We start from the raw sequence: 72,089 nt of genomic DNA on the forward strand, positions 1-72,089 counted from the left end.
AATGACTCCATCACCAGTAGTTATGCTTGGACTTGGATTCACCAGCTTCCTGGGAACGCCCTACAGTGAATGAATTAATGGACAGTGAATGCAAACTACAATCGAGGCTTGCAGGGCCACATCTCCATTGGAGCTGACACAGCCAAAAAGTTCTCCTTGCAGCTGAACTCTGTGACCTCCGAAGAAGAAGAAGCGATGTATGACTGTGTCAGATTTCAGGAGTTTCTCAATGGCACAAGTAGCTTCTTCTCACCTTTGCTCCTTCCTAGGTATAAACCAACACTGCACAATATGAACCTGGATTAAACTCAGTGCCTGCCAGTTCCACACATATAAAAGCCCTGTGGTTTTGTTTTAATATTTGCTATTTTTTACTTTTTAAACATAGAAAAATGCATACATTGCATTAAATATCATGTATTTTCTTCCTATTCCACTTTGAAAATAATATCATTTATTCCATCCTAGATTTTTTTAAAATTTTATTTAAAAGGAAAAAGAGAAAAAACAAAACAAATCAAAGCAGTGTAAGGATACAAGTAATACAGAACTACAAAAAAAAAAAAAAAAAAAACAGTAAGAAATCACCAGTTAATAGATTAAATAATATCATCTTAGAAATAGTTGCTCAAATCACAGTATCAAAGCATACAAAGTGGACATTCAAACAGTGAGACTGAAAACAGTTGTGTTCAATGATCCAACCAAAAACATTAATTTGGTCAACTATTTAACACCCCTAAAGATACTTGCTGTTGTATCCTTTAGAGCACTTTTTTTCCCTCTCTTTTTTACAACAAAATTTACACATTTTGGGTTTTATTACTCCTTAGTTCTTATTACTTTTTTGTGGGGGTGGAGAATCAAGTCAAATATGGCAAAACAAAGCTGTCAATCAAAACCAAGGAAAGACATAGCACATGATGTAAAACAGAGTACAAGGTTATCAACAATGGTTATCAACAATGTCTCTTGTTTCCTTAAAAAGCATTGTCTATCTCATTAGATATTATAAAGTTGAAAAAAACTGTAGAGAACAAGACCAATAAAACTTAAGCATTGTAAACAATACAGGGCTTCCAAAGGACACAATAATCAAACCAGAATGGGCATCTTAGTGAATCTTACTGCCTTCAAAGTAGTTGCCTATACCCTCAAACTTGATACTATCATACAGAATGGATCAGAGTCTAATCAGTCCAAACAAGATAGAGGGAGTATTACAGGACTTCAAAACAAGTTAATAGGAAATGCAAAAAAAAGTTACTATTATATATTCTGCTAATGTTTTAATTTTTTCCCTTTAATTAAAAAACCATAAAAAATAACTAAATAATTTTTTAAATGAATAATGGAGAGATTGAGATAAAACAGGGTATAACAATATAACAATACAGGTCAAAACCTGACTGATTCAGCAACCTAGGGTTTCACCACCAAATAACCCGACTTAATAATAGTTATCATAGTGTCTGTCTTTTTCCTTGAACTATTTGAATAAAACTTCATATACTATAGCTTCAAATATTTCCATATCAAGAAGCCCAGAATAAAGCCTTTCCAATTAATAAGTGAAAACTTTATAAGGCTTCAAGGCCACATAATGGGGAATCATGATTACCACATATTTTTATGTATTTGAATCATTACTTACATTAGGGAAACTATTCGGTATTCACACATGCGAGATTAATTTATTTCACTTATGAGTATGGTCTCAAGCTGTGTGCATTTATTGATAAATATCTCAATGTGTTCCTTCTTTATAGCTGAGTAATACTCCATTGTATAGAAATACCACAACATTTTTATCCATTCCTCAGTTGATGGACACTTGGGTTGTTTCCAAGATCTGGCAATTACAAATTGTGCTGCTATAAACATAGGTACACATATATCACTGTGGTATGATGCTTTTAGTTCTTCTGGGAATATGCCTAGAAGTGGAATAGCTCAAACAAATGGAATTTCCAATCCGAGCTTTTTGAGAAATCTCCAGACTGACCTCCACAAAGGTTGTACCAGTCTGCACTCCCACCAACAGTGTAGGAGAGTTCCTTTTTCCCCACAGCCTCTCCAGCATTTGTTGTTGATGGTTTTCTTGATCCTGGTCATTCTTTCAAGAGTGAGATGGTATCTTAGTGTGGTTTTAATTTGCATTTCTCTAATGACCAATGATGATGCACATTTTTTCATGTATTTATTTGCCACTTGTATTTATTCATCTGAGAAGTGTGTATTCATCTCAGATGCCAATTTTTGGATTGGATCTTTGAATTTTGGGAGTCTGAGGTGTTTTTTTTTTAATTCTTTATATGTTTTAGACAAGAGTCCCTTGTCTGAGAGAGAGTTCACTGAAATCTTTTCCCAGTTTGTGGATTTTCTTTTCACTATGCTGCAGATTTCTTTTGACATGCAGAAACTTTTTAATAAGAAGTAGTCCCAGTTATTGATTCTGGGAAGTATTTCCTGTGCAGTTTGAGTCCTGTTCATGAATTCTTTACCTACTCCTATGTCTCCAAGGTTTCTACCCAATTTGTCTTCCAATAGATTTAGTGTTTCTGTTTTAATATTCAGATCTTTGACCCATTTAGATTTTAATTTAGTACATGGTGATAGACATGGGTCTAGCTTTAGTTTTCGGCAAATGGAGAGCCAGTTTTTCCAGCACCATTTATTAAAGAGACTGTCATTCTTCCAGTGAACCTGCTAGGCTCCTTTATCAAACATAAGGTGGTCGAGTGTGTTTGTAGTTGTAGTTGTATCTTCTAATCTATTCCATTGATCTTTGGCTCTGTTTTGAATCCAATACCATTTTGATTTTACTACTATTGCTTTCTAGTATAACTTCAAGTCAGGAATTGTGATGCCTCCTGCCTTGCCTTTGCTGCTTAGAATTGCCTTTACTACTCTAGGTCTCTTCTGGATCCAGGTTAATTTTAGGAGTGATTTCTCTAAATCTATAAGGTATGCTGATGGTATTTTCATCGGGATTGCATTGAATCTGTATAACAGTTTGGGGAGAATGGCCACTTTCACAAAGTTTTTTCTTCCTATCCATGAGCAAGGGATGTCTTTCCATTTTCTGAGATCATCTTCAATTTCTTTTTTCAGTGTATCATAATTATCATTGTATAGGTCTTTCACTTCTTTCATAACAGTAATTCCTAAATATTTCATTTTTTGGCTTGCTGATGTGAAGAATGTAGTTTCTTTTATTTCCCTCTCTGTTATTTTGTTGTATGTGTATAGGAATGCTATTGACTTTTGAGTATTGATTTTGTATCCAGCCACATTACTGAATTTATTTACTGTATCTAAGAGTCTTTCAATGGAGTTTAGGGGGTCTTCTATGTAGAGTATCATGGCATCTGCAAATAATAACTATTTAACTTCTTCTTTTCCTATCTTTATCCCTTTTATTTCTCTCTCTTGTCTAATTGCTCTGGCTAGTACTTCCAGTAGTATATTAAATAGGAGTGGTGATAAAGGATATCCTTGTCTTTTGCCTGATTTTAAAGTAAAGGCTTTCAATTTTTGGCCATTTAGTATGATGCTGGACATTGGTTTGTCATAAATGGCCTTTATTATATTGAGGTAAAGACCATCTATTCCAATTTTCTGTAAAGTTCTTATCATGGATAAATGTTGGACCTTATCAAAGGCTTTTTCTGCATGTATAGAAATGATCATGTGATTCTTACTTTTGGCTTTATTCATATGGTGGATTACATTTATTGATTTACATATGTTGAAACATCCTTGCATTCCTAGGATGAATCTCTCTTGGTCATGGTGTATAATCTTTTTGATGATTTGCTGCATCCTATTTGCCAATATTTTATTGAGGATTTTTGCATCTGTGTTCATTAGGGAGATTGGTCTATAGTTCTCTTTTTTAGTTGGGTCTTTCTTAGGTTTTGGTACCAGAGTAATATTTGTTTCCAGGAATGACTGCTTCCCTTTCAGTTTCATTGAATAGTTTGAGGAGTGTCGACATTAGGTCTTCTTTGTATTTCTTGTAGAATTCTGTAGTAAATCCATCTGGGCTTGGGCTCTTCTTTGTAGGTAAGGACTTAATTACATTTTCAATTTCATTAACAGAGATTGGGTTATTCAACAGTGTTACATGCTCTTGATCTAGCTTTTGTACTTCATATGTTTCTAATAATCTGTCTATTTCTTCTGGTTTATCAAACTTTTGAGAGTAGAGGTTTTCGAAACAGGTGTTGATGATCCTCTGTATTTCTATTGGGTCTGTAGTGATTTCACCTTTTTCATTTCTCATTGCATGAATTTGAGCTTTTTCTTCCTTGTTTAAATAAGGTTAGCTAGGGTCTTATCAATTTTATTTATTCTGTCAACAAACCGACAATTTGATTCGTTGATTCTTTGGATTGTTTTCTTAGTCTCTATTGCATTGATATCTGCTCTGATTTTTATAATTTCCTCTATTCTTTTGGCTTTGTGCTTGACTTGCTTTTCCTTTTCTAGCTGTTTGAGGTGTAGCATCAAGTTATTTATTTGTATTCATTCTGTTTTCCTGATGTGGGAACTCAGTGCAATAAATTTTCCTCTGAGGACAGCTTTCATTGCATCCCACAAATTTCAGTAAGTTGTATCTGCATTTTCATTTTCTTTTAGGTACTGTTTAATTTCTTCTTTAATTTTCTCTGTGACCCACTGATTACTCAAGAGTGTGTTATTCAGTTTCCATGTGTTTGTGGGATTTTTGCAGTATCTTTTATCATTAATTTCTAATTTCAGAGTGCTATGATCCCATAACACACAAGGGATGATTTCAACTCTTTTGCATTTGTTTAAATATGTTCTGTGAGCTAATATATGGTCTATTTTAGAGAATGATCCATGTACTGCTGAGAAGAATGTGTATTCTGATGTTGTTGGGTGGAACATTCTGTATATGTCTATCAAATCCATTTGTTCACAGGTGTGATTCATTTCTGTTATTCTTTACTAATTTTCTGTCTGGTTGATCTGTCCCTTGGCGTCAATGGCGTATTAAGGTCTCCTGTTACAATTGTGTTACTGATAATTTGAGTTTTCATTTCTGTTAATAGTTGTTTTATATATCTGGGTCCTCTGGAGTTTGGTGCATATATATAGTTAAGATAGTTATCTCTCCCTCTTGGAGTTTTCCCCTTACGAGTATGTAGTGACCTTCTTTGTCCTTTATGGTCATTGTTGGTTTAAAGTTCATGTTGTCTGCGAACAGAATGGCTACTCCTGCTTTTTTTTTTTTTTTTTTTTGATTCCTGCTGCATGAAGTACTGTTTTCCATCCTTTGACTTTCAGTCTGTGAGTATCCTTCAGGGTTAGATGGGTTTCCTGTATACAGCATATGCTTAGATTTCATTTCTTGACCCTTTCTGCTAGTCTGTTTCTTTTGATTGGTGCATTGAGACCATTTACATTAATGGTTATTACTGTTAAATGCTGGTTTATTGCTGACATGTTATCTCTTTGCTGTTGCATCTTTATCTTTCTGTTCTGTTTAATTATTTGCTTTGCTTAGTGGTTTTTTCCTTTGTGTATCTAAACTGTCTTTCAATATTTTTTGCAGGGTTGGTTTGGTGTTCATGAAGTTCTTCAGCTGTTCTTTGTCATGGAAGTATCGTATTTCACCATCAATTTTGAATGAAAATTTTTCAGGATATATCAGTCTAGGTTGGAAATCATTTTGATTTAGGATCTGGAATACTTCACTCCATGCTCTTCTTGACTTTATTGTTTGTGCTGAGAAGTCTGCTGTGATTCTGTTAGGTTTTCCTTTATAAGTGATCTGTCTTTTCTCTCTGATAGCTTTTAATAATCTATTCTTGTGTTGGATTTCTGGGATGGTGATTATTATATGTCTGGGTGTAGTTTTATTTTGGTTATGACTGTTTGGAGTTCTATATGCATCACTGATCCTGATGTTGGTTTCTGGTCTCATGCTTGGGAAATTTTCAGCTATTACTTCTCTAAACATCCTGTTGACATCCTTTATGTTGTCTCCTTCTTTTTCATTAATCTGTATCATTCTTATGTTATTCTTCTTTGCATCGTCTTGCAGTTGTTGAATTGTTGTTTCCTGATTCCTTGTTATTTTCAAAAGATCTTTCCTTTCCTGTTCACTAGCTGCAATCCTGTCTTCAAGGTCTGAAATTCTATCTTCACTTTCATTAAGGCGGTTTTTACAACTTTCAGTGGAGTTTTTTGTTTCCTGTATATCTCTGTGCATCTTCATTATGTATTCTTTTTGTTTCTTATATTGCTCATCTAGAGATTCTATCTTTTTGTTTAGTTCCTCCAATTTTTTATCTGTGTTTTCTTTAGATATATTTAGAATCTCTTTCATTTCTTTTATCATTTCTTCTTTTATCTGGGAGATTATTTGGGGTTTGAATTTCTTTAAAGCTTCCTGGAGTTGCTTGTCAATTTCAGTAGCTATTGTTCCTGATATATGCGGTAGATGGGATATATTTTCTTCTCTATACATTACTCATAGGGTTTCTTGAGATGGGCTGGAGCTTTGAGGTTGTAATTTGGTCTTTCATTTTGTCATTTTCCTATATTTCTGTGTTTCAAGTGTTATTTGAAAGCTTCCTCTGGATCTGTTGAAATTTCCCTTCTATGTTTGCAGCTACTGAGACTCTAGTACCACGCTACCCCAAGCCATTAGGCCTGCAGAACCAGTGGCCCTCCTCTGCCTGCTCAGAACTCCGCAGTTCCAGACAAGTTGGGCCTCAGTGACACTGTGCACCCACCTGCCCCTTGGAAGCTCCACAGCTCTTCAATTGCAGCCAGCTTAGGTTACTCACCACAGGCTGCTGTGCCTCAGGAACCTGTGATCCCACCCTGCTTGCAGAGATATCCACAGTCCTCCAGACACACAGAGAAGCTGATGCAGGCACCCAAGATCCGCCCAGCTCCTCCTCTGTACACTGATGGCTAGGCGTGGTAGCAAAACAGGCTGGGCTCTGGGGATAGTGTGGGCCCGCCCACCCGTCGGGAGCTCAGCAGTTCTCCAAGTGCAACCAGGATGGGGAGGTGGATGTAGAGGCCTCAAACCCACCTCTCCTCTTCACTGCACCTGGAAGCCTGGAAGGACTCCAACAGTCTGGGTGGAGATATGGATAGTCCTCCAGACACACAGAGAGGCCGATGAAGTCACCCCAGATCTTCCCAGCTCCTTCTCTGCACACTGATGGCCAGGCGCGGCAGCATCCATACAATTGTTTTCTTTACTATGGCAATTAATCATCATCTAAAATGAATGTACTAAATTTTCTGGATGACAATAACTTTTATCATTCAAGAATAAATGCTTCATTTTAGTAAATAAAATGCACCAAGTTCCTATTTCAAAGTTCTGAGAACTCACAGCCCTCTCTTCTCCCTGGCCCCCTCAGAAGTGCTAATCCCCAGCTTCATCTGCAACAGCAAATGGAGATCTCAGGAGGAAGGAAGAAATGCAACCTGGCTGGATTCATGGGAGAGGCCAGGGGCTTTAGTGTTATCTTCCTATGTCAGTGCATTGAGCAAGACTTTGACCTGTTCTTTTCTTTTAAACTTTAGAAATTAGGGATTCATTAATACAGCACAATATAATGTAGCCATTGTTTCTCTTCTCTCTCTCTCTCTCTTCTCTTTCTCTGTCTCTGTCTCACTGTCTCTGTTTCTCTTTGTCTCTCTCATATATAATATTAAATACTATAGTATCATAATATTCAATATTTTTAAACAAATTCTCATAGTTCTGTCTTCATGCATTTTCTTTACTTTATGTCAGGTTGCCTTAATTCTGTATTTATAAATCATATATATTATCTTTTCCTAAAATATTCAAACATACCTGTATTTTTAGTAATATCATAACCTGAAATTTAGCCAAATCCCCTATGATGAATCTTCTTAATTCTGGCTAACAATAGATCCCTGAAATGTCTAAAACTTTTCATGTATTTCTTCTCTTTTTTTCTCTGTTATTGCATTTTCAGTCATGGATGTGCAAATTTCATTTTCAATGATTGATCTTAGAACCCTAAATCAAATAAGAGATCAAATTTTGCTGCTAAAGTTGTACTTAGCTTTTGCTCCAACCTGTAAAAAAGTAGAAAATTATTACCCACATATTCAAGTCTACAAAAATCTGGATAAAATAAACATCACTCTCTTTTGATTCACCAATGCAACAAATAAAATTGCAAACTGCGTGAACACCAATTAACATAAAGAGACAGAATATCCAGGTCCCCAGGAAGTGTCTCAGCCCCACAGTGGTGGGAGCACTGACAGCAAGATGCTGGATGACTGGAGGACGGGAGAGGACCATGAGGAGTTAACATCATGGTACTAGGTGCCACAGAGACCACATGTTACCTCCAGAAGCTCTCAGAATCTCAAGCATAATAATAATAATCATTCAGGTCCTTGATATGTGGAAGGGGAGACTGATTATTGAGAAATGGACCCAGAACTTGGTGCAGATGGAAGGCACTCCTAAAGAATATTTTCAGAAATGGATGCTATATGGAGATAACATATTCCTGGTACAGGGCAACAAGCCAGACTTCAAATATTATCCTGAGCTATAAAAGTAATTCACAGGTGAAATAAATGAAGGCAAATGGGCAGTCCTACGAAAAGGAAAAGTTGTCACATGAAAATGATCCAAATTCCTAGACTTTTATTATGGGTGTCATTTAATAGGAAATGGTAGGGATCACAGAACCCCAAAGTGTCAGTTATACAGTGTGATGAGAGAGAATGGGAGCTGAGAGTGATGCAGGACCCAGGTTTACCTAAGATAACTCAGTGGAGCTGCAGATTTCAGAGCAGACAGAGGAGAAGTGAGGGCAACCATGAAGAGCATCTGCCTCCACAACCTCCATACCATGCTGAAAGCCCCAAAGACCTCAAGTGCATTTTTCTCTCTCCCCCTTATGATCACTGCAATGATTATCTTATGCGGGCATTGGGAAATCCAGGTATGCATGAGATGCAGCTGAAGGCACAGACCCAGAAGGACACATTGGACAGAAATTTTCCTTCACCCAAATAGTCATACAAGTGACAGACTCGAGGATGTTTGTGTTCATGTCTATCCTGGTTTCTCAGGTCATGAATGGAAAACCTTAGAATCGACCTAGGAAACTCAGCTGTTGGCTGCAGTGAGTCTGAGCACCATCCCAAGCCCCTGGGAGACTGTAAGATAATTTCTTCCAGAGCTCAAGGACCCATCCAGAGCCTAGCCACACTGGGATGTGCTTGGAAGGTTTCAGGCCTGCCCAGGACATACCCAATGTCCTTCTCCCAAACCAGGAAACACAGCTGGTGGCTTCAATGAGTCCGCCCCATATCCTGAGTCCTGGATATGATCATTTCTTTCAGAACTCAAAGACCCGCTCAGAACCCAGCCACACTAGGCGGCTCTTGGCAGATTTCAGGCCTGCCCAGAACACACTTAGTGACCTTCTCCCAAACCAGGAAACTCAGCTGGCTTTGCTAAGTTTGAGTGCCATCCAGAGCCCCAGGGAGACTCTAAGATCATCTCTTCTGGAGCTCAAGGACCTATCCAGAACCCAGCCACAGTAGGCTGTGCTTGGCAGGATTCAGTCCTGCCCAGAACTTGCCCACTGACCTTCTACCAAACCAGGAAACTCATCAGAGGGCTAGGATAAATTTGTGCACCACCCTGAGCCCTGGGAGACTTTAAGGTCATCTCTCCCACAGGTCAAGGACCTGTCAAGGACCCAAGAACACTAGACTATCCTTGGGAGGTTTTGTGGACCAAGTATATTATGCTCAGTGAGGTTCTTTAACTATGGGATTTGACAATAGGTGAAGTGAGTTTCAGGCATTGGTCTTTGCCCAGGAAGAGTTTGAACCCATCATCCACAGTGATGAGGTGTCTTTCCAGCTACCTGGAACACTGAAGGTGGCACAGGAGGGCCTGATGGCCTAACTGGACTAGGCAACTTCCATTCAGTCCCAGGAGCCTAGGGCACAGGAGATGATTTCTGACACATCCAGGGGAAGCCTTGGAACAACACTTGAACCACAGAAATATAGGAAACTGACAAAGTGAAAGACTAAAATGCAATCTCAAACATCCAGCCTTTCACAAGAAATCTTAGGAGCTATGTACATCGAAGAAAATATATGCCATACACTATAAATACCTGAAATAATAGCAGTGGAAATAAAGAAGTAACTCTGGGAATCTTTAAAGAAATTCAAACTAGAAATAATTTCCCAGCTAAAAGAAGAAATGATAAAAGAAGTGAAACATATGCTGAAAATATCTAAAGAAGACACAATTAAAAAATTGGAGGAATGAAAAAAAAGGTAGAATCCCTGGATGAAAAATATAAGAAACAAACAGAGTACAAAAAAGATGCAAAGAGATATACAGGAAATCAAAATTCCATTAAAAGTTGTAAAAATCATCTCAGTGAAATGAAGATAAAATCTCAGACCTCGAAGACAGGATTTCAGCTAGTGAACAGAAAAGGTAATATCTTAAAAACAGGGAATCAGAAAATAACAATTCAATAGCTGCAAATTGATGGTACAAGCAAAAAACATATGATTGATAGGGATAAATGAAAAAGAAGAGAACATCATAAAGGATGTCAAGAGGATATTTAGAGAAGTAATAGCTGAAAATTTCCCAAACATGAGAATGGAAAGTGACATCAGGATCAGTGAAGCATACAGAACTCCAATTAGTCACAACCAAATTAAAACTACACCCACAAGGGGCTGGGGATTAGCTCAACAGCATAAGCACGTGTCTTACAAGCAGGCAGTCACAAGTTCGATCCCCGATACCAATTTAAAAAAAAAAAGAGTAAAAAGCTATACCCAGACATATAATAATCACCATTCCAGAAATCCAACATAAGAACAGAATATTAAAAACTGTCAGAAAAGACAGTCCAACTATAAAGTTAGACCTATCAGAATCACAGGAGAGTTCTCAGCACAAACCATAAAGTCAAGAAGAGCATGGAGTAAAGTATTTCAGATTCTAAAGCAAAATGATTTCTGACCTAGATTGATGTACCCTGCAAAACTGTCCTTCAAAACTGATGGAGAAATAAGATACTTCCATGACAAAGAACAGCTGAAGAACTTCATCATCACCAAGCCAACCCTGCAAAGAATACTGAGAGACAGTTTAGATACGCTTAGGAAAAAACCACTAAGCAAAGCAGACAATTAAACAGAACAGAAAGATAGAGATTCAACAGCAGAAAGATAACATGTCAATAATAAACCAACATATAACAGTTATAATCATTAATGTAAATGAACTCAATGCAAATTGAAAGAAACAGACTTGCATAATGGATCAAGAAACAATATCCAACCATATGCTGTCTACAAGAAACCCATCTAATCCAAAAGGATACTCACAGACTAAAAGTCAAAGAATGGAAAACAATACTTCATGCAACAGAAATCCAAAAAAAGTGGGAGTAGCTATTTTGTTTGCAGACAATGTGAACTTCAAACCAATAATGATCAGAAGAGATAATAAGCTCTCTGCGTGTCTGGAGGACTCTGGATATCTCCGCCCAGACTGCTGGAGTTCCCCCAGGCTTCCAGGAGCAGTAAAGGGGCGAGGTGAGTTTGAGGCTTTCACATCAGCCTCCCCATTCTGGCTTCACTTGGAGACCTGCTGAGCTGCGGACGGATGGGCGGGCCCACACTATCAGCCTAGCCCAGCCTGTTTGGCTGCCGCGCCTGGCCATAGGTCTGCAGAGGAGGAGCTGGGCAGATCTGGGGTGCCCTCACTGGCCTCTCTGCGTGTCTGGAGGACTCTGGATATCTCTGCAACCAGGGAGGGTCCACAGGTTCCTGAAGCACTATGGCCAGTGCTGAGTACCCTAACCCGACTGCGATTGAAGAACTGTGGAGCTTCCAAGGGGCAGGTGGGTGCACAGTGTCATTGAGGCCCAGCTTGTCTGGAACTGCGGAGTTCTGAGCAGGCAGAGGAGGGCCACTGGTTCTGTAGGCCCAATGGCTTGGGGTAGCACGGTGCCAGAGTCTCAGTAGCTCCAAGCATAGAAGGGGATTTTCAACAGATCCTGAGGAAGCTTTCAAATAACACTTGAAACACAGAAATATAGGAAAATGACAAAACGAAAGACCAAATTACAACCTCAAACCTCCAGCCCATCTCAAGAAACCCTAGGAGCGATGTATATAGAAGAAAATATATCCCATCCACCTCATATATCGGACACAATAGCCACTGAAATTGACAAGCAACTCCAGGAAGCTTTAAAGAAATTCAAACTCAAAATAATCTCCCAAATAAAAGAAGAAATGATAAAAGAAATGAAAGAGATTCTAAATATATCTAAAGAAAACACAGATAAAAAATTGGAGGAACTAAACAAAAAGATAGAATCCCTAGACGAGCAATATAAGAAACAAACAGAATACATAATGCAGATGCACAGAGATATACAGGAAATAAAAAACTCCACTGAAAGTTGTAAAAACCGCCTTAATGAAAGTGAAGATAGAATTTCAGACCTTGAAGACAGGATTGCAGCTAGTGAACAGGAAAGGAAAGATCTTTTGAAAATAACAAGGAATCAGGAAACAACAATTCAACAACTGAAAGACGATGCAAAGAAGAATAACATAAGAATTATAGGGATTAATGAAAGAGAGGGAGACAACATGAAGGATGTCAGGAGGATATTTAGAGAAGTAATAGCTGAAAATTTCCCAAGCATGAGATCAGAAACTGACATCAGGATCAGTGAAGCATATAGAACTCCAAACAGTCATAACCAAAATAAAACTACACCCAGACATATAATAATCACCATCCCAGAAATCCAACACAAGAATAGATTATTAAAAGCTGTCAGAGAGAAAAGACAGATCACTTAGAAAGGAAAACCTAACAGAATCACAGCAGACTTCTCAGCACAAACAATAAAGTCAAGAAGAGCATGGAGTGAAGTATTCCAGATCCTAAGGCAAAATGATTTCCAACCGAGACTGATATATCCTGCAAAACTATCATTCAAAATAGATGGTGCAATACGATACTTCCATAACAAAGAACAGCTGAAGAACTTCATGAACACCAAACCAACCCTGCAAAAAATATTGAAAGACAGTTTAGATACACAAAGGAAAAAACCACTAAGCAAAGCAAATAATTAAACAGAACAGAAAGATAAAGATGCAACAGCAGAGAGATAACATTCCTACAATTAACCAGCATTTAACAGTAATAACCATTAATGTAAATGGTCTCAATGCACCAATCAAAAGAAACAGACTAGCAGAATGGATCAAGAAACAAAATCCAACCATATGCTGTTTACAGGAATCCCATCTAACCCAGAAGGATACTCACAGACTGAATGTCAAAGGATGGAAAACAATTCTCCATGCAGCAGGAATCCAAAAAAAGGCAGGACTAGCCATTCTGTTTGCAGACAACGTGAACTTTAAACCAACAATGACCATAAAGGACAAAGAAGGTCACTACATACTCGTAAGGGGAAAACTCCAAGAGGAAGAGATAACTATCTTAAATATATATGCACCAAACTCCAGAGCACCCAGTTATATAAAACAGTTATTAACAGAAATGAAAACTCAAATTATCAGTAACACAATTGTAACAGGAGACCTTAATACACCACTGACACCAAGGGACAGATCTACCAGACAGAAAATGAGCAAAGAAATAACAGAACTGAATCACACCTGTGAACAAATGGGTTTGATAGACATATACAGAATGTTCCACCCAACAACATCAGAATACACATTCTTCTCAGCAGTACATGGATCATTTTCTAAAATAGACCATATATTAGCTCACAGAACATATTTAAGCAAATGCAAAAAAGTTGAAATCATCTCTTGCATATTATCAGATCATAGCGCTCTGAAATTATAAATTAATGACAAAAGATACTGCAAAAATTCCACAAACACATGGAAACTAAATAACACACTCTTGAGTAATCAGTGGGTCACAGAATAAATTAAAGAAGAAATTAAACAATACCTAAAAGAAAATGAAAATGCAGATACAACTTACTGAAATTTGTGGGATGCAATGAAAGCCGTTCTGAGAGGAAAATTTATTGCACTGAGTTCCCACATCAGGAAAACAGAACGAATACAAATAAATAACTTGATGCTACACCTCAAACAGCTAGAAAAAGAAGAGCAAGTCAAGCCCTAAGCCAAAAGAAGAGAGGAAATTATAAAAATCAGAACAGAAATCAATGCAATAGAGACTAAGAAAACAATCCAAAGAATCAACAAATCAAAGAGTTGGTTCTTTGAAAGAATAAATAAAATCGATAAGCCCCTAGCCAACCTTATTAAAAAAGGGAAGAAAAAGCTCAAATTCATGCAATAAGAAATGAAAAAGGAGAAATCACTACAGACCCAATAGAAATACAGAGGATCATCAACACCTATTTCGAAAACCTCTACTCTCAAAAGTTTGATAACACAGAAGAAATAGACAGATTCTTAGAAGCATATGAAGTGCAAAAGCTAGATCAAGAGGATATAAAACTGTTGAATAACCCAATCTCTGCTAATGAACTTGAAAATGTAATTAAGGCCTTACCCACCAAGAAGAGCCCAAGCCCAGATGGATTCACTGCAGAATTCTACAAGAAATACAAAGAAGACCTAATACCGACACTCCTCAAACTATTCAATGAAATTGAAAGGGAAGCAATCCTTCCTAAGTCATTCCTGGAAGCAAACATTACTCTAGTACCAAAACCTGAGAAAGACCCAACTATAAAAGAGAACTATAGACCGATCTCCCTAATGAACACAGATGCAAAAATCCTCAATAAAATATTGGCAAATAGGATCCAGCAAATCATCAAGAAGATTATACACCATGACCAAGTGGGATTCATCCCAGGAATGCAAGGATGGTTCAACATACACAAATCAATAAATGTAATCCACCATATCAATAAAGCCAAAAATAAGAATCACATGATCATTTCTATAGATGCAGAAAAAGCCTTCGATAAGGTCCAACACTTATTCATGATAAGAACTTTACAGAAAATTGGAATAAATGGTCTTTACCTCAATATAATAAAGGCCATTTATGACAAACCAACAGCCACCATCATACTAACTGGCCAAAAATTGAAAGCCTTTACTTTAAAATCGGGCACAAGACAAGGATGTCCTTTATCACCACTCCTATTTAATATAGTACTGGAAGTACTAGCCAGAACAATTAGGCAAGAAAGAGAAATAAAAGGGGTAAAGATAGGAAAAGAAGAAGTTAAATTATCATTGTTTGCAGATGACATGATACTCTACATAGAAGACCCCCTAAACTCCATTGAAAGACTCTTAGATTCAATAAATAAATTCAGTAATGTGGCTGAATACAAAATCAATACTCAGAAATCAATAGCATTCCTATACACGAACAACAAAATTACAGAGAGGGAAATAAGAGAAACTGGACTATTCACATTAGCAAGCAAAAAAATGAAATATTTAGGAATTACTCTTACGAAAGAAGTGAAAGACTTATACAGTGAAAATTATAATACACTGAAAAAGGAAATTGAAGATGACCTCAGAAAATGGAAAGACTTCCCTTGCTCATGGATAGGAAGAACAAACATTGTGAAAATGGCCATTATCCCAAAACTGTTATACAGATTCAATGCAATCCCAATAGAAATACCATCAACATACCGTATAGATCTAGAGAAATCACTCCTAAATTTCATCTGGAACCAGAAGAGACCTACAATAGCAAAGACAATTCTAAGCAAAAAGACAAAGCAGGAGGCATCACAATCCCTGACTTGAAGTTATACTACAAAGCAACAGTAGTAAAATCAACATGGTATTGGAATCAAAACAGAGCCGAAGATCAGTGGAATAGATTAGAAGATACAACCACAACTAGAAACACACTCAACCACCTTATCTTTGATAAAGGAGCCAAGCAGGTTCACTGGAAGAATGACAGTCTCTTTAATAAATGGTGCTGGAAAAACTGGCTCTCCATTTGCCGAAAACTAAAGCTAGACCCATGTCTATCACCATGTACTAAATTAAAATCTAAATGGGTCAAAGATCTGAATATTAAAACAGAAACACTAAATCTATTGGAAGACAAATTAGGTAGAAACCTTGGAGACATAGGAGTAGGTAAAGAATTCATGAACAGGACTCAAACCGCACGGGAAATACTTCCCAGAATCAATAACTGGGACCACTTCTTATTAAAAAGTTTCTGCATGTCAAAAGAAATCTGCAGCATAGTGAAAAGAAAACCCACAAACTGGGAAAAGATTTTAGTGAACTCTCTCTCAGACAAGGGCCTCTTGTCTAAAACATATAAAGAATTAAAGAAACTCAGACCTCCAAAATTCAAAGATCCAATCCAAAAATGGGCATCTGAGATGAATACGCAATTCTCAGATGAAGAAATGCAAATGGCAAATAAATACATGAAAAAATGCTCATCATCATTGGTCATTAGAGAAATGCAAATTAAAACCACACTGAGATACCATCTCACTCCTGAAAGAATGGCCAGGATCAAGAAAACCGACAACAAATGATGGAGAGGCTGTGGGGAAAAAGGAACTCTCCTGCACTGCTGGTGGGAGTGTAGACTGGTACAGCCTTTGTGGAGAGCTGTCTGGAGATTTCTCAAAAAGTTGGGACTGGAAATCCCATTTATTCCAGCTATACCACTTCTAGGCATATTCCCAGAAGAACTGAAATCATCATACCACAGTGATATATGTGCACCTATGTTTATAGCAACACAATTTGTAATCGCCAGTTCTTGGAAACAACCCAAGTGTCCATCAACTGAGGAATGGATAAAAAAGTTGTGGTATTTCTATACAATGGAGTATTATTCAGCTATAAAGAAGGATCACATTGAGATATTTATCAATAAATGGGCGCTGCTTGAGACCATACTCATAAGTGAAATAAATCAATCTCGCATGTGTGAATACCGAATAGTTTCCCTAATGTAAGTAATGATTCAAATATATAAAAATATGTGGTAATCATGATTCCCCATTAGGTGGCCTTGGAGCCTTATAAAGTTTTCACTCATTAATTAGAAAGGCTTTATTCTGGGCTTCTTGATTTGAAAATATTTGAAGCTAGAGTATATGAAGTTTTATCCAAATATTTCAAGGAAAAAGACACTATGGTAACTACTATTAAGTCAGGTTATATGGTGGTGAAGTACTAGGTTGTTGAAACAGTCATGCTGTGACCTCTATTGTTATATTGTTATGTCCTGTTTTATCTCAATCTCCCCCTTATTGTTTTAAAAAAATTATTTAGTCATTTCTTATGTTTGTCTTAATTAAAGAAAAAATTCAAAAAATTAGGATATATAAATAGTAACTCTTTTTGATTTCCTATTAACTTGTTTTGAAGTCCTGTAGTACTCCCACGATCTTGTTTTGACTGATTAGACTCTGTTCCATTCTATATGGTAGTATCAAGTTTGAAGACATAGGCAACTACTTTGAAGACAATAAGATTCACTAAGATACCCATTCTGGTTTGACTATTGTCTTCTTTGGAAGTCCTGTAATGTTTACAATGCCTAAGTTTTATTGGTCTTGTTCTCTACTGTTTTGTCCAACTTTATAATATCTAATGACATAGACAATTCTTTTTAAGGAAACAAGGGACAACGTTGATAACCATAGTTGATAAACTTGTACTCTGTTCTACACCATGTGCTATGTCTATCCTTGGTATTGACTGACAGCTTTGTTTTGCCATATTTGACTGTATTCTTCCCCCCCCCAAAGTAATAAGCACTAAGGAGTAATGAAATCCAAAGTGTGTGAATTTTGTTGTAAAAAAGAGAGGGGAAGGAAAAAAAAAAGAGCTCTAACGGATATAACAGCAAGTGTGTTTAGGGGTGTTAAATAGCTGACTGTATCAATGTTTGTGGATCATTGAACACAGCTGTTTGCAGTCTACCTGTTTGAATGTCCACCTTGTATTCTTTGATACTGTGATTTGAGGAACTATTTTCAAGATGATAATATGTAATATACTAACAGGTGATTTCTTACTGTTATGTTTTTTTTGTTTGTTTGCTTTGTTTTTTTGTTTTGTTTTGTTTTGTTTTTTTTGTAGTTCTGTATTACGTGTACCCTTACACCACTTTGGTTTGTTTTGTGTTTTTCTCTTTTTCCTCTTAAATAAAAAAAAAAGAAGAGATAATAAAAGGTCACTACACACTGGTTAGGGTAAAACTTCAAGAGAAAGAGATTACAATCTTAAATATATATGCACCAAATTCCAGAACAGCGAGTTACATAAATCAATTATTAACAGAAATGAAAAACCAAATCATCAGTAACACAATTATAACAGGAGACCTTAACACCCTGTTTACACCAAGGGACAGATAAAGCAGACAGAAAATCAACAAAGAAATAACAGAACTAAATCACACATATGAACAAATGGGCTTGATAGGTATATATAGAGTGTTCCATCCCACAGTATCAGAATACACATTCTTCTCAGAAGTACATGGAACGTTCTATAAAATAGATCTTATATTATACCAGAGAACATAGTTAAATAAACGCAAAAGAGTTGAAATAATTCCATGCATGTTATCAGATCTTAGCACCATGAAATTAAAAATTAATGATAAAATATACTAAAAAAAATCCCACAAGCACATGGAAATTGAATACCACACTCCTGAGTAATAAAAGGGTCACAGACAAAGTTAAAGAAGAAATTAAGAAATACCTCCAAGCAAACGAAAATGCAACTTACCAGAATGAGTGGGATGCAATGAAAACTGTCCTCAGAGGAAAATTTATTGAAATGAGTTCCCATATCAGGAAAACAATAAAAAAATAAATAACCTGATGCTACACCTCAAACATATAGAAAAAGAAGAGCAAGACAAGCCCAAAGCCAAAAGAAGGGAGGAAATTATAAAAATCAAAGCAGAAAATAATGCAATAGAGACTAAGAAAACAATCCAAAGAATCAATGAATCAAAGAGTTAGCTCTTTGAAAGAATAAATAAAATTGCTAAGCCCCTAGTCAACCTTATTTTAAAAAGGGAAGAAAAAGCTCAAACTCATGCAATAAGCATTGAAAAAGGCAAAAAAAAACCCTACAGACTCTGTAGAAATATAGAAGTTCATCAGCACCTATTTTGAAAACCTCTACCCTCATAGGTTTGATAACACAGAAGAAATAAATAGATTCCTAGAAACACATAAAGCACCAAACGTAGGTCAGGAAGATGTTAAACTGCTGAATAACCCAATTTCTACTAATGAAATTCATAATGGAAAGAGTCCCTACCTACAAAGAAGAACCTTGGCCCAGGTGGATTCACTGCATAATTCTACAAGAAATACAAAGAAGACTTAATGCCAACATTCCTTACACATTTAAATGAAATCAAAAGTGAAGAAATCCTTCATGGAAGCAAAAATTACTCTAGTACCAAAACCTGAGAAAGGATCAACTAAAAAAGAGAACTACAGGACAATCTCCCTAGTGAACACAGATGCAAAAGTCCTCAATAAAATATTGGCAAATTGGATGCAGCAAATCATCAAGAAGATTATACACCATGACCAAGTGGGATTCATCCCAGCCATGCAGGGATGGTTCAACATAAATAAATAAACAATCCATCATATCAATAAAGCCAAAGTTAGAATCGCATGATCATTTCTATAGATTCAGAAAAAGCTTTTGATAAGGTCCAACATTCATTTATGATAACCTCACAGAAAATTGAAAGAGATGGTCTTTACCTCAATATAATAAAGACCATCTATGATAAACCAATAGCCAATATCATACTAAACGGCCCAAAACTGAAGATTTTTACCTGAAAATCAGATACAACACAAAGGTGTCCTTTACCACTGCTCCTATTTAATATAATACTGGAAACACTAGCCAGATAAATTAGACAAGAGAGAAATAAAAGGGGTAAAGGTAGGAGAGAAGTTGTTAAATTATCATTATTTGCGGATGACATGATACTCTATGTAGAAGACCCCCAAAAATCCATTGAAAGACTCCTAGATATAATAAATAAGTTCAGCAATGTAGCTGGATACAAAATCAATACTTAAAAATCAATAGCATTTCTATATACTGACAACAAAATCATAGAAAGAGACCTAAAAGAAGCCACACCATTCATACTAGCAACTTAAAAAATGAAATATTTAGGAATTATTCTCAGGAAAGAAGTGAAAGACCTATATAGAGAAAATTATAATACACTGAAAAAAGAAATTGAAGAGTATCTCAGAAAATGAGAAGACATCCCTTGCTCATGAATAGGAAGAATAAATATTGTGAAAATGGACATTCTCCCAAAACTGCTATACAGATTCAATCTAATCCCTATAAAAATACCATCAACATACCTTATAGATCTAGAGAAATCACTCTTCAAATTCAGCTGGAATCAGAAGAGACCTAGAATAGCAAAGGTAATTCTTAGCAGCAAAGGCAAGGCAGGAGGCATCACAATCCCTGACTTGAAGTTATACTACAAAGCAACCATAATAAAATTAACATGGTACTGGAACCAAAACAGAGACAAAGATTAAGGAAATAGGTTAGAATATAACCACAGCTACAAACACACTGAACCATCTTATTTTTGATAAAGGGGCCAAACATTTTCACTGGAAGAATGACAGTCTCTTTAATAAATGGTGTTGGAAAATCTGGCTCTCCACATGTCACAAACTAAAACTAGACCCATGCCTATCACCATATACTAAATTAAAATCTAATTGGATGAAATATCTGAATATTAAAACAGAAACTCTCAATCTATTGGAAGATTAATTAGGTAAAAACCTTGAAGACATATGAGTAGACAGAGAATTCATGAACAGGAACTAAACCGCATGGGAAATACTTCCCAGAATCAATAGCTAGAATCATGGCTTATTAAAAAGTTTCTGAATGTCAGAAGAAATCTCCAGCATACTGAAAAGAAAACCCACAAACTGGAAAAAAAAAAAAAAAACGTTAGTGAACTGTCCCTCAGACAAAGGACTTCTCTCTAAAAAATATAAAGGAGTAAAAAATCAGACCCTGAATTAAAAAGATCCAATCCAAAAATGGGCATCTGAGATGAATACACACTTCTCAGATGAAGAAATAGAAAAGGCAAATAAATATGTGAAAAAATGTTCCTCATCATTACTAATTAGAGAAATGCAAGTTAAAACCATATTGAGATTCCATCTCACTCCTAAAAGAATTGCCAAGATTAAGAAAACTACCAGCAATAAATACTGGAGAGGCTGTAGGGAAAGAGGAACTCTCCTGAACTGATAGCTAGTGTTGATTTGATATCATCTTGTTTTGAAATCCCATGAAGTTTTGTTCTTCTGTCTCCATCAGTTAATCATGTTTTAACTTTTTGGATTTTACTGTATCTGATACTATAAAAAAATTTTATAGACACAGAGATAATATAGAAACCATCATTCATTTTCTGTTAGTTGGTTCTAAATACCCTGTAATACTTTCATTCTCTTGAATGGTTTTACACTGTCATGTTGTGTTTGATGCTGTAATATATGAAGATATACTAAAATATTTCAAGGAATGATACACTGTGGTAGCTACTTTTATGTCGGGTTATCTTGTGGTCAAACACTATGTTCCTTAAATTGTTCTGTTCTGATGTGTGTTACTATGTTGTTATGTCCTCTTTTATTTTAATCTCCTTCTTTCTTTTAACTTTTTTATTAAAAAAAGAATCTTAGAATCTAGAAACAATCGCAGAAGCATTGTGTCCTTCCTGGCTAGAAAGTGTCCTGTAGAATATAAGTCTCATAGATGGAGAAAAACTCTCTCAACAGGTAACTGTTACCTCCATTTGTTGACCCAGAAACCACACCACCAGGGTCAGTGGAAAAAGGTGGTGATACTCTTTCACCATTTTCCATGTGTAGGAGAAATGCTAATACATTCATAAGAGCAATACAGGTCCCTGCCTGTGATAGGGAGAGCAGAAGGGAATTTAACAGGGGACCTGCCCTGCACTTCAGTAAAGGGAAACTTTTCAAAGAATGGAACTGTTCAAGTACTTAGGCCCGTGCATGATTTAAAATTAAAAGATTGTAAAGACTGAAATCCTTTAGTTATCTTTCTTCTAGAGGGGGCCCTGGCAAGGACAATCTGCAGGAATAAGGCACTCCTTTATCCACAGATGTCCTTATTTTCTTTTGGCAACACCAGCAGTTACCTGGGCCAGAGGAGTTATTTTCTGCATAGATGAATGATATATCTTCAGGACCCAGTGCAGACTGTAGGAAAACTGTGTTGGAATTTAAAGGCCTTTACAACTTTACATCCTTGTTTTGAATTTCCACGTCAAAGGGACTGCAGTATCGTGAAGACAGGCCTTGAGAATACCGGATGTGAAACAGGATGGCTCAGAGCCAAAGAAGCAACAGGGACCTGTAAAAATACCTTTTATTTTGGTTATCCTTGTGTCCCAGATGAAAGACACCTGTCCAGGGAAAATGGACACAGGGAGAATATCAGGAAAGGCAGGTGAAAAGCCCCTGCAGGGGCCATTTCCTTCTCAAGGAGATACTGCCATCAGACTAAGGGCCTTCACTAAATTAAAATGCCAATCCTGGTGATTGCCTGAGGAATACGAGTGGTTAGTGACAGATAAAGGATATATCAGGATCAGGATGGAGCTGGACATAGTGTTTTCTGAGCTGGATGTAGGATGTGTCAAGTGTCCCATCTTTGAGTGCTCAACTTAGTTGGAAGAAAGCAGTACAATGTGTCCCTAGTCAATAATTTTCTTTTAGACTTTCCTATAACAATGTTAGTTATCACTGTATGTTGCCTTCTACTTGTTACTCCTGAGGAATTTCTAGCGTTGGAATGATTTGTTCAAACTGATTCTGGATGTTATGCTTACTACAGGCTTTATTTCAGTATAATGCATTTGACTCCAAAGACAACTCCAAGAGCCTGTTTTGCAGCAGTCTCCCTGTGTGACCATGAGGGCACTGCTGAGCATCACTGTGTGAGAGACACAGGGAGTAAGATCTGTGTGCACTAAGATAGAACAATCATGTGGAGACAGAAAACTGAGCTTTAGGGCACTGAGAGCCTGAGCTGCACAGTGACACAGGTCATGAGCTGTGCAGAGAAAGAACAGGTACTCATTTGGGATTGTTGAATCCCTGTGTGCCCACAGACACACAGACAAAGACAGAGACACAGACAGAGATGCAGACAGAGATAGAGACACAGTCAGAGACACAGACACAGACACAGACACAGACATAAACAGATAGGGACATGATCATTGACTCACAGACACACACAAATATTGCCCATGAACAGTGCCTCCTTTGATGTAGGTACAACATTTCTTACTCTACAGGTTTGCCAACATGAGGTGAGCTCCTGTGCTCTGTCTCATATTTGAAACATGCTCTGATCTTCAGAAAGTATGAGATAAAATGCACCTCGAGTAAATTTCCATTTCTAATATCTGGATTTTTCAGACATTTTATCATAGTGATAGAAAGTTCAGTAACACAAATGCAGAATGATAAGTCTTCAGTTACCATCCCTTCTTGTAAGTACAAAAACACTCAGGAGTCCAAAACACGTGGGTAACAATTTATTGAATATTAAGACCAATAAAGTACCTGTGCACTGTGAAGGTTGTCACAGACATATGCAGGAATTTCATATGGAACCTGCTAGTGTCAGTTTCTCAATTTTTTCTAAGGAGCGAATTAGGGCCTCAAATACATCAGAAGCTTGATGCTTAGAAGCAGAATTTTATCCAGTTTATGTCAGACAAACCCCTTACAGTAATTCTAGTTAGATATATGATTAGTAATTAAAAACTTCATCAGCATACTTACAAAAAGTATATTATTCAAGAGGCACTGTTATTAGGTCGAGAGCCAGGCTATTATGAATAGCCAACCAGTAATCATTAAGGAGAAAATTATTCAACCTGTTAATTTGGTACAAACTGTGCTCAGGGACTCAAAATCACAAGGAATGTAGCTGTGGACAAAAACAGAAACTTAGGAGAGATTTTTTTTTCTTTTACTAAAAAGTAAAAAAGAAAAGACAAGATTTTTTGGCTGTTCGTAAGTGGAATGCATGGAAAAGAAGAGAAATGGTTTTCTATCTTCCCTAGGCACAGGTGGGTGTGCACACACTACTAGTGCACTATAGTAAATAAGGGAGGTAACAGTCATAAAAATAAGGGCTTAAAGACAGCAAGATTGAAATGGAAAACAAAAACACTTAGTTTGGAAGAAGGAAGAGAAATGACAGTCAGACAGCTACCTGTGAGAAGGTAGTGGCCACATAATTGAGGGCCTTTGTTTCTGGCAGCATGGATTAAAGGGACAAATAAACCTTTCCCCGGAACTTGTGCCATGATCTATGGTCCCAACTCAGGTACCATTTCCTGCCTGCAAATGCCTACTTCAGCTTCATTAGGTTTTCTTTTATACTTTCTATATTTTAGATCTAAAATATATAGATTGGCTAAAAGCAATCTTGCATATGAAGTCATAAACAATAAGGCAACAGGTTAATGCAAAAATATAATGATTCTAGAGTAAAATATATACATACTTGCAAAAAATGTTTTCACTTACAGTCTGTTGTAGTTAGGGGTTGTACACTGGAAGAATAAGAATCAGGACATGGAGTTTATAATATTATTTTTGTAGTGGTCACCAGGAATTAACACAGGAAAACGCAGGAAATCTATCTGCAACACCAAAAACATAGAATATTTAGTCAAGGGCCTAAATCTAAAAGCAATGTCCTACATGAGTCCACATAAAAACCCAGAACTCAGGACAGTGCCTCCCAGGAGTCCAACCGGAGGTCCAGAGCCAACAAGAAGGACTCACATTAGTCTCTTTTAGGGATCCATGCCAGAAAGACCCAAGAATCAGCGGCAAAAGCCAGAAAGTCCATGCCAGCAGAATGAACAACTGTGGTAGTGGGATAAGAGTTCTATTCTGGATCCAAGAAGTCACACTCACAACAAAGACCAGGGCAGTCCTGAAAGGCACCACAGCCATCCTCAGCAACACGGAGGCCCTGAACTCCTCCAACAACAAGCACAGTCTGGTACATGCCAGGAGCCAGCATGATGATTTCATCCTGGAGACCACATGGCACATGTCTTCCCCTCTTCAGTAAGGAAGTGCTTCCTTCTTACTGAAGGAAGCAATGCTTGATGTGCTGACCAAATCTTCTCCAGCAGAACCAACAGCTCAAACAGCAACTCATAGAGGAACACAATACACCTCAATGCAATTAGGCCCTAATACCTTAGCACCTCCCTTTTTCTTAACCTATTTATCCTGGTAACTTTCCTCAGGTGGAGCATCTTCACTAAATGCCATGCTGATGTAATCCATCTGGTGTTAAACTGACCACCAGTTCTTAATCCATAACACAGTCTAAAGTGTTTTTTTTTTAATCTCACACTCAATACCAGGAAGTGATGTAGTGAGTCAAGTGCAGTACTCTCTTTCAGCATTAATAGTGAGCATTATGCTTGGCTAGGATTCTCTTCAAAACTTAGGTATGATTTATGACACTGCATACAGTATAAACCTTTTCTGAAGTAGTTGGACTGTTTGATTTTCCTTTATCTTTACTTTTTCTCAGAAATCTGTTACAGTTAACGTGTAGTTTCTTCATTCATGCTGTAATGGACTTCTCTTGGTAGATGGCCTAAAAACTAGTTTAATGCAAATGAGCAGACTGAGAGAGAACCTATGAAAATCTGGGCAATAAAACTTATGAACACATTCCTAAGAGCAGCCCCTACCTATTCCAATTTGTCCCAGTCTGAGATCACGAAATAAATTTTTCTGTCCTCAAGGGATTGTTTCTTCCACAGGACATTCATCTGGTCACATTTGGAACAGAGCTTCAGGAGAAGGCACTGTACCTTTAAGGAAACCCAGGACAGCACTTAAAAGCCAAGATAAAGTAAAGTACTGGCAGGTGAGTGTGACAGCACAGAAAAGAGGTGGGCCCAGGAGCCAATCATTGATAATGGTGGGCCAAGGGAGGGGGGTCAATGAAGTGGGCCAAGGGAGGAGGGCTCTTCCCATCCCTCTTGGAGAAGTGCTCACTGGGAGTTCAGTGCTGAGTGCCTGGAGCTGAGCTCATGTCAAATTTCTGTGGCTTCTTCTTACTGAAGACTGGAAATGATCCTTGGAAATCTTCAAGCATTGCAATGGTAACTTGATAGTATTGAATCTGGGAGTGGGATGGCATTTTGGCAGATCTGGGTGGTATTGGGCAGAACCCCTGTACACCCAGAGTGTCCTTTGCACAGCCTCAGGCACAGCTGTGTTTAAGGAGTGGAGTGCTTTGGAGGCAAACCTGAATTCTGGCCTCAAAATGATAAAACACTATCATTTGAATTCCTTATGTGAGACTTTGACTCACAGTGATGTTATGGCATGAATTGAACTCATAATCTCATGACACTGTGTGTTATGAGTTCTGAAACCAAAATAAAAATAAGAAAGCTCCTTGACTTCAGGAATGTTTCACACATGGATAGATAGCCATGAGGGTACACCTGGCTCTATGGATTTAAAATAGATCTCCAACTTTGTTTCCTTTTCTTTTTCTTTTATGTTTTATTATTTATTGTTTGGATACAGAGTGTATCTCTGTAGTCTGGCCAGCCCATGATCTCCAGGCCATCCTCCTCCATCTGTCTCCAGTGTGAGGAGATTACAGTCCTGAGTCACTGCACCCAGAAAAAGAAATACTTTAAGCTGAGGTTCTCCAATACTTTTCTTTAGCTTGGGGGGTCTATAGGAAACAGGTTTTAGAGATAAACTGGATCTTTGTGTTTACCTTTCTGTTACCTCAAGAGTTTAGTAATTAGCACCTGCAAGTCACTCTGGTAGACTAGAATCTGCAATTTATTGTGAAGTTCAAAGTCCTAGGTCATGGTCTATTCTGATTTTAATTCTTATCCGAGCCACTAATTTTGCAACTTTACCTCAGGCCATTTCTTTAGTGAGTGTCTTATTTATAAGCTAAGTAGATAAATACTTTTTTACAATTGAACTACTGAAGCAAGGGTTTTCTTAAAGTTTAGAATGTTGTGAGGTATTTGGGGGATGGTGATGCATTACTTCCTGAGTGGAAATTTCTTGCTGAGAACAACTTCTTGTAGGTGCTGCCTGCTAATCCCACACTGAGAAAAACAGCAAACTGGTGTCTACAGGGATGTAGAGATCTGATAAATATGAGATTGGAAATGGAAGTAGGTTTCAAAACTGCAAAAATTTGTTACATTTGGGTTGTGTTTTAATTTAACCTGAAATTTGAAGCAGCGAGTGGGGTGTGGTGGCACATGGCTTAATCCTAGCACTCAGAAGGCTGATACAGGAGAATCCTTGCAAGTTTAAGACAAGCCTGGGGCCTGAAGTGAGTTCCAGGACATGGCATCCTGAATTACATCATGAGTCCTTGTCTCAAAAAGAAATTTGAACAACAAGATGGACTATTTTACTGAAGTAGAGGTATCTTCACATGGTCAGGATAAGCATGAATATTAAAGAATTAAGGACAAAAGTTTTAATAACATGTGCCAACATGATGGAAAGGAAATGAGAGAGCAGGGGAATAGGGAGGGAGGCCCAATCAGCAGGCAGCATAGTAAAGGACTTCTGAGGTTAGCTTGACCTACTGTGACAGCACTGGAGGATTGTCTGCTTGGTAGGTCTGACAGTAGGAAAAAGTTCACAGGCCTATAGAAAGGAGGGAAACTTAGTCATTGATAAAATATTTTTCTATGTCTACTGATCAGCTCTCCTAATCATGTATGAGGTAAGATCTGTAGTTAGAACCCTAGTATTGAAGGTTTGGAAATATGTTGGGCATCACAACTAAAATAACATGGGAAGGAGTTTCTTTTGGACACCAAAGATTTCAAGATATATTTGTTGTTTCTTATTGTCCAGTGACTGACCTTAGAAATCTGGCCCTTATTAACATCCTCCAAATTTTGAAAAAATATTTAATTAATAATTTTTTTTTGGTATTTAGAGATGCGGTCTTACTACTTTGCACATGGTTGCAAGAAGAGTTGAGTCTTTGCCAGCACTTTGACTGCTGAGTTTGATATATGGGAATGAAATTGTCTACCCTTATATGTCCAGCAGAAATTCATGTTCTTTTAAATTTAAGAATGAATTTTAGGTACAACCAAGGTTACGAGAAGAGCTATTTATTGAGTGAAAGTATGCTTCTGTGAGAGAGAGAGAAGGGGTCCCATGTGGATTGCCGAACACTCTGCATTTTCTAGGAATTTTTATAATGTAAAACAATGAGATGAGGCAAGCCTAAAAACAGATCAATAACCTACAAGACAGGCAGGCATGAGGTGGGAAAGAGCTATGGTCAAACAATCGGTTTACTTCCTCAGGTAAAATTGACTAAATCAGAGACAAATGGGGAATTGAATCACATAGCAAGCTAGCATTATTTATGGCTCAGTCACTTTTTCTGTAGGTGGTTAGAATGGCAACTCCAATATTCTCAAGGTGACCCACACCTAATCCCTAAGTATTATACTTAAGGGTGTGGTTGTATTTCTTTGTCATCTATCTTGAGATCTGGTGCACAGCATGTGGTGTGTGTCTCTTCCAAAGTCACCAGATATCTGGTCCTCTGTAGGGGGCCCTTCCAGAGCCTAGCGACTTCTGATGGATGTAATATTTCTAACTAGCTCAACTGCCAGTGAGGGGATGACAGAAGTATTCTACTTTGATGATGATGATTGTGCCTCTGCTTTGCTGGAGGGAATTTGGTCTGCTTCTTTAGTTCACACTTAATGCTCAGAGCCTCATACATCATCCATTGTAATGTTAGGGACTCCGGCACGCACTGCCATGCCTGGACCGGTGTTTTATTTTCATGTCACCCAACTTCACCAAGAATTCACTGGTGGGGTAAAATAAACAACACTGAGTCATGGTGATGCACCAATTGAATGCCAGCCTCCTGGGAAAGTTAGCAGTGCTTAAAAATCAAGGCCACCCTGGATAACTGAACTTTTTCAATATGAGATGCATATTGAAAGTTTATGCCCATCTCAAATTATCTTTTCTAAAGTCCATGAGGCCCTTGGATAATGAAGAGAAAATGTTTGAGTATAAACTTATATTGAATTTTTAAGTTGACACACAGTTTGTACTAGTGATACATGGCTCAATGTGAAGTTTATATGCTTATGTTGGAGGATACAGAGATGAGTCCCTTATCTCTGAAAAAGGACACCATGGGTAAACAAACAGTGATTCACAGTGTGCTGCATTCAGTGAAGTACATGTGATGTATAGTGTTGTATTATGAATTTCTCTTTCTGTTATATCTGAAATACAGATCAAAGCATTTGTATTCAGCAGCTTGAAAAAAATCTAATGCTTAATGTTAGTGCTTGCAATAACAGATTTGTTTTTTGTGCATATTCAATTCATTTTGTTGTCCCTTTGTTTTAGTTTGATCAAGTCATTTTCCTTATGAAACTCAAATATCTCTTTTGCGTTATTCCTTCCAGTCTTCAAATTGTCTCCTGTAGAACAGGAGCCTCCCTTACGCAGTTGTTTCCAGTTTAGATAGCTGTATTTACCTGTTTCTCTTGAGCAGCTCTATCAGGAGAGCATTGCAATCCTGTTTGGAAATGTGTACACTACTCTGGGTATTTTATGTCTATGTTTCCCTGGATTTTTTTATTATTGTTGTACTGATGTGGCCCCATATGGTCATACTGCTTGACCTATATATGCCAGACAAGAGGATAAAAAGGAAATTTTAAATTAGCTGAAACTGAGCTGAGAGGTTAGTATTAAGTTTATAATTAGACACTACAATTGTTTCTGTAATATATCTTTTAATGTCATCCCTGTAACACAGCTTAAGTTTTGGAATTTCAACTTAGTGGTGTGATTTATCATCAGAAGGATTTGTATTTTCAGGAGTTTCATCTCTTTAAAGGCAGAGGAGTTTCTAAGGTATCTAGGACTTTATTAGAGTACAGACTACATGCGTATTTGTGTGAGCAAACAGAAATTGTTCAATAAGGTGACTAGAGCATGAAAATCACTAGATTCAGCTCCTGGGGCCTTCACTCAAGTAGAATGGGGGAGATGAAAATGCCCAGGAAAAATAGGCAAAGTACATTGTGTATTTTGTGATTAATTATTCCACTTAAAATAAAATTTGAGCATATTTGATTTTTCATGATGTGAATTACTGCTTTAGATCCACGAGGGTGACATAGTACTCTTGAGTAGGACAGGTCACAGAATATTGGAATGATTGTGTCTAATGTACAGATAATTTTGTGAATCTTTTCTTTCTGAGGAAGTGATTCTAGTGGTTATAGAGCTTTACTGGTAAAATATTTCTTTAGCTCCTGCAAAGATTTAAGAGAATCAGAAAATAATTACTATATGAAGAATATCTGTGAAGGAAATTTTTAGCAAAATAAAGACTAATATTTTGTAACAATTATTGTGGTGTGTCTCATGATAGTATGAATGTCCCAGTCCATTTTTAATGCTCTACACTTCGCTGTGAATTGCTGATTTATAGCACATTGCAAATGACTCACTTTGTATGTGCTTGACAACAACCAATATGACCTGGTTGGAATAATAAGGGGCAAAAAAGTCTCTTACTTTTTTGTGCATGAGCATAGGTATTTTCCATTTCCTTATAATATTGGCTTCAGGCTGCTCCTGCTCTCAGAATCAAATCTTCAGCCTACCAGTGGAGATTCTTCAGGAGAGAGAGAGAGTCTGAGAGGCAGATGTAATCTCTTGAGTCATGTTTCCTTACAACATGAAGCCACACCCATACATGTCTTTCCTAATAACCTCAATGTTTTCAAACACTCAGAATGTGACAGTAGAATTCTAGGCATCAGGCATGCAAAGCTGATTATTAACTTTGGAAAAATTAGTAAGCCACAAGAGATTAGCATTCATCCCTTGAGATGAAAAGGTCTATTACAGAAAATTTACATGCTGAATACTTATCTTCTCACAGGGCCAGAATTGAGGGTGGGACTCTGCATGCAGCCTTCTTTCTGCTCTCCAGCTAGGTTTAATTTTCATAAGTCTTGAATCCATTGTAGTGACACTGTTGTATATTTTAACCGAGTCATAGGAAATGCCAGGGACATCTAACTATGATAAATAAAATGAGAGTTTAATATGAGGCCTCAAGCAGACAAATAGTATCCTCTACATTGAGTATCATTGTAATGATGTTGAATTCCAGAATCAATGAGCACAACCTCAGAATTCTAAGTCCTTCTAGGATGTTTAAAAATCACTTGAGAATTTTTTTTAAATTTTAACCTCAATAAATTTTAAAATACATATTACTATGGCTATGATGAAAATAATTACTAGGAGCCTTCCAGGCATGTATAAACTACTGTCTTACATCTAGGGTCATTCAATACATGAATACACTTTTGAATATATTAGGTTCTATACCATATAATGATAAAAGTTGGATACTGTGATAGGAATTTAAATAACAGAAAGTGAAATAATATGATAAAGGACAACTTGCAAAGGGGCTGCCTGTTAAAAACACAAATTGAACTCTGAAGTAGGGCATTCACATGTACATGCAATTTGTTTTAAACAGGGAATCAAACTCACAATGCCACATTGCCAGGTAACCACTGTGCTGCTCAGGTATATTCCTGAACTTGTACAAGAATTTTTTCTCTGTGTGCAGAGAAAGAAGCACCATTGCTCATGTAATTATTATAATTCATTGATAGTGACTGGAAATTGTTGAAAAAGACATGTTAAATGATGCACTTTATGCTCTTTATATGTTTTATATGTGGTGTTCATATTTTTAAAATTATGTCAGTATGAATTTCATGTGGTATAATGCTCATAATTTCAATCAATTGTTTTTCTTCTTTATTTAAGAAAAAAAGCATAAAAAGTGTACAAGTATACAAAATTTAAAAAATACACAGTAAGAAATCACTAGTTAATAGATTACATATTCTCCTCTTAGAAATAGTTGTTCAAGTTACAAAATTGAAGCATATAATGTGGACTTGCAAACAGTGAGAGTGCAAACAGTTTTGTTCAGTGATCCAAAAAAACTCAGTAATATGGTTATCTTATACACTTAAACATATATGTAGTTATAACCTTTAGAGCACTTTCTTTTCTTTGACACATTTTGGGTATTATTACTCCAACAGTACTTATTACTTATTTTGAAGAGAGTAAAACCAAATGTGATATATCAGAACAGAGTCAGTCAAATCAAAATGGTGGACATAACAGATAACGTAAAAACAAAATACAAGGTGATCAACAATGGTTACATACTGCCTCTTGCTATTTTAAGAAGAATTGCCAGTTACAATAAAATTGAACAAAACAGTAAAGAATAAAACCAAAGCATTGGGGACATTACAGGACTTTAAAAGAAGATAATCAACCGGAATGGGTGTCATAATGAAGCTTATTTTCTTCACAGTATTGCCTATACTTTCGAAATTGGTAATATCAAGCAATGCAGAATACGGGAAAATCAGTCAAAAGAAGATGGTGAGGGCAATACAGAATTTCAAATCAAGTTAATAGGAATTCAGAGTAGGTTACTATAATGCATCCTGCTTTTTTTATTTATTTTTCCCTTAATTAAAAAGATAAAAAGAAAAAAGTAAATAATTTTTTAAAAATGGGATTGAAATAAAAGAGGCCATAACAACAGAACAGCACAGGTCAAAACATAACCATTTAAGCAAGATAGTGTTTCACCACAAGATATCCTAACATAAAAATAGTTACCATAATGTCTATTTCCATAAAATCTTTGAGTATAACTTCATATACTGTAGCATCAAACATATCAAGACACTATAAAATCATTCAAGAGAATGACATTATTACTGGGTTTTTAGAACCAATTAACAGAAAATAAACAATGGTTTCTGTATAATCTCCTTGTCTATAAACATTTTTACTTATATTATCATATATAATAAAATCCATTAAGATACAACCTTTTAAGCCTGATTGCTACAGAAGAATACAAGTTTGATGGGACTTCAAAACAAGATGATACTAAATCAGTACTAGCTATTATGATGTCTGGTTTTCTGCAAAATAACTGTTCCTACCATCCGATCTTCTCTGCCTCATTTCTGTTGAGCTCTTTTTCTGTCATTTGTTGTCAGTTTGTCTTCTTCATTTTGCTTTCTGCTCCATTCATTGTGGCCTCTCTGCCACTATTTCTGGAATCTTGGCATTTTCCTTTTTTAGAATATCCTGCTATATTCTCTGTAAAGTTGAATGGGTGGTTGCAAATTCCCCAAGTTCCTCTTTATCCTGGAAGCACCTTGTTTTTCCATCAATCTCTAGGAACAGTTGTTCAGGATATATCAATCTTGGCTGGAGGTTATTATCTTTCAAAGCTTGTATTATTTCCCTCACGCTCTTCATGATTTGATGGTTTATGCCCAGAAGTCTGCTATAATTCTGATGGGTGTTCCCTTGTGAGTGATCTGTTTCTTGTGTCTGATGGCTTTCAATATTCTGTTCTTATATTGGATTTCTGGAATTTTGATTATTATGTGCCTGGGTGTAGCTCTGTTTGGGTTGTAGGTGGCTGGGGTTCCCGTATGCCTCATACATCTGAGTATCTTTACCATTTGCTAAATTCAGGAAATTCTCTTGGATTATTTCTGTGAATAGCTTTTGTAGTCCATTTGTTTGTGTCCCTACTTCTTCTTTTATGTACTTAATTCTTAAGTTATAGATCCTCTTATCATCTTCTAGCCTTTGTATAGTTGCTGTTTGGTTTTTTGTTGTTGTTGTTGTTGTTGTTGTTGTTGTTGTTATTTTTAGGAAGTTTTTCATTTCATGCTCCCTTATTACAAATCTGCCCTCCAGTTCATATAATCTATCCTTAGTTTCTTTTAAGCCGTTATGCCAGTTTTTGATAGTTTTTTGTTTCCTGGTAATCTCTTTGAACCTACTTCACATATTCTATGTTTTCTCGATTTTCTCTATCAAACAATTCTCCCCTTTTTTTCTGATCTTCCATTCCACCATCTGTTTTTTTCTTGGGTGGTGTTTAGCATTTCTCTAACTATTTTACTTATATCTTGCTTCAGGTTGTTAATAACTTCATTTCTGAACTCATCTATAAGGCTCCAGAGATAGCGCTTTATGTCTATTGGTGCCATGTCTGATATCGCATGTTTCTCAGGGTTGGGGGCCGAGGATCCTTTCTTGTTGCTCCCTCTTCCCATATTTTTTGTTCCTTTTATACAATTGAATATATGAAGCCCAGGTTCTTTCTTTGTCAGTTACAGTTGGGCTGGGGATCTAGCTCAGAAGCATAAGCATCTGCCCTTGTAAGAAGGCAGTCATGAGTTTGATCCCTGGTACTGATAAAAAAAAAAAAGGTTGTTTGAATTGCACCACATAGATGTTTCCACCCACTGCAGTGTACTAGGGAGTTAGATACCTGGACAGCCTATGCTGGGCCCTCCCCTCCAGGTCAATCTACTGAAGACTTCACTGCTAGGGTGCACCTCCCAACAATGGGACCTGGTTTGGACTAGCCTACTGGGTCTTGGTCAGCAGCGTCACGCAGGCCAGGCACTCCCCAACAATCCTGCTTGAGAGGGGAATATGTTGTCGATGTCCGCTCCCGGCCGGCAGGAAGGACACACGACAAAGTCTGGCAGTGGACAACCTTTTTTTTTATTTTCCTTCTCCGTACAGCCTGCCCTGGGACCGCTCCCAGCTGAAGCCTCCTCTGGTCCGCTCCCCGCGGCTCCTTTTGGGCTTCTACTTCCGGGCTTCTACCGGGCTTCTACTTCCCCCCAGGGGTGGCACCGGTATATATACGGATACAGTGTCCAATCATGTTAAAGTAAACAAGGCAAGCTGATTGGCTAACATCATCAGTTGCCAGGCAGACTATATTGTTGAGCGGGTTGTTTACGCGGTAAGCAGGAAACTAACGTGCTCGATGGGAGGGGTAATCTACCTCAGGCTTCACTCTTTACTACAGGCCTCACGTCCGCCAAGTGAGGCGACCGGGCTCGGGGCTGCGGCTCCCAACATCTCCCCCTTTTTTATTTTTTATGAATGTGCGCATCGTAGCCCTTCCTGGACTGGGTGCAGAGGCTTATGCCCTATGTGTAGGCCCACCGTAGGTCCTTGGCTTGGACCCTGGTCGGCCGTCCCATGGTCCGCCAAGGCCCTGAGGTCCTCGTCCTTTTTTTAGGGCCAGGCACAAACTGGACGGAACCTGGATGCACACAAGCTTGCACTCATTTTCTCTCCGTAAAGAAATCCCCTCGGAGAGAAATTTAGACCTGGGCAGCATCTAACAGTCCAGCGGCTTACGTGCAGAATGGGGTAGGGCCTGGCTTAGGTTGAGTCGCACCGGGGAGGCACGCTCTTACCCGTCATTGACTCACCTACCCTGCTGTGTATTGTCACCTTATGGAGGAGAATGAGGGATGCCCGCCATATCTAGACTCGGTCGTGGGCCAATTGAGCAAGCCATGCATATGCCTGAGGATCTTCTTGTCCATTTCGGGCTACCGCTATTTCTATTCATCTTGTTGGTTGGTCTGTGATGGATCTCCGGTAGGGCAGGTCTGATCTTCAGTCGAGGGCTTTGTCGCCCGTGTCAGTCTCTCCGGTACCCACAGTGGTTCTCGTCCCGGTTCCTGTGGGAAAACACAAACCGCGCCTCGGTTCCAGCTGACCACTGGATCCGGGCCCATCCATTGTCCTGTCAGGATATCTTTCCACTTCACCCACCCTTTATGGTTGGGGGAAGGGTTGCAGTGCTCCACGGCTGGGGAGCAATTATCATTATTTAAATTTAAAAAATTGTGTGTGAATAGTGCCATGGATAATCGTGCCTTTGGGGCCAGGCCTTGGCCTACTCCCCCTTTTTGTTTTTGTAAAATTTTTTTGAGGCTTTTATGAGCCCTCTCAATGATTTTTTGACCTTGGGGATTGTATGGGATACCATGTTTTAATTGAACCTCCATCATTTTGTAGAACTCATTGAAGGCTTTGCCTATATAGGCTGGTCCATTATCAGTTTTTAATATTTTTGGTTTGCCCCATGCGGCCCAAGCCGCCAGGCAATGATTGATCACATTAGACACTTTTTCACCTGTTTCTGTTGTTGCGAATATGACGTGAGAACAGGTGTCTGTGGAAACATGAACATATTTAAGAGTCCCAAACTCCTGTATATGTGTGATGTCCATCTGCCAAACATCACCAGGGATCAAACCTCGAGGGTTTACTCCCATCGGTATGGCAGGTTTGTATGTGGCACAGGAGTCACATAGTCGCACGATATCTCTGCTCTGGAAACATGGAAATGGTTTGCTAGTGTCCTGGCATTGACATGAAACTTATTATGGAAGGCACGGGCTCGCTCGATTGGTGTTAGTAAGGTAAAAATCCATAACGGGCGAGTGGCAGTATCAGCAGCCGCATTCCCCTGTGCCATGGGCCCTGGCAGGGATGTATGTGTTTTTATGTGGGTGGTGAAGACCTTATGGTGTCTGTTCTGAAGCAATGTCTGGATAGACAGGAACAGCCCAGCCACTGTGGAAGTGGATCTAATTAAACCGGCAGTCTCAAGCACTTGCATAGCATTGACCACATACCTAGAATCAGAGACAATATTAATGGCTTTTGAGAACCGTTCAAGAATCATTTTAACGATCTGCAGTTTCACCACCTGAGGCTGATCAGGTTCAAATTGTATGGTAACCGGGGGCTTGCCTAGGATCACATAGGCGCCTATCTCCGTCTTAGAGCCATCTGTATATATTGTAGTTGCTGGGACTAATGGCTCAGAGGCAGTAACCTTTGGAAAAATTATAGGGTGCTGAGTGACAAATGACAAGATAGGGTCTTTAGGGTATTGATTGTTTATATCCCCATGGAAAACACATCTCAGAATGGCCCAAGTATCTATGCAGGCAGCCAGGGTCTTGATCTGGCTGGCGGTATAGGGTACTCGGATGGCTTGTGGTCCTGAGCCAAAATGTTGGACAGCTCTATCATGTGCTTTAAGGGCCAATGAAGCGACTGTCTCCGGGTAATGCTCTATGACTTTTGTAGGTGAGACCTTAGGGTGTATCCACAGTAATGGTCCTTTCTGCCAAATCACCGCTGTGGGCTGTAGACTAGTCTGTAGCAAACAGACATCAAAAGGTCGCCCTGGTTTAATTCTGTGTAAGGTAGCCCCACCTAAGGCCTTTTTTACTCTCTGTAAGGCAGCTCTTGCCTCAGGAGTGAGCCTCCTGTGGGAGGCTATATCTGGGTCTCCCTTCAGAAGGTCGAACAGGGGTTTGAGATCTGAATTTGGTATATGTAAATATGGCCTAATCCAATTAATGTCTCCCAATAGCTTTTGCATGTCATTTAGGGTCCTAACGCCATCCATCCTAATGGTGACCTTCTGTGGAGAGACTAGCATAGGGGAGATTCTCGCGCCTAAGTAGGTCACCATTTCTCCTCCCTGAATCTTGTCGGGGGCAACATGCAGATTAGCTTGTCTCAGGGCCTCGACCAAGTCCTGTCTCTGGGGCGGGTGCCCGCCTGTGAAGGGGGCCCCCTCTGGCCGTTTTTTGGCCCTCTAGCATCTCGTCCACAAATACGGTTGCCCTGAGCATCAAAGACCGACCTACACTCCTCAGCTTTGTGTGATCCCCTCTTGCATCGCCCACAAACATATGGTTCTTCATTCCTAGGGCGAGGCCTAGCATCTGCATTGTTTGGGCAATGACGTTTAATGTGTCCTGGCTCCCCGCAGGCAAAACACCCTTTAGCCTTACATTCCCCTTCTAACCCGCGAGGTCCCCTCTGCTGTACAGCCGCGGCCAGGAGAGCAGCCACTCCCGAGTTGGAGAGCGGCCCCCCTATCTCTCTGCATATCCTAATCCAGGCGTTGAGGTCCTTGTTCTTATGAGGAGCTATCGCTGCCTTGCACTCCTTTGTACATTGCTCAAAAGTCAGCTGCCTTACCAGTGGTCGAGCCACTCCCGGATCAGAAAATATCTTATCGGCAGCATCTTGCATTCGGGCCACAAAGTCAACAAATGGCTCTGTGGTACCCTGAATTATTTTTGAAAGACACAAGGAGGCTGTTCCGGCACCACTTACCTGCTTCCAGGCGCGGAGCCCTATGGCATTGATTTGTTCATAGACAGCGCCGGGGAACTGAGTCTGATCATCAGCGTGCCGACCTTCTCCCATAAGCATTTTCTTGTTTCACCCCCGGTTTCCCCGACTGGCGTTTCTCTCAGCCTGTTCTGCAGAGAACTCTGCATACCAGGCTTGCCAATCCAGGTAACTACCCGAGGGCAGACACGCCTTTGCCAGCTGAATCCAGTCCGCCCTGGTGAGGGGCCCAGAAGACAGATTCTCCAGCATGGCAATGGTGTAAGGCGCAGTCGGCCCAAAGGTTGTAACTGCATTTTTAAGTTCTCTAATCTGCTTTATCTCAAAAGGCTCCCATACATTGCGTCCCTGGCCCATAGCTACTTGTACAGGAAATATCCCGTAGGGGCCACTATCTATCCCAGGTGGATGTACCTCATGAGACAAGCGTCCCCCCTGCCAAAGCCTCCTGTAAAAATACCGACCCGCCGGCGGCGGAGCATAAGACGGCGGCCGTGATTGGGCGGAAAATGGGGGCCCGTGCATCACTTCCTGTTCTGGCGAAAGGGGAGAGAGCTCCCAGGCGGCCGCCTCGTGGCGAGGGATCGCCTCCCTCTCGCGCCGGGGAGCGCTCAGGAGCTCCCCACTCCTCCGCAGACCAGGTTGAGCAGAGCGCAATTCGCGGCGCAACGCTGGAAAAGAACCCTGTGACTCCTTATCGAGCGACTTGGGCTCCTGACAGCTGGTCTCTTTGGCCTCCTTGCCATTCAACTTTCCCTCGTCCTCGGAGTCAGACGACTCCGAGGCTAGAGCCCCGTCCTTCTCCTTAGCATCTTTGTTCCCCTTGACAGGCCCCTCTCGGGAGCTCCCTGACTGGGCCTGCTCAGATACCCTGCGTACTTTTGTAAGCTCTTGAGAGCTTTCTCCACAACCACCCTCGCTCTTAGTGTTGCTACCTAGCATGTTTCCCATTTTTTAATATGTTACTCACCGCGTGAGGCCCAAGGAATCCGCCACTTACGCGTGAGCCTGAGGGGAGTCTAAAAGCCCTGTAGGTGCGCGCCACCCAGAGCCCAGGCTTATCCCCAACTCACCTGTCTCGCAGCTCTGTACTGGAGCGTTGTCCACTTCCACGTCTCGGGGGTGATCAGTCCCCGTGCGGACCACCAAATGTCGATGTCCGCTCCCGGCCGGCAGGAAGGACACACGACAAAGTCTGGCAGTGGACAACCTTTTTTTTTATTTTCCTTCTCCGTACAGCCTGCCCTGGGACCGCTCCCAGCTGAAGCCTCCTCTGGTCCGCTCCCCGCGGCTCCTTTTGGGCTTCTACTTCCGGGCTTCTACCGGGCTTCTACTTCCCCCCAGGGGTGGCACCGGTATATATACGGATACAGTGTCCAATCATGTTAAAGTAAACAAGGCAAGCTGATTGGCTAACATCATCAGTTGCCAGGCAGACTATATTGTTGAGCGGGTTGTTTACGCGGTAAGCAGGAAACTAACGTGCTCGATGGGAGGGGTAATCTACCTCAGGCTTCACTCTTTACTACAGGCCTCACGTCCGCCAAGTGAGGCGACCGGGCTCGGGGCTGCGGCTCCCAACAATATGTGACTGAAGTCACTGCAACAACCTGTTCTGGCTAGTCTGCCCGGTCCCAGTAAGTGCTTTGCTGAAGCCTCCTACTCTATGGAAGCATTCCCATTCCTCTCACTCACTGCAGGTCAATGCAGGGCTCCCTGCCAGTCCTGCTTTCAACTCCATTCACTGCTGCCCACTCTGAGAGCTTTTGTGCCTCTCTCCTTGCCATGCCAATTGGGACACAGCAGCAGCTGCAGGAAATTCAAATCACATCTTCCAGTGGCACAGGGTCCAGCTTCAGTGCTGAGACATTATCTTTTCCTGTTATATCACCGGGATTATTTTTCCAGTTGGTTTCTCTTAATTTAGTTCATTCCTGTGTTGGCAAAGTATATCTCCCCTTGATTAGGATTTCTCGCCTGGCATCATTCCTGGATTTTAAGTGTGGTTTCTCAGAGAGCCTCTGAAGCTGCTGCTCTCTATCTACCATGTTCTCCTGGAAGTCCAACATTTTTTCTTGGTGAGTACATTCAAGTTTCTTCTGCCCAGTGTTTTAGCTCAGTAGCATATGTGCCTTCCTGGCCAGCACAAGGTTGTGAGTTCAATCCAGTTTTTGGAGGTTGGCTTCCACACTCAGTTGGCTTCAAAGCAAGTGGGCATGACTGGGCTGCAGTTCAATGGCAGCTGCAAACCAAATCAGTTGTTGATACCTGTTACATATTTACATGGCACATATCTCTATTTCAATCCAGAGATATTGTCTGTGGTACATTATCTTATAAATTCTATTAAATTTTTGTTGAAAATTTAATTTTTTCACCATATAGACTGTTATTTGAAAGTGAATATGTTTGTATGCATTCCAACTTACTCTGCTAATTTTTTCATCTTGTGTCTTGTCTGTGTCCACTGACATCAATGTCTGATTTTCCACCAGATATTTATGTATTTAGTTACACTAATTACTAAGTAATGCCTCTAATATTTTTAAGAGTTTCTTCTCTATTGTTCTTTGCAATCTGCACAAGTATAGAGCAATGAAATATCCTATTTCTTGTGGGGTGGTTAACATTTTTATATTGCAGCAATTTTCTCTAGTTCTCTCTGGAAACTTAGCTTCCTGAGGCTCAGGGATGGGCCTGTTATGTGCTCTGCCCTAGTCTCAGATTTCCAAAAGACTGACATACAGAGTGATGCCATGCCCTCAGCTCACAGCTGCTCTGTTGAGCTTCCCTCAGCACTGTGTTCTCTAACGTTCTACAATTGAAGTCTATGTTCTTTTCCAGTCCCAGCATTCCCTGTTTTTAATATGTTTTGAGGCACTGAGTTTGAGGAACTGAAATAATTCTAAATGTGCGTTCATTGACATGGATAGTGAAATCCTTAATTATTTAAGGTTTTTTGAAATGTTATTTAAAATTTGTGATTTGATCTCTCATTCTAAGAGCATTCTTCATTTTTTCTGCTTTTCATTTATAATTTTATTCCAGTATTGTGTAAGAGCCTGCTTTGCATGATTTCCACTCCACTGACTATGTTACATTCTGTATTGCTGTGTTGAACCTGGGTTACATGTGTGAATACTTCTTGGCTTGCTGTGAGGACAGTGTGCTATGTTTTTATGTGATAAACCCATCAATAGAATCCATCTATTATATTGCTTTGAACTGTTATTTTGATGAATTTATGTGTGACCTTAAAGATTGCTCTGCCTTCTTGAGCTGTCAGTCACTGATGAAGATGTTTTGAACTCTTAAATATATACTTGTAAATGATTGATTTTTCTCTTCCAATTCTGTTTCTGTTTATATAGTTGATTGCTCTTTATATGGGCCATATATTAAGGAATGATATTTGTTTCTAAATAACCGCTGATTGTACATGTGGAATATAATCAAGCTCATGTAGTGTCCATAGGTTTTGTTGAATCAATGACATTGAGGTATGTCTTTTTGCATAGCTTACTATTTAACCTATCGTATCAGTGTGCACACAATAAACACTGCTATCCGGATCATGAGAGTATTTGCAGATTATCTAGTTGTCTAGCTATTAATCAGCTCTGACACCTGTTTTCTCAGTCCCTTTTAATCTGACCTGTTCTCCTGATAATGTCTCCTCTCCTGACCTATTTTCCTTTTGGTGAACTTCAAATTTCACAACTGTTAGCACTGAATTTGTTACAATGGTATTTGTAACTGTAGTTTGTTTATCACTATCTAATATAGAAACTGTCCAGTCATTTCATATCTCAAGACACATAAACACATACAAATCAGTTAGTACCTGTATTGCAATTTATTGTTTTAATCATTTAAAGAAAATCTTATTCTCAAAGCTTTTGTGTATAGATTTAATGAGAACAGTGAAAGAGTCACAGGTGTATTCAGAAAGTTTCACTAAAGGATCTTAAGCAAGAAATGAAGGTAACTGTGTGAAAAATACATTCAGGTCAGAAAGTATTATTGCATGATTGATGACAATTCTTTGGAATTATTCCAAAGTTTACAATGTGCTCTTTTATGGAAATTATATTTTTAACTTATTCCCTTTAAGTTTTTAGAAACTACCATTGAAATTGCACATAGAAATATATTGTGAGATTTTGTGGTATTTATCAATTCAATAATTTCTCACAGTCATTCACAAGGGCTGATAGGTGAATCAAAACCAAAGTACATTCTCATTTATTCTCTTGGTCACAGTTTCTGAGTCTGTAATTTCATTTGAAAAGAATCACGTGTATTTCAAGGAATCATAGAACAAAATATTTTGTACACGTTAGAAGGAATTCACTTGTGTGTAGATTTTCATAAACTCCATAGAAAAGGAGTTTGTGGAATTTAAGAATAAATCTAATTATTTTTTCTTCCACACTTCAATATTGTTTGGTTATTTTCACAAATGTCATTTAGATTTTCTTTTCTATTCATTATTTCTGCATAAACAAAACATAAATTTTGTTTATTTTTAGATTTGTGCTCATTGATCTTAACTCTATGTAAAATCTTTGTATTGTGTTCCCAATAAATGTTTTCTTGTTTAATTCCAATTTTCATAGATTTCAACTTCTAATTTTCATGGCTGCTTGATTTTCTTCAGAAGAGTTTTGCACTAACTATTTTTCAGTATAAATTTCACAGTAATTCATGTTTCTCTTTCCCATTTCAATTGTTCACCAATGCACATAGGCAAGGATAGTGTGCAGGCCAGATTTCTAGGGACATACCTGCTTCTTTCTGAATGTAAATGAAACATATTGTGCTTTCTTGCTTAGAAGCACAATGCCAGCTGAGTTGTGACATAATATTCCATGTGAATGAATTGAAGGTTGTTTTCCTTTCCTGAGATCCATTTGTCCACTGATATGAATGTTGAATGTCAAATGTTTTCCTGTTTATTATGCAAAATGTTTCCTTGCACACAAATATTCAATGTTTGCAGGTTTTTTCTCTAACATACATGTACAGTTGTTGTTACTAATCAAAGGTGCACTTGAATTCTCTTTTTGGTACTGGAAATTGTATTCAGGCCCTTGCAAATGTCATATAGGTGCTTGTACCATTGAGATATATCCTGGGTGCAAAGTTGTGATTTGTCAATGACTGTGAATTAATTTTAATTTTCATTTGGTACAGGGTTTAATGAATGGCCTCACTTTGTAGTCTGAACTGTCCTTGTTACAAAGCCCAGGTTGGACACTGTATGCATGGCAAGCATGAAATTTCTGGTAATCCTCTTACATCATGATTTCAAGTTCTGAGAGTACAAGCATATACTACTCCACTGTACTGAACTCTTCTTTCTGTATTTAGTGACCAGTTACTTTGCTATTCTGCAATTTTCACTCTAGTTCAAGCAATTCATATATGTTTTTTTCCCCACATTATCTTCCTTTGAACCCTAGTGGAATTTCCCGTATATAATTACAAGGAGATAATTTAGAATCCCTGAGCTATAGATTTATAACTACATTTTCCCTTATTTCCTTGTCTATAGAATGGTCAAATAAAACTTTTCTGTCATTAAATTTTAATCACTCAGAAATCTCTTTTCATATTCAACTAAATATTTATCTATAAATCTAGATTCAAGACCATGATGCTGTTGATAAGAAAGACAAACTCCATGTTATGAATAACCAATATTTTGTTAATGGTGGTTTGTATCCTAACTCTTGAGCTCTGCTTTGAAGTAAGTGAAAAACTACGCTATTGGTGGCCCTGCGGGACAAACCATGCTACAGTTCTGTGATTGCTTTAGCAGTGTGTCATAGTCTAGCATCAGTGTTACTGGGTGACTATATTTGAATGTACTTGAGTTTTTATGACCACAACATGAAGTTAATACTTGAAAGAATGAATTTCAGTTAGACTACTTATTACAGGTACTGAGGTATATCAGGTTATGTATCCCTGAACTTCAGGACCCATGTTATTATTTAGGAGACAGTGACCTTTGAGGATGTAGCTGTGAAGTTCACTCCAGAAGAGTGGGATTTGCTGACTCCATCCCAAAAGAAGCTCTACAGAGGAGTGATGTGGGAAACATATATGAATATTACTGCAACAGGTAAGGATGACATGTTTGTTTATACTAACAGCATTAATTATTGCTCATTGATACAGTTTAATATATTTGATAATAATAACATTTGCTTGTATATCTCAAGTCTGATTATACTATACTATGAGTATAAATCAAATCAGAGATATTTTAATGTACAGTTATAATAAGTGTATTTTATTTCTATGTCCATATTACAGGAAAAATATGGAATAATCAGCAAATTAAGGAAGAGGACAAAAATTGCTCAAGTAATATAAGGTGACTGAAACACATAAGAGAAAGAGAACATTACTTAATTGTCAGTGTGTGAGCATAAATATTAAAACAAAGGGAACCTGAAGAAATGAGATCATGTTATACCTTATTTAACCTCAAAAAATACCAAGAGATATACTTGATTTTATTTTGTATTATCTGGGAATCCATAGAAACATATTGAAATATAAGAATCAGAGGTAATTCTAATACATGTAGTAAATAACACTATCTAATGTATCAGTTTAAAAATTGCCTTCATGATCAACATCATAGAAATGTATGATAATAAATTTAAATATTGTATTTTGATATGTAGGAAATGAACAAATTGTGAAAGTTGATAAAAACCCATCTTCAAAATACCATTTATATATACATGTGAATACTGAGACTTTCATGATCTAGAATTATATTCACATAGCATCAGCTTTCAAAATGAAAATGAATTCTACTTTTACAATAAGTACTATGAAAATATCCCATAAAATATTGAGCTGTTAAGGTTTAAAATTCCTCATACATTGCTGATGGATACATAAAATACAAACATGGTAAAAACTATTCAGTAGTCTGAAAATTAAAACAACATGTTTCATATTGTTTCACATATACATCCACAATGATATCCTTTTTTAAATCTTTTGAGCCATGATTTTATACTGTAGTTCAGGTTGACTTTGAACTTACTGTGAAGCCCATAATGGCCTGAAACTCAGAGCAATCCTCCTGCCTCTCCCTCCTGACTGTTGAGTGGGTCATACTGCGTCATTATGTGTAATGATTCTCTCAGTATATTATCAAATACATTAAAATCATCAAATGTTAGTGAACCATGAGTGTGTTGTTTGTTAAAGCACATGAAAAGGCATTTACAATATCTAATACAAGAATCAACTCACAGTAGCTAAGCATTGAGAAGAGCCCAGATGCCCATCACTGCATGCCAAGGTAAAGAAAATTTGGAGTCAGCTCAACATTGTGGTGCATTCCTGCAATCCCCAAGCAGCTGGGGAAGCTGAATCTGCAGGATGATAACTTGAAGTTCAGCTTGGACAAGTTGATGGCCAATAAAAATCTCTCTCAACCAAACAAATAATAGGTCAGCAAATGTAGTTCATTCTATGACCTGTGTTTAACTCCACGTTGAAAAAAAGTTATACAGGGAACCATGATATCATTTCCCAAGAAACAAGAAGTATTGGACCTTAAGTGAAGTAATTCAGACATAGAAATGGAAATATTACAGGTTTTCTTCTCTCTCTCTCTCTCTCTCTCTCTCTCTCTCTCTCTATCTATCTCTCTCTTTTGGTACTGAGGAATGAACTCACAATCTCATGCTTGCCAGGCTGGTGCTTATGCTTCTGAGCTAAATCCCTAGCCACAACTCAGGTTTTTTCTTAAATGAGAAATTAAAAACTTATTTGAGAAGTGAAAGTAAAGAGAGAGAATATATGAACAGCAATACTTATGTTCTGTAGATGAGAAAGATCAACAGGCTAAATAGACAAAGGGGAGTTAAGACACGAAGAGCTACAAAAAATGATCAATGTTTGCTATTCATTTGTACCAGTCTCCTAAAATGATATTAAGTATTAGAATCACATAACAATTTAAAATTGCCTAAATGGAGCAGAGGATTTCACTTAGGGCATAAGTGCCTGCCTTGCAAGCATGCAGTTGTGAGTTCAATCCCTGGTACTTTTTTTTTTTGTAACAATTTTTAGAATGGATAGTATTTTGAAAGCAGTCCTGCAGGGCAGTGAGTCAGTTAACCATCAGAATTACTTAGCAGGAATCAAACTAAATTTGTCATCATAAAAAATATTGCTAATGTGGAGCCTTTTCCATTGTGATTGATATCTTTTTTATTTCTGCACAGATGTGATGAAGACAATTATTTGAGAAATGAAGGGCAGCCATATAAATGTAATGAAGATGTAGAGACCTGCAGTGATTTCCAGTCCTTTCAGAAGCATGAAATGAGGAACACTGTAGAGAGACCCAGTGAATACGGAAAAAATGAGGAGGAGAGATCTGATCTTAGTGAAAAAATTAGCTCCGGGCAGAAAATTTTTGTAGGTAACAAAAGTGTGAAAGCCCATACAACAACTAACTGTGTGCAAACCCCCAAGACAAACCGCAATTTGGGAAACTCCTATGTTCAAAAACACTATGAGAATATTTCTATTTCTTCATCCAATATTGAAAAACCTGTTAGAAAATATGGTAGAGAGAAATATCATATAATTGAAAAATGTGCAAAAGCATTATCTCACAGTAATTTCTTTAAAAAACATAAGAAACTTCACACTGGAAAGCAACCATATGAATGCAAGCAATGTGGGACAGCATTCAGTAAACTCAGTGGTTGTCAAAGTAATAAAAACATTCACACTGGGGAGAAATCCTTTGCATGCAACAAATGTGGGAAAGCATTCAGTACAGCCTCTGCTTGTAAAGTACATGATAGAATTCACACTGGGGAGAAATCCTTTGTATGTAAGCAATGTGTGAAATCTTTCAATCAAAAGTCTAACCTTCTTAGACATGAAAGAATTCACACAGGGGATAAAGCCTATGTATGCAACAAATGCGGGAAAGCATTCAGTACATCCTCTGCTTGTAAAGCACATGATAGAATTCACTCTGGGGAGAAACCGTTTGCATGTAACAAATGTGGGAAATCTTTCAATCAAAAGCCTAGCCTTCTTATACATGAAAGAATTCACACTGGGGAGAAACCCTTTGCATGCAACAAATGTGGGAAAGCATTCAGTACAGCCTATGCTTGTAAAGCACATGATAGAATTCACACTGGGGAGAAACCCTTTGCATGTAAACAATGTGGGAAATCTTTCAGTAAAAACAGTGACCTTATTAAACATGAAAGAATTCACACTGGGGAGAAACCCTTTGCATGCAACAAATGTGGGAAAGCATTCAGTACATCATTTGCTTGTAAAGTACATGATAGAATTCACTCTGAGGAGAAACCCTTTGTATGTAAGCATTGTGGGAAATCTTTCAATAAAAAGACTAACCTTATTAGACATGAAAGAATTCACACAGGGGATAAAGCCTATGTATGCAACAAATGCGGGAAAGCATTCAGTACATCCTCTGCTTGTAAAGCACATGATAGAATTCACACTGGGGAGAAACCCTTTGCATGTAACAAATGTAGGAAATCTTTCAATCAAAAGCCTAGCCTTCTTATGCATGAAAGAGTTCACACTGGGGAGAAACCCTTTGCATGCAACAAATGTGGGAAAGCATTCAGTACAGCCTATGCTTGTAAAGCACATGATAGAATTCACACTGGGGAGAAACCCTTTGAATATAAACAATGCGGGAAATCTTTCAGTCACAACAGTGACCTTATTAAACATGAAAGAATTCACACTGGGGAGAAACCCTTTACATGCAACAAATGTGGGAAAGCATTCAGTACAGCCTCTGCTTGTAAAGTACATGATAGAATTCACACTGGGGAGAAATCCTTTGTATGTAAGCAATGTGGGAAATCTTTCAATCAAAAGTTTAACCTTCTTAGACATGAAAGAATTCACACTGAGGAGAAACCCTTTGCATGCAACAAATGTGGGAAATCTTTCATTCAAAATAGTGACCTTATTAAACATGAAAGAATTCACACTGGGGAGAAACCCTTTGCATGCAACAAATGTGGGAAAGCATTCAGTACAGCCTGTGCTTGTAAAGCACATGATAGAATTCACACTGGGGAGAAACCCTTTGCATGTAAACAATGTGGGAAATCTTTCAGTCAAAACAGTGACCTTATTAAACATGAAAGAATTCACACTGGGGAGAAACCCTTTGCATGCAACAAATGTGGGAAAGCATTCAGTACATCCTCTGCTTGTAAATCACATTACAGAATACACACTGGGGAGAAACCCTTTGTATGTAAGCAATGTGGGAAATCTTTCTGTCAAAGCAGTCACCTTATTACTCATGAAAGAACTCACAACCTATAGAACATCTATGGTACAACCAATATACCAAAACATTCAGTATACAGAAGTGCTGAAAATGAACCCTTTCCATTGATGTAAGTAATTTGTGTTGTATTTTAGCTATAATAGTAGCTTTTTTGTATAGAAAAAAATTCACTCTATAAAAAAATCCCTATCTATCTGAGAAATGAGTAAATGGATTTGTTTATACATTCTCACTTTATAACATCAAATATATCACACTGGGAAAAAATCCTATGAACATAAGGAATATAGAAAGACTTTCCATACCATTGAGATTGCCACTACATTTAAGAACTCCCTCTGTGTAGTAATTCTATGCAATTGAACAATGGTAGATCATACATAGCACACAAAAATGCCATAGGGAAATTTTGCATACAAGGAAGATATCATATATATGTAGGCAGTGTGGCAAAGATTTGCTGCAGTGCTTCACTTTTGAAAACATAAGATTCCTCTCACATTGGGGAGTAACTGCGTGTAAGGAAGATTTGGTAAAAGTTCAGCTGATAGCTGCTAACCTTCTGAGTGATGTCATACTATGGCCCAAGATTATGTATGCAATGTGGGAAAGTATACAGTATACACGTTTATTGTCAAAAGTGTGAAAGTAATCCGAGTTAAGTGAAATCATACATATGTAAGGGACTATTTTGAAAATAATTTCAAAATTAGTCATGTAGAGGAGACCTGCCAAAATATTATAAAATAATTTCTGTCAATATATGCTCATACATTTTTGAAGACAACCTGAAACAGAATTATCCTAAAATATTTTTGTCTTTTTTTAAATAAATATTTTATCTGTCTGTAGTCTTAATAAAAATGTTGCACTTTTTAATGAAAATTTAAGTATGCTATATCATTTTTTCCATGTTTTGATCCGCCAATCTCTTGTTTTGATGGATGACACCTAATTGTCTCATGACAATTTTTCCCATCGGAATCTGTAACTCTTGGATCAGTTTACCAAGAAGTGTCTATACATTCATATTCAATATTGTGCTTGTGTTCATGGCCTGTATCCATGTAGCAATCCTAATGTTAAGATATACCATCACAAATGAAAAGACAGACACATTCACTGTCAGAAACAAGAATGAAATTAAATTAGGGAAAAATCTTATCATGCAAGACATTTAGAAACATGTTCAGTATACAAACAGGTTATAAAAACATGATAGAAATCTCAGTAGGGGGAAAGACTATGTAGGTGCATAATGTGGAAAATCTCTCAATCAATATTGTAATCTCATCCATAAAATAATTCACACTCGAGAGAAAAGTTATATAAGTCATAATTTAAAAGCTCTGCTGATAATCCACATTTTCTAGAACAAGAAGATCCCACACTGAGAAAAAACTTAAGTATGTAAGCTGTGTGGGAAATCTATCAGCCAAGCCAATAGCTTGTAAATGTATCAAAGATTTCACAATGGGAGGAAACCCTATGTAGGTAAGCAACTTGGGAAAACATTCCGTTCGTTTTGTACCTGATGAACACATGAAAGAACTCACAATGGGGAGAATCTGTATGCATGTAAGCAATGCAGCAAATTTGCCCACCACCAGTGATTATAATTACATGAAAGAGTTCATATAAGGAAGTAACCCTACGCATTCCAACAATGGAGAAAAGCATTCAGTGCACAATAATGCCATCAAATAATGAAATAATGCAAACAGGGAAACATTACATGTAAGTAGTTAATGTGAGAAGGATTTCTTGCAAATTTTTCATTGTATAAATGATAAATTTCTCACACACTCTGTTATAGCTGTGAAAAATGTATTGAGTAAAATTTTCCATTCACATAGATGCTAACCTCCAAAATTATGCCTCTGTATGCTGTCTGAGAAAGCACTCAGTATTCCTGCGTATGGTCAAATACATGAAAGTCAGCACTATGAAAACAAATTTGACATATGTAAGTGACTATTTTGAAAATACTTTGCAAATTACTCTTGTAGTCAAGATCTGTAGAAATACCAAAAAAATTGATGGGAATATATTTTCATAGAATTTCCAGCGATCACACTTGATGGAGATAATCCAAAGCACATTTATTTTATGCTTCAGTATCACATGTAACTAGCTAAAGTATTTGTAGGCTTACTATTGGAAATATAGTTTTTAAAGATAATTCAATGATTCTGAAGAATTTCCCCCACATTTTTGATCCACCAGCATCTGCATAGATGACACCTATTTTTTCCACTCTTTTCCAGTTGGATGTGTATCAATTATTTCTTGTAGAAGGATCTTCACAAACACATTAGCAGTGTCCTTCACAACAGCTCATGACTTGCAACTATGTATGTATGTTTATGAGAAGATAATCACAAAAGCAAAAGAAAATTTAAAATATGTATAAATGCATTAGTGCCTATTTTTAGTTCACAATGTAAGTGTTCATCTTTGGAAGGCATCAGTGGGTATAATAGGTGTGAGTTCATTATTGTTGCCTTAACATGCCCAATTTATGTTTTTTCTCTTTCTTGATCATCTCTATTTTGAAAGAAGTATGCTCCTACTGCCTATTACAATCATATACTTTTCTACAAATGTAAGCACCATCCTTCTAAGATTAAGGCAGTCATTTATAAATAGTACAATCCTGAGTATGCAAGTGAATCATGATTTCACATAAGTTCCTAGGGTTCAAAGAAAATGCATGGAATATGATTGCCAGAATAGCACTAGTGAGTGATGGAAGTGATGTTTAAATCATGACACCAGAAAGAAAGAATCACCAGTGTGCAATAAATAAGGTAACAACTACAAGTGCGTGAATTCAATGCATGAGAGTTGTACCATTAGTTTTGTTTTGTCTGAAACAATCTTGCTATGAAGTTCAGGCTGACTTTGGGCTCACTTTGTAGGCCAGGCAGGTCATGAGCTCACTTTGTAGTTCAGGCTAACCTTGGGCTCCATTTGTAGTCCAGGTTGATCTTGAACTTCCAGCAATCCTCTTGTGTTAGCCTTACAAGTCCTGAGATTACAAGCATACACCTTCATGCCCAGGTTGTAGCATTCTATTTCTAGCAATAAATTTCATGCAGGATAATAATACACCACTTTTGCTGCTCTCTGTACAGTCTTTGGGGACATGGCACTGCTAAACTCTCGTAGTACCCATTTAGGCACATGATCCACAGTGGCATTTCAGCAGCATCTTATGATACTAAAATAAAACTCAGAAATAAATGTTGAGAAAGTCTAAGTCATGTTTCGTTCTCAGTAGCATAAATAAATCTGATGTCACATGGAGTCATTATTTATCTCATGTTGCATAATTTGAGAGCCATCACGTGATGTCACAAACTGACAAGAAGGTTAAGTGCAAGGCAGTATGAGATATGAAGAGAAAGAGAACACATTCACAAGATTCTGATTATACTGTGGTTATTATGCTAATTACTGTGTTTAGTAAGATTTAGTTATTTACTTGTGTACATTTTTCAATATATTCTAAAATTTTAAGTATATATAAAATGTTATTTGTGTAAGTTTCCATGTGTGAAAAATATTACTCACCAATATTTTAATATACATTGAGGCATTTGGGATTTCTGCACACTTGATCTTGATATAGAATATTGCTGATGAATTACTACAATGTAGTTCATAATTATATTTTGTAATTTTAATGTTTTATTATTTTTTTAATAAAATGTTTCAGACATAGGAAAGTTGGTGATTTCATTTGATTTAAGACATCTGGGAACCTGAGGCAAGAGGTTTTCAACTTTGCAATTTAAAGCCAGGCTTGGTAACTTGGAAACATAGTGAAAACATGTCTGCAAATGAAAAATATTGCTGAAGAGATAGGTCTGTATAAATGTCCTGGATTCCAATATCTCTCCTGAAAAGTTAAAATAGGCCTTGTTTTATCATAAGGCAGTAAAACGATTGGCCTCATCTCACACCCTAGTATATCCAGCCTGTTCTCACCCCCCCCCCTGCCCAGTTTAGGAGTCATTTCCAGACTACATAATCTGAATTCACTGGAGTACAGTTTCCATCTTACTTACTGCATGTAGGAGTAAACTTCCAAAAAATACAGTTAGTCAATACCTGCTCTATATATACAAGAGAAACCTCATTTTGAGTGTACTAATGTCCTTGTGGAGCAATGCAGTAGCCCAGATGTAATCCAGGAGAGGCACCTGTCAACTTGCTCATCAGTATAGGTTTTGGATCACTTTCTCTGTCCTTTCAGTCTCAAATATTTGGTCTTTCATCACCAGCTATCGGGTGATGAAGGAAGGATGTGTGCATTGTCAACTGGAAAGAGGACCAGGGAGATGAGGACAATTCATTATACGGAGTCTTCCTTTATATTTTTGCTACCATGTTTTGGACCCATGCTCAACGGTTGACAAAAACCCTAGTATTGGAACCTGGTTGCTGGAGGATTTCCTCAGAGAGCAGGAATCAAATAAACAAGGAAACAACATAGAAGCTAGAAATGCAAGTGTGGGATAAGGTGTTCTGAGATGGAGACAGATAGACTAGATGTTATGTGATGAAGTTGGAGACTCCTTATAAATATGTGAAGTCTGTGACCTGACCTGTGAACTGGCTTCCACCTGATTCCTTCAGATGTGTGCCATAGTACTTGCCTGGCAGTTGTGACCTCAGAACCCTGTCCTGTTGCAGCTGCAATATCATTTTCATGGGAAATGGCACCCATTTAGAAAATTCTCCTGCAGGTCCATGTCTTGACAATCTTTATATTGAATTCATTGTTGCATGTGTAGTCTACAGGCCCATCTGCTATTTCTATATAGAAAAGTATTTTTTCCCTCAATCCTCGTTCTTCTTTTGATTCAGATAGTCGTGATTACTCTGCATTTACTGAATGTTTTGGAAGCAAAGTGTGAAGTCATGATCTGAATACAGAAAGAAGCATTTCTAAGGTAGGAATTAAATTTCAAGTTTCCAGAATATCTGCACATGGACATACATAATACACATGACTGGGTTTCCAGAGAAAAAGGAGGCTGTTTCCACCTCTTAAATAGTCTGTGCCACGGAGTGCTTTTAACCTTGTTTAAGAAATGTGAATACTGACTGAAGAAGAACATGATTCAGTGGACATAACATGAACATTTAGAGATACATTGAATATGTTCTGTACCAGCATCTCAATCATAGACAAAAATAAGTATTAAATTGAAACACAATTGTGTAGGACATAGTGGATGATGGAGCATGGCAATATCAACTCCTGGACCAAGGAAGGTCTTCCTGAGGTCAGTCTGTCTCAGGGTCGAAATAAAACCTGTGTCTTGACCTGACACAGGATGAGTGGAGATCAAAATCCATAGAACTGATGATCCAAAGGAACTTAGCGAGCAATCTGTTGAAATTAATCCTACAAATATTTTATTTAAAATGCTGAATTCCAACAGTGGAATTTTGGCAACAAATAACTGGCTGTAGTGAATCTGGACATATGTGTGTGTGAGTCTGTGTGTGTGTGTGTGTGTGTGTGTGTGTGTGTGTGTGTTCATCAAATTCTAATGGATAAAGATTTCTTTTTCACTAGCCTGTTTCTCTTAACCAAAAACTACTGGAGTATTTTTGTTAGATACATCGCTGAATTAAAACAATAAGGTAGTTAATAAATCTTTCCATATATATAGAATCTGAAAATGATTTTATAAGTTCATGTAAATTGCAAAGAATAGTGGATTACATTTTGCTTGACTGCAACTTGAATATAGTATACATTGATTTTTATGGGAGTTACACTATTATTATTATCATTATTTATTTTTACAATTGAGATATTCCTAATATTCACATTCATCACAGGTAAATTGTACCTGTACATTATATATTATGATTCTTTCTTGTGTCATTCTGTTTTGCTCTCTACAATCCCTCCTTTCCTCCTTATTTTCAATGATTTTTTGTTTTTCCATTGTTCTCCTTCTTTTCTTTTATACTCCCCTTGGCTAATTCCTCTTTGTTTTTGAACAACTGCTTACTCTTTCATTATACCTATTTTACATTTGCTTTGTATTTACACTTTCAAATCTTCACACCAGTGAGATCATGCAGTATTTACACAAGTTTTAAAAATTTATGTCACTGAAGGAGATTGTGAAAGTGCATCATTTTACCTACTACTGTGTTAAGTATATCATTAATGGCTGGATATTTCACCACTGTATAAAACACCATGCCTTCTTTATATCTTCATCTGTTGATGGGCATTTTGATGTGTTCCCAAGATTTTAGCATTACAAAATGTTTTCTTATAAATATGAGTTCACACACATCACTCTGGTAAATTGTATTAAATTATTTTGGGAAGATATTAAGTGAGAGAACAGTTGTAGCACATGAGCCCTGTAATACTAGATTCTTTAGGAATGTCTGTATTGATTTCCAGAGGTGTGTATCTGTTTACACTTCTATAAACAGTGAAAAAGAGTTCCTTTCCCAAATTATTCTTAGTAATTTTTCTTGCTTGTTTTCTTGATTATTTCCCTTTTTCTGTAGTGAGATGGAATCTTAGAGCTGTTTTAATTTGCATTTCTCAAAGGACAAATATATGGAACTTTTCCCCATATATTAATTTGCCATTTGTACTTCATCATCTGAGAAGAGTGCATTCAACTCATACCCATTTGAGAACTCCGAGTGAGAGTTTTCAGTTTTGGGCCACTTACACTGATGTTTGCTGTTGGTGTCACAGATGGATTATCACATTAAGATTAAAAAGCATCTTGTCCAGTTTGTAAGAAAATTATCATAATGTGTGTTCTTTGTGAAATTATTTTTGTGCACCTATTGATATGAATGTGTGATCTTTTTGTAACTTTCCATTGATATATATTACATAAAATATACTGTGATTATATTGATTCTGCCATTGCCCCTCATTTACACTCCCTTCTTCCCTGGTGTTCAGTTTCATCTCCAATTGTCTTGTTGCTGCACTTCGTCTTAGAAGAACTACACATGTCATATCCCTGGAAGGTATGGAGGTTCACTGAGTCCTTTCTCAGAAGGAGAGTTTTGATAATATGTAAATAGAAGGTACAGAAAGTATTAATCAGAGTAATTTTATTTACATACTGAAGAGTTGGTGGTGGACCATCAATAGTGTGAGCTGCACTGTAGTTTGAAACTGGGGAACATTATGTATTTTAGGTAATGGGAATCTGAAATTTGGTCACTTACAGTCTTCTTCATTTGGCTTGCCCATGTATAGTATGATAATGAAGAATTCAATGAAGAAAATCCATTCTATATGTAAGCAATGATCTCTTTACACATGAAAAGTCAATTTGCTGCTAAAAAATGGAAGGCTAAACAAACACTGCAAGAAACTTGGGCCAGTTGAGAAACTCCTGGAACCTAGCAGAGGTATATACATAGGTATTTGTGCATCACTGACTGCATTACCAGTTCGGTGAGCTGAGGGCATGCAAGGTGATTTTCAGCAAGAGCTTTGGAACATTACTGTCAGTGGAGTTTCTCAACTGGCCCAAGTTTCTTCTTCCCACTCTTCTCATTCAGGTACACCCCAACACTTTGCACAATGAGAACATTTTTAATTTCAGAACCAGAGGTGACTTGCAGAGTTTTCATGCTCAGAGAAAGCTTTGAAACATCTCTCCCATTTGTTAGGACCCATTCCAGTGTTCTGAATTACCACAGGATGCAGGAGAGTTACTGTGTGCCTGACTGGGCCATCTGTAGTGATCTCTATACAGTCCTGGGACATGAAGGCATGTAGGATGGTTTCCACCATGCAGTGGAACCATTGGACCATCCTTGCCAATGAGTAAGACTCCTTCAAGCATCCTGGACTGCCAGAGGACTCCTGAGAGGTCTATGTGGATCTCACCAGGCCATACCCAGTGACATCTCTTCAGTTCGGTGAGCTGAGGGCAGGCAAGGTGATTTTCAGCAAGAGCTTAGGAACATTACTGTCAGTGGTTACGACCCAGTGCAGCATCCTGAACCACAGGAGAATGCATTCGAGGTTCAGTGCACCTGACTGGCCCCTGCCCATCAATCTCCATTCATTTATTGGATTACCATTCTTATAGAGAAAGTCTATGATTCCATTTTCAAAGATAAGTTGACTGCTTGTGCTTGAAAGTATTTCTGCATATTCCAATTTGTTCCACTGATTCTTGGGTGATTTTCTTCTGCTATGCCAATAGCAAAGAGTTTTGTTTTAATCACAGTAGCTTTGCAGTCCCATTTCAAGTCAGAGATTACGATGTCCCTTACCTTGCTTTGTTCTCAGAAAATTTCTGGTATTCTCAGTCTCTTTTGGTTCTTCAATCAATTTATTCCAGTGGTTATAACCCCACCCAGCCTCCTAGATCACTGGAGGATGCACAAGAGGTCCTGCATGCATGACTGGGCATTCCCAGCAACCTCCATTTAGGCCTGGGAGAGAAGGCACTCAAGGTGATTTCCAGTGGGCTTGCACTTGGAGAAAGCATTAGACCATTGAATCCCACGCAGCACACTGAACAATTGGGGGGATGCACTGGAGGTTTCCAGCATGCCTGTGGCCAGGTTTGGAACATTTCTCAAAACCAGAAATACAGGAAAATGACAGAACAAAAGACCAAAGTGCAATCTGAAACCTCCAGCCTATCACAAGCAAGCCTAGGAGCCATGTACATAGAAGAAAATTTAAGCCATACACCTGAAATGCCAGCATGAAAACAATGGAAGTACAGAAACAAATCTGAGAGGCTACAAAAAAAACTGAAATCAGAAATAATCACATAAATACAAGAAGAAATGACAGTGCAATGAAAGAAATGCTGAACACATCTAAAGAATACATAGTGAAAAATTAGAGGAACAGTACAAAAAGTTGGAAACTCTGAATGAATAATATAAAAAACAAACAGAATGAATGCAGCAGATTCAGTGAGATATACAGGAAATAAAAATTCCATTGAAAGATGGCAAAACTGCTTCAATGAAAGGGAAGATAGAATTTGAGACTTTGAAGAAAAGACTATATCTAGTAAACAGGAACGGAAAACCCTTTTAAAAATAACAAGAAATCAGGAAATAATTCAACAGCTGTAAGATGATGATGCAAAGAAAACATAAGATTGATAGGGATAGATGAAAAGAACAGGACAACTAAAATGATATCAAGAGGCTATTTACAGAAGGAAACTTGAAAATTTCCCAAACATGAGAATAGAAACTGTCACTTGGATCAGTGAAGCATATAGAATTCCTAATAGCCATAACCAAAATAAAACTATACCCAGACCTATAATAATCAACATTCCAGAAATCTAACATAAGAGCAGAATATTGAAAGCTTGTAGAAAGAAGAGACAGATCAACTATAAAAGAAAACCTATCAGAATCACAGCAGACTCCTCAGCACAAATAGTGATGTCAAGAACAGCATGGATTGAAGTATTGCAGATCCTAAAGGAAAATGACATCCAACCCAGACTGGGTCCTGCAAAACTGTCCTTCAGAATGGATGGGTAATAAAATAATTCCATGAAAAAGAACAGCAGGAGAACTTCATGATAATCAAATCAACCCTGCAATAATACTAAAAGACATTCTAGCTACACTCAGGAAAAATTCATTAAGCAAGGCACACAATTAAACAGAGTGGAAAGCACAAAGATAACATGTGTCTTAGTTACATTTTACTCATCGCTGAGACAAAATACCCAAAGCCCAAAGCTGGGAAAGGAAAGATCTATTTCTTACAGTTTTTAAAGTTTTCAGGCCACACTCAGTTGGCTCCAAGGCAGGAAGGCATGGCTGGTCTGCAGTTCATGGTGGCTTCAAACAGCAAATAGGAACCAGCAAAGAGCAAGACACACCTTCTTCCTGCCATTACGTCACATCCTAGCTCCACCCCTAGGTGGATGTAGTACTAACACCATCAATCCAAGCACTAGACAATGCAAATGCACAAATGTACAATGCAAACTCATGAGGCCTGGGGGACACAGACATATACCAATGCATTCCACCCTTGGCCCCCAGGACTCATGTACATCATTTATACAAGAGACATTTAGTCCACCTCCAAGAGCTGTCAAAGTCCTAAGTTTCAGCATTGCAGAACAGTCCAAGTCCCAAGTCTCCTCCAAGACCTATGGCAAACTCTTTACTGTAACCACCTTTCCAAATGAAACAAGGTTAAACATTTCTGAAATGCAAAGGCACAAGATAAATATTACCATTCCAAAAGTTACAAACAGGGGAATATAAAGTTTTAGAAACAAAGCAAGTCCAACATCCAGCAGGACAAACATTCAGTCCTAGAGTTCCATGATCAGCATGTGAAGCAATCTGGTTGCAAGCTCCAAAAGGCTTGGGTGATTCCACCCCAACAGCATTTCTGGCAATTTCAACTCCCACAAGTTTTCTCTTAAATATTCTCTGCTCGCTTTTTGCAGATTCCCTTGGATCAGCTAAATTCTGGCTTTTCCAAAATTCTGGGGTCTCCACTGCACTTTTGGCTTCACCCTTCTATCTTCACAAATTACCCTCTTAGAGGGACACTGCTTGGCCAGCCAGTGCCTTTACAATCAAGTGGAAGCCGTCTTACACTCAGAGTTTGTGCATTTCCCTTGCATCTAAAATCAGCACCTTGTGGATGGCACCAAGGTTTGTTGCAAGCTGGAGCAGTAGCCAGTCTTTTCTCTATCTTGGCTGTAGGGATCAGTTGCCTGGATTGCAGGGCTCTGTTTACCTTATTGTCATGAAAAGCTTCACTATGTTGCCACCACTCTGGAAACTCATGTGGCCTCTGTAGCCATTCTGGAACCTCACATGACCTCTCTCGCCATTCTGGAGCATGGCACCCTGCAGCTTTTCCCTCTGAGCAAATTCTTTCACCTTTGCAGTGAGGCTGCAATGGGTGGGGACCCGATTCCTAGGATGCCCAGGGCCATCTTTCTTATCTCTGTCTTTCTCCTCATTAATCAAAATCTCAACTCTGTCTTTACAATCCACAGCCTTCCTGGAATTTTCTGGCCAGATTCACAGTATTGCAAATTATCTTGCCAGGTTCTTTGCTCTTGATTTGAAACATACAGCCGGGTAAAAACTACCAACAATAGCCATGCCACACCCTCAATATTTGATTGCTTTTTAATTTCTTTTTCAAGATTAATCAGTACATTGAACTTTGTCTCAGTCTCAGGCAAAGTCTCTGGGCATGAACAAAATGCAGACAAACTTCCTGCCAAGCCGTAACAGAAATCATGAGGAGTTCAACAACAAATGCAGTCCTTCTTCCCAGCAGAAACCTCCCAAGCCTGGTCTTTACCATGAGGCTTTCTGTCAGTCTTCTTGTCTCCTGAGCTCTCACCAATATCTCCTGTACAGAACATCCTAAGCTGTTCTGGCTCTATGCATCCAGGCAACATGTCCAAACCATTCCAAAATGCCTGGTAACCATTTCCAAAGCCTCTCGAAAAACATAGTCAGGTATAATCAAAGTAAACAACATCACTCCTCAGTAGCAAAATCTATCTTAGTTAGTTTTTATTAGTTGTTGAGACGAAATACCTGAAGCCAAAAGTTGGGGAAGGAAAGGTTTATTTCTTACAGTTTTTGGATGTTTCAGTCCACACTCAGTTGGCTCCAAGGCAGGAAGGCATGGCTGGGATGCAGGTCATGGTGGCTGCAAACAGCAAATAGGAATGAACAAAGAGCAAGACACACCTTCTTCTTGCCATTAAATCACATCCTGGATCCACCCCTAGGTGGGTGTAGCACTAACACCATCAATCCAAGCACTAGACAATGAAAATACAGAAATGCACAATGCAAATGCATGAGGCCTGGGGGACACAGATATCAACCATGACAACAGGTCAAAAATAAACCAACATATAACAGTTACAATCACTAATGTGAATGGCCTCAATTCACCAATTAAAAGAAACAGACTTGCAGAATGGATCAAAAAAATATCATCCAACCATATGCTGCCTACAAGAAACCCACCTAATCCAAGAGGAAATGCATAGACTAAAATAGCATGGGGAAAAAAAAGAATCCATGCAACAAGAACCCCCACCAAAAAAATCCAGGGGTGACTATTCTGTTAACAGACAATGTGAACTTCAATCCAAGAATGATCCAAAGAGATAAGGAACGTCAATACATGCTAGTTAGCGGGAAACTACAAGAAGAGGAGATAACAATTATATATATATATATATATATATAGCTAAATTTGGGAGCACCCAGCCATAAAAAACAATATTAACAGAAATCAAAAATCAAATAAGCAATAACACAGTTATAACAGGACACCTTAACTCACCACTGACACAAAGGGCCAGGACAACCAGACAAAAAATCAGCAAAGAAATAACAGAACTGAATCATACCTGGTAACAAATGGACTTGACAAACATATACAGAGGGTTCCATCAATTACATCAGAATATATATTCTTCTCAGCATTACATGGGACATTCTCTAAATTAGACCATATACTAGCTCACAGAACTTGCTTAAGTAAGTGTAAAAGAATTGAAATTATCACATACATGTTATCAGATATTAGTGATATAAAACTAGATATTAATGAGAAAAGAAACTGCAAAACCTAATAACAACATGGAAATTCAATAATACATGCCTAATCAATCAGTGGGTCACAAAGGAAATTAAAGAAGAAATTAACCAATACATACAAGAAAACCAAAATACAAATACAACTTACTACAATTTGTGAGATGTAATGAAAGCAGTCCTCAGAGGAAAATTTATTGCAGTGAATTCCTACCTCACAAAAAAAGAATGAACCCTAATAAACAATCTGGTTCTACATCCTAAATATCTAGAAAAAGAAGAGCAAGCCCAAAGTCAAAAGAAAGTAGGAAATTATAAAGATCAGAGCAGTAATCAGTGCAACAAGCCAACCTTATTAAAAAAGGAAAGGCAAAACTCAATTTCATGTAATAAGGAATACAAAGGGTAAAATCACTGCATTCTGTGGAAATACAGAAGATCACCATCACCTGTTTTGAAAACCTCTTACTCTCAGGTTTGATAACACATTGAAAATGGACAGATTCTTTGAAACATATGAAATACCAAATCTGGGTCAAGAAGTTGCAAAACTGCTGAATAATCCAACAATTAATGTGATTGAAAATGCAGTTAAATCCTTACCAACATAGAAGAGCCCAGACCCAGATGTATTCACTGCAGAATTCTACAAGAAATTCAAAGAAGACTTAATGACGACACTCCTCAAACTCTTCAATGAAATTGAAAGTGAAGCATTTCTTTCTAACTCATTCTTGGAAGCAAATCTTATTCTGGTACCTCAGCCTGAGAAAGATCCACCTAAAAAAGAGAACTACAGGTGAATTTCCTTAATGAACATAGATGATTCTCAATAAAATATTTGCAAACAAAATGCAGCAAATCATCAAAAACATTGTACACCACGACTAGGAGAGATTCATCCCAGGAATGCAGGGATGGTTCAACATAGCCAATTTAATAAATATAACCCACTATATCAATAGAGCCAAAAATAAGTCACATGATCATTTTTAGAGTTGTAAAAAAAAGCTTTGGATAAGGTCCAAAACTTATTCATGACAAGAAAATTACAGAAAATAGTAATAGGTGTTTTTAACTTAATATTATAAATGCCACCTATGACAAATGAACAGCATCATATAAAATGGTCAAAACCTGAAAGACTTTACTGTAAAATCAGGCACAAAAAAAGGACAGCCATTGTCACCACTCTTATTCAACATATTACTTTAAACAGTAGCCAGAGAAATTAGACAAAGAAGAGAAATAAAATGAGTAATTATTTGAAAAGAGGAAGTTAAATTTTCATGATTTGAAGATGACTTGATACTGCACATGGAAGACCCTCAAAATTCCATTGAAAGAATCTTAGTTATAATAAATCAATATAGTAATTTTTTTGGATACAATGTCAACGCTCAAAGTAACAATAGCATTTCTATACACTAACAACAATATAACTAAGACAGAAATAAACCAAATCCTTCAAAATAGCATCAAAAAATATGAAATACTTAGGAATAAATCTATCAAAAGAAGTAAAAGGTCTATTGAGGGAAAATTATAATATACTGAAACAGAAAACTAAGAGAACCTCAGAAAATAGAAAGACATCCTTTGTTCATGGATAGGAAAAATAAATATTGTGAAAATAGCCATTTTCCTAAAATTATTATACTGATTTAATGCAATCCCAATGAGAACATTAATAGCATGCCTCATAGATCTAGTGCAATCACTTTTAAAATTCCTCTGGAACCAGAAGAGACCTAGAATACCAAACACAATTTTACAACACAGGCATGGCAGGAGGTATCACTTCCCATGTCTTAAAGTTATACTACAAAGCCACTGTAATAAAATCAACATGGTCCTGGAATAAAAACAGATCTAAAGATCAATGGAATAGATTAGAAGTTACAACTACAACTACAAACACAGTTATCCACCTTGTCTTTGGTAAAGGGGCCAAACACATTGACTGGGAGAAAGATAGTCTTTTTATTAAATGGTTCTGGGAAAATTGACTTTCTGTATTGTATAGCTAAAATTAGCCCCATGAATATCACCCTATACTAAACTAAAGTCCAAGTGGATCAAAGATTTAAATATTAAAACTGAAAAAATAAATCTGCTGGAAGATATAGTGGGTATAAATCTTGAAGATATAGGTATAGGTGGAAAATTCATGAACAAGAGCCAAACCACAAGGGAAATACTTCACAGAACCAATAACTGGGATCATGTCTTATTAATGAGTTATGCATGTTGAAAGAACACTCTAACACAGTGAAAAGAAAATCCACAAATTGGGAAAAAAATCTTAGTGAATTGTTCCTCAGACAAAGGACTTCTGTGTAGAACATATAAAGAACTAAAAATATCAGACCCCCGAAATTCGAAGACCCAATCTAAAAATGGGCATGTGAGATTAATACACAGTTCTCAATGAAGAAATACAAATGGCAAACAAATACATGAAAAAATGTTCGTCATCATTAGTCATTAGAGAAATGCAAGTTAAATGAACCTGAGATTCCATCTCCCTCCAGAAAGAATGGCCAGGATAAAGAAAGCTAACAAGAAATGCTGGAGAGGCTGTAAGGAAAAAGGAACTCTTCTGCACTGTTAGTTGCAGTGCAGACTGTGGAGGTCAGTCTGGAGATTCTTCTAAAAGCTGAGATTGGAAGTCACATTTGACACAGCAATTCCACTTCTGAGTTTATTCCCAGATGAACTGAAAACATACCACTGTTATGTATGTGCACTGATGTTTATAGCAGCACAATTTATAATAGCCAGATATTGGAAACAACCCTAGTGGCCCTCAACAGAGGAATTGATAAAAATATGTGGTATTTTTATACAGTGGAGTACTACTCAGATATAAAGAATGATCACACTGAGATATTTATAAATAATTGGATACAAATTGAGACCATATTCATAATTGAAATAAATCAAACTCACATGTTAAATACCATATAGTCTCACTAGTGTAAGAAATAGTAAGTGTACATAAGATTTTATGGTAATCATGGTTTCCGAGTACATTGATTTGAAGTCTTATAATGTTTTAATTAGTAGCTTGGAATGGTTTTATTCTTTCTTGGTTTATTTCATTATGTGTAATGGTATGATCAGCTGCTTTGAAGAGCACAAGATATTATGGCAGCAACTGCTGACTTACTACTGTCTTTTTTGAAATCCTATTATGCTTTTGTTCTTCTATTTTGATTGGCCCCTTCCTGTTGTGTCTTATACATGATAATATGAACAAATTTTAAGGAGAATGAGAAGGTATAGTAGCCATATTTCATTTTCTGCTGTTTGATGTGAATTCCTGTAATACTTTCATTCTCTTGAGTGGTTTTATACTATTTCGTTATTCTTGAAGATGAAACTATGCTCAAATATTTCAAAGAAAAGAGACACTATGGTAGCTACTGTTAATATCTGGTTGTTTTGTTGTGAAGTGATGTGTTGTTTCCATTGTTCTGTTCTGATTTGCTTTGTTCTGTGCTCTTTTGTTTTATTCTCTTTAAAATATAATAAATAAATTCAACACCAGTCAATTCCATGCATATGAAACCCTTATAATTTGTTTTTGAATATTTGATATTATTTATATTTTAACATAGAAAAATGGTTGCATTGCATTAATTATGATGTATTCTCTTTTGAAAAAAACTACTGTTTGATCTATCCTAGATGTTAAGTGTGGCGTGATTCCTTCCCTGAAAGTTTACTTATGTTAGAGCCTGTAATTATACCCTGTTCTTTGACTTTTGAAACTTCAGATTTCTTCTTTATTAAAATTAATTCTCCAGATGTTCATTCATTTTTAGTGTTTTATTGACATGTATTTTATAATTTATTAGAACATTCAGAAACACTTTTTAGGAAAACTATACAGGTGTACTCTGTGTTGTTCAGTCTTCAGAATTAGTGTAATGTTCTTTCCTTTCTTTTGATGTGATTTCTAATGTCCACGCATCATTAGAGGCGCAGTGGTCCCCAGACACAGGCATTACACTGATGGGGCATGCTCCTCAGCGCTAGGGTCTTCATTTTCTCATGGCATCCCTTACTAATAATGTCTTATTTTGACATTGATGCCACCTTGTGGGAAGAGTGATTCAAGGTTTCCTTTTATACCATATCCTAGTCTGCACTTTCTTAGCACTCTATTTCCTTGGTTTTATCTCTGAAAAATCTTAAGTCTGTCTACTGATTACAGCACATAATGTAAGTGTTAACGGGTTCATTGAGGGAATTGTGGAGATATACCTTAAAACAGCATGTTGTGCACAATGAACACAAATTAACTTGTCCATTAAAAACTAAGTATTCTTTCTACAAAGATCCTCTCTGAAATGGAAACCTCATTCCAATCCCATATCCATATTGCTGTTCCTACCCTTTCTGAGAAACACACTTCCAAAGTGTCGGCTTTTCAAGATTTCAGTCTGAATTCAAATATTCTTAATAATTGTGTCTCTGTCTGGTTCACTGGAGGATCATTTCCTAGTAGAAATATGTGGAACAATTCACCCAATGCTTTAGTGTGTGTCCTCAAGTCAGCGGGACACTTCCTCCTAAGATTTTTTTTTTTTGGAAAAGAATTAATTGTAACATTTAGAAGGGGGGAAATGGCAACGAAGAAAAATGCATAAGTTCAGTATTAGTGACATAAAACCTCCAAGAGCATCAAAACAAATTCCTGATGTGCATAAAATAGCTATATGATAATCATAGTAACATCGAGAAATACTTAGAAGTAATTGTAATTAATTTATTATTCACAGAATGTAAAACATTAGAGGAAATGTTACCTGAAGGGTTATTCAGCATAGAGGCAAAATTATCTTCATGTAGAAAAGAGTATATATTTGGCTCAACTATTTGAGAGCCTGCCTAAGAGATGTCGCTAAAACCTCTTGTGAGAGCGGCTGCTGCTGCCTGTGGCCCGGGTGGCTGGGAGAAGCGGAGTGTTGGTGATTGACGTGATTGATGTGTAGTTTGACACTGTGTGTTACATGGGGGAGTGAATAAAACTCCAGCAAGATCCAGGCCGCAAAAGCAGTGATAGAGGCACTTGTACCACCACCTGTGGGAACTTTCTCCCTGAATTGGGGGACCAGACCGGCTCCCCACTGAAGGGTAAGAGTAACAGCTGTGGCTGGGAGTTCAACCCAGCTTGCGGGAAATTTCACCCTGACCTTGGAACCCAAGCTGGTTTCCCACCAGAGCCAGGACCAGCCCAGTTCACAGACTATAGCAGCTATGGCTGGGAGCTCCGCCCAGCCTGCAGGAACTTTCTCCCTGACTTGGGGGACTAAACAGGCTCCCCACTGGACCAGAGACTAGACCGGAAGGGTAAGAGTAACATCGGTGGCTGGGAGCTCTGCCCAGCCTGTGGGAAATTTCCCTGTGACCTGGGGACTCAGGCCAGTCTCTAGCAGACCCGGGGACCAGGCCAGATTAGAGATGGTGGCAGCAGTGGCTGGGAGCTCAGCCCAGCCTGAGACACTCTTCCTGGCCTGAGGAGCAAGCCATGGTTCCCTGCTGGGTCCTGTGAGTGGGGCCATCACAGGGTACCCCATCCCAGGCTGGTGGATCTCTCTCCCACACCTGGAACAACACTTAAAGCTTCCAAATACAGAAAAATGATAAAATAAAAGTCTAAAATGCAATCTCAAACATCCAGCCCATCCCAAGAAAGACCAGGAGCCATGTGCATAGAAGAAAAAACATGCCACATGACTGAAATACCTGAAATAATGGTAACCGAAATAAAGAAGCAAGCATGGGAAGCCCTGAAGGAATTCAAACTAGAAATATTCTCTCAGATGAAAGAAGAATTGATAAATGAAATGAAGCAGATACTAAACATAGCTAAAGAAGAGGCAGTTAAAAAATTAGAGGAACTAAATGGAAGGATAGAATCTCTGGATGAACAGTATAGGAAGCAAACAGAATACATAAAACAGATGCAAAGAGATATACAGGAAATCAAAAACTCCATTGAAAGTTGTAAAAACCGCCTCAATGAATGTGAAGATAGAATCTCAGACCTCGAAGACAAGATTGCAACAAGTGAATAGGAAAGAACAGATCTTTTAAAAATAACAAGAAATCAGGAAATAACAATTCAACACCTACAGGACGACGCAAAGAGAAACAACATAAGATTGATAGGGATAAATGAAAAAGAAGGGGACAACATAAAGGATGTCAAGAGGATATTTAGAGCAGTAATAGCTGAAAATTTCCCAGACATGAGATTGGAAACTGATATCAAGATCAATGAAGCATATAGATCTCCAAATAGTCATAACCAAAATAAATCTACACCCAGATATATAATAATGACCATCTCAGAAATTGAACAAAAGAATAGAATATTAAAGGCTGTCAGAGAGAAAAGACAGATCACCTATAAAGGACAACCTATCAGAATTACAGCAGACTTCTCAGCACAAACAATAAAGTCAAGAAGAGCATGGAGTGATGTATTTCAGATCCTAAAAGAAAATGATTTTCAACCTAGGCTGATGTACCCTGAAAAACTGTCCTTCAAATTTGATGGAGAAATACTATACTTCCATGGGAAAGATCAGCTGAAAAACTTCATGATTACCAAGCCAACCCTGCAAAGAATACTGAAAGACAGCCTAGATACATTTAGGAAAAAACCACTAAACAAAGCAGACAGTTGAACAGAGCAGAAAGATAAACATGCAATGCCAGAAAGATAATATGTCAACAATAAACCAATTTATAACAGTTCTTACTATTAATGTAAATGGTCTCAATACACCAATTAAAAGAATCAGACTGGCAGAATGGATCAAGAAACAAAATCCAACCATATAGTGTTTACAAGAAACCCACTTAACTCAAAAGTATATTCACAGACTCAAAGTCAAAGGATAGAAAACAACATTCCATGCAACAGGAACCCAAAAAAAAAGCTGGAGTAGCTATTCTGTTTGCAGACAATGTGAACTTCAAGCAAATAATGATAGATAAATAAGGTCACTACATGCTGGTTAGGGGATAACTCCAAGAGGAATATAACTATCTTAAATATATATGCACCAAACTCCAGAGCACCCAGTGATATAAAACAAGTACTAACATAAATGAAAAACCAAATCAGTAGTAATACAATTCTGAAAGGAGATCTTAACACACCACTGACACCAATGGACAGATCAACCAAAAAGAAAATCAATAAAGAAATAAAAGAACTGAACTGCACCTGTGAACAAATGGACTTAATAGATATATACAGAGTATTCCACCCAACAACAACAGAATACACATTCTTTTCAGCAGTACATGGGTCATTTTCTAAAATAGACCATATATTAATTCACAGAACATATTTCCATAAATGCAAAAGTGTTGAAATTATCCCTTGCATGCTATCGGACCATAACACCATGAAATTAGTAATCAATGATAAAAGATGTTGCAAAAATCCCACAAACACATGGAATCTGAATAACACACTCCTGAGTAATCAGTGGGTCACAGAGGAAATTAAAAAAGAAATTAAGCAATACCTACAAACAAATGAAAATACAGATGCAACTTACAGGAATCTATGGGACGAAATGAAAGCCATCCTCAGAGGACAATTTATTGCACTGAGTTCCCACATCAGGAAAACAGAATGAATACAAATAAATACCATGATGCTACACCTCAAACAGCTAGAAAAAGAAGAGCAAGTCAAGCCCAAAGCCAAAAGAAGAGAGGAAATTATAAAAATCAGAGTAGAAATCAATGCAATAGACTAAGAAAACAATCCAAAGAATCAACGAATCAAAAGTTGGTTCTTTGAAAGAATAAATAAAATCAATAAGCCTCTAGCCAACCTTATTAAAAGAAGGGAAGGAAGAGCTCAAATCCATGCAATAAGAAATGAAAAAGGTGAAGTCACTACAGACTCAATAGATATACAGAAGATCATCAACACCTATTTCGAAAATCTCTACTCTCAAAAGTTTGATAACACAGAAGAAATAGACAGATTCTTAGAAATATATGAAGTACAAAAGCTAGACCAATAGGATGTAAAACTTCTGAATAACCCAATCTCTATCAACAAAATTGAACATGTAATTAATTCCTTACCTACAAAGAAGAGCCCAGGCCCAGACGGATTTACTGCAGAATTCTACAAGAAATACAAACAAGACCTAATACTGACACTCCTTAAACTCTTCAATGAAATTGAAAGGGAAGCAATTCTTCCCAAGTCATTCGTGGAAGCAAATATTACTCTACTACAAAAACCCAGGAACGACCCAACCGAAAAAGAGAATTACAGACCAGTCTCCCTAATGAACACAGATGCAAACATCCTCAATAAAATATTGGCAAACAGGATGCAGCAAATCATCAAGAAGATTATACACAATGACCAAGTGGGATTCATCCCAGGCATGCAGGGATGGTTCAACATACGTAAATCAATAAATGTGATTCATCATATCAATAAAGCCAAAAGTAAGAATCACATGATCATTTCCATCGATGCAGAAAAAGCCTTCAATAAGGTCCAACATTCTTTCATGACAAGAACTCTACAGAAAATTGGAATAGATGGTCTTTACCTCAATACAATAAAGGCTGTCTATGACAAACCAAAAGCCAGTGTCATACTAAATGGCCCAAAATTGAAAGCCTTTACTTTAAAATCAGGCACAAGACACGGATGTCCTTTATCACCACTCCTGTTTAATATATTACTGCGAGTACTAGCCAGAGCAATTAGACAAGAGAGAAAAATAAAAGGGGTATAGATAGGAAAAGAAGAAGTTAAATTGTCATTATTTGCAGATGACATGATGCTCTACATGGAAGACCCCCTAAACTCCATTGAAAGACTCTTAGATATAATAAATAAATTCAGTCATGTAGCTGGGTACAAAATCAATACTCAAATCAATAGCATTCTTATACACTAACAACAAAATCACAGAAAGAGAAATAAGAGAAGCCACACTCTTCACACTAGCAACCAAAATTGAAATATTTAGGAATTACTTTTACAAAAGAAGTGAAAGACCTATACAGGGAAAATTATAATACACTGAAGGAAGAAATTGAAGATGATCTCAGAAAATGGAAAGACATCCCATGTTCATGGATAGGAAGAATAAACATTGTGAAAATGGCCATTCTCCCAAAACTGTTATACAGATGCAATGCAATCCCAATAAAAATACCATCAACATACCTTATAGATCTAGAGAAATCACTCCTAAGGTTTATCTGGAACCAGAAGAGACCTAGAATATCAAAGGCAATTTTAAGCAACAAAGGCAAGACAGGAGGCATCACAATCCCTGACTTGAAGTTATACTACAAAGCAAAATTATTAAAATCAACATGGTACTGGAATGAAAACAGAGCAGAGGATCGATGGAATAGATTAGAAGATACACCGCAACTACAAACACACTCAACCACCTTATCTTCGATAAAGGAGCCAAGCAGGTTCACTGGAAGTAGACAGTCTTTTTAATAAATGGTGTTGGAAAAACTGGCTCTACATATGCCGAAAACTAAAACTCGACCCAAGCCTATCACCATGTACTAAATTAAAATCTAAATGGATTAAAGATCTGAATATTAAAACAGAAACACTAAATCTATTGGAAGACAAATTAGGTAGAAACCTTGAAGACATAGGGGTAGGTAGAGGATTCATGAACAGGACTCAAACTGGACGGGAAATACTTCCCAGAATCAATAATTGGGACTACCTCTTATTAAAAAGTTTTTGCAAGTAAAAAAATCTCCAGCATAGTAAAAAGAAAACCCACAAACTGGGAAATGATCTTAATGAACTCCCCATTAGACAAAGGACTTTTCTCTAAAATATATAAAGAATTTTAAAAAATCAGACACTCAAAATTCAAAGACCCATTCCAAAAATGGGCATCTGAGATGAATACACTCTTCTCAGAGGAAGAAATACAAATGGCAAATAAATACATGAAAAAATATTCATCATCATCGGTTATTAGGGAAATGCAAATTAAAATCACACTGAGATACCATCTCACTCCTGAAATAATGGCCACGATCAAGAAAATCAACAACAACAAATGCTGAAGAGGCTGTGGGGAAAAAGGAACTCTCCTACACTGTTGGTGGGAGTGTAGATTGGTACAACCTTTGTGGAGGTCAGTCTGGAGATTTCTCAAAAAGCTGGGATTGGAAGCCCCATTTGTTCCCGCTCTTCCACTACTAGGCATCTTCCCAGAAGAACTGAAAGCATCATACCAAAGTGATATATGTGGACCTATGTTTATAGCAGCACAATTTGTATTTGCTAGATCATGGAATCAACCCAAATGTCCATCAACCGAGGAATGGATAAAAAAGCAGTGGTACTTCTACATAATGGAGTACTACTCAGCTATAAAGAAGGATCACATTGAGGTATTTATCAATAAATGGGCGCAGCTTGAAACCATACTCATAAGTGAACTAAATCAAAATCACATCTGTGAACTCCAAATACTTTCCCTAGTGTAGGAAATGAATCAAATATATAAAAGTACGTGATAACCATGACTCCCCATTATATGGCCTTGAAGCCTTATAAAATTGTCACTCGTTACTTGGAATGGCTTTATTCTGGGCTGTTTGATATCATGGCCGGTGACGCAATGAACAGCCACTTTGAAGAAAATAAGACATAATAACAGCTACTGCTGATTTAATAATATCTTGTCTTAAAGCCGTACCGAACTATGGTTCTTCTGTCTCCA

General features: G+C 37.7%; 1 protein-coding gene and 1 long non-coding RNA gene across 2 annotated transcripts; one reads left to right on the forward strand and one right to left on the reverse strand.

Annotated features, from left to right (window-relative positions):
- Positions 1–26,193: 26,193 nt before the first annotated feature.
- Positions 26,194–44,485, forward strand: LOC134476769 (uncharacterized). Its single transcript, XR_010048563.1, has 2 exons — positions 26,194–26,338; positions 44,355–44,485. It is a non-coding gene; the product is annotated as an uncharacterized LOC134476769 (long non-coding RNA).
- On the reverse strand, positions 32,053–39,302 carry LOC134477053 (igE-binding protein-like). Its single transcript, XM_063253925.1, has 2 exons — positions 38,334–39,302; positions 32,053–35,866 (listed from the first exon to the last, which is right to left on the reverse strand). Exon 1 carries the CDS (start codon positions 39,300–39,302, stop codon positions 38,442–38,444), a length of 861 nt encoding a protein of 286 aa, XP_063109995.1. The 3' UTR covers positions 32,053–35,866; positions 38,334–38,441.
- Positions 44,486–72,089: the final 27,604 nt, after the last annotated feature.

The sequence above is a fragment of the Cavia porcellus genome, unplaced genomic scaffold (assembly GCF_034190915.1).
Source record: "Cavia porcellus strain 051 isolate PalLab524CR breed Dunkin Hartley unplaced genomic scaffold, mCavPor4.1 scaffold_7, whole genome shotgun sequence".
In the NCBI taxonomy this organism is placed as follows: domain Eukaryota; kingdom Metazoa; phylum Chordata; class Mammalia; order Rodentia; family Caviidae; genus Cavia; species Cavia porcellus.

Excerpts from the sequence above, each read along its gene's own strand:
- LOC134477053 (XM_063253925.1), bottom strand. The coding sequence starts at position 39,302 with ATGGGAAACATGCTAGGTAGCAACACTAAGAGCGAGGGTGGTTGTGGA.